The sequence below is a fragment of the Strongylocentrotus purpuratus genome, unplaced genomic scaffold, assembly GCF_000002235.5.
Source record: "Strongylocentrotus purpuratus isolate Spur 01 unplaced genomic scaffold, Spur_5.0 spur5_scaffold_17, whole genome shotgun sequence".
NCBI classification, from domain to species: domain Eukaryota; kingdom Metazoa; phylum Echinodermata; class Echinoidea; order Camarodonta; family Strongylocentrotidae; genus Strongylocentrotus; species Strongylocentrotus purpuratus.
This window is the reverse complement of record NW_022145602.1, coordinates 7999347-8060294: the sequence shown is the minus strand read 5'-3', so window position 1 is coordinate 8060294 and position 60948 is coordinate 7999347. Positions and strand designations below refer to the sequence as shown.

General features: G+C 36.7%; 4 protein-coding genes across 7 annotated transcripts in view; 1 reads left to right on the top strand and 3 right to left on the bottom strand.

Moving 5' to 3' along the window:
* Positions 1–215: 215 nt before the first annotated feature.
* On the bottom strand, positions 216–14293 carry LOC105438006. Of its 3 annotated transcripts, XM_030988608.1 has the most exons (6): positions 13571–14293; positions 7869–7983; positions 7052–7306; positions 5413–5616; positions 2312–2523; positions 216–988 (listed from the first exon to the last, which is right to left on the bottom strand). In XM_030988608.1, the coding sequence occupies exons 3-6, from the start codon at positions 7149–7151 to the stop codon at positions 836–838; spliced, it is 669 nt and encodes a 222-aa protein (XP_030844468.1). In that variant the 5' UTR covers positions 7152–7306; positions 7869–7983; positions 13571–14293; the 3' UTR covers positions 216–835. The 3 variants fall into 3 exon arrangements, with proteins under 3 accessions (XP_030844468.1, XP_030844470.1, XP_030844469.1); XM_030988610.1 differs by lacking the exon at positions 7869–7983; XM_030988609.1 differs by lacking the exon at positions 13571–14293 and having other exon boundaries at positions 7869–8357.
* A 4673-nt stretch (positions 14294–18966) lies between these two features.
* LOC115925179 lies at positions 18967–26630 on the bottom strand. Of its 2 annotated transcripts, XM_030988611.1 has the most exons (5): positions 26321–26630; positions 24206–24278; positions 23535–23651; positions 22927–23112; positions 18967–19929 (listed from the first exon to the last, which is right to left on the bottom strand). In XM_030988611.1, the coding sequence occupies exons 3-5, from the start codon at positions 23649–23651 to the stop codon at positions 19732–19734; spliced, it is 501 nt and encodes a 166-aa protein (XP_030844471.1). In that variant the 5' UTR covers positions 24206–24278; positions 26321–26630; the 3' UTR covers positions 18967–19731. The 2 variants fall into 2 exon arrangements, with proteins under 2 accessions (XP_030844471.1, XP_030844472.1); XM_030988612.1 differs by lacking the exon at positions 24206–24278.
* Positions 26631–31012: 4382 nt separating this feature from the next.
* On the top strand, positions 31013–31821 carry LOC100891669 (centrocin 1-like). Its single transcript, XM_030988148.1, has 2 exons — positions 31013–31142; positions 31646–31821. Exons 1-2 carry the CDS (start codon positions 31049–31051, stop codon positions 31819–31821), a joined length of 270 nt encoding a protein of 89 aa, XP_030844008.1. The 5' UTR covers positions 31013–31048.
* An 18885-nt stretch (positions 31822–50706) lies between these two features.
* LOC105444713 (2-oxoglutarate-dependent dioxygenase htyE-like) overlaps positions 50707–60948 on the bottom strand; it is an 11323-nt gene continuing 1081 nt past the window's right edge. Inside the window, exons 2-8 of the mRNA XM_030988607.1 lie at positions 60489–60656; positions 59561–59673; positions 56661–56733; positions 54715–54831; positions 53840–54025; positions 52408–52518; positions 50707–51934 (exon numbers count right to left, since the gene is read on the bottom strand). Coding sequence (XP_030844467.1) covers positions 51737–51934; positions 52408–52518; positions 53840–54025; positions 54715–54831; positions 56661–56733; positions 59561–59673; positions 60489–60656 — 966 coding nt within the window. The 3' untranslated portion in view covers positions 50707–51736. The remainder of the gene's footprint in view (positions 51935–52407; positions 52519–53839; positions 54026–54714; positions 54832–56660; positions 56734–59560; positions 59674–60488; positions 60657–60948) is intronic.

Genomic DNA, 60948 nt, shown 5'->3' with positions numbered 1-60948 from the left:
TGGGTAATATAAGCAAAATAAAAATGTAAACAAAAAAGCCAACATCGGCATTGGCTGAAATACGATGTAATAGGCGTTATTTCGTTTTTTCAACGGTTTTTTCAAATTTTTCAAAATATCTAATATTTGTGGTGGTACACAAGTATTAGAAATCGTTATATTTCAGCCGTCTCTGAACCGATTTTTATCAAACAAAAATGATTTTGTCATTTAAATATTATGTTCGTTCTAATTTGACACTCAGTCTTTCATTATCTCACAAAAAAAATATTTTGTGTAGCGCCCTCTGCAACAGAACTCAACTATCCCTTTAAGGCTATCAACTAAGCAATCTTACACAAAGCATTGAAATTATTAGTCCGTATGTATTGATTTACTATTGATGTGTAACAGAGAGGATTAATAGCAAAATCTTTAAAATTGAATATAAAAAAAGAAGAAAAAGCTTCTACCTCATTCATTTCTAATCGGCCATGTTGGAAAGGCCAAATAGAAATAATTTCCCTAGTTTCTCAACCCAGCTTCTTTCCTATTTTTCCGGGCCGCCTCATTTCTTTTATTGATTGATATATTATTTCTAAAATGAATATGAAAAGCTCTTGATATATGTGGACATTGAGGTAACCAAACTCATTAATTCAACGTTATTTCGTTGTAAGCCTCTGGATTGCATGTACAATCAAATTAAATCAGATAAAAGAAAATATGAGTTGAAATTAACCAAATTTGAATTGGAGAGCCCTCTTTCTCATTATTTTCAAAATGGGGACGAGAAGCTAGGAATCAAATTTACTTGGCGTAAAGGTTCGCACGTTCCAAGAAGACTGCAGGATGGTTACTGTGGTACGTAGAAGCAGAGGGTAAGTCTGACATTCTCACCACCACTCTGTATACCTTCATAGGGGTGCTCCTCAGATTGAAGGTCGACATTGTCGTAATTCTCGTTGTCCCAGCGGAACCATTCAGGTGTCACTGCCATGCCGTCAACCTGGTGTGGTAAACGTGAACAGAGTGAGGAAGTATCTTTCAGGATGTAAGCCATGTCATTGGTCATAATACGTCACGTGACAGACTTGGCTTTAAAAATGAAAACATAATTAAACACGAATCATACTTTAAAAAATCCTTCAAATCCTTTCAATGTGAAAACCTAAGTCCTATGCCACGTACAAATTTAAAGTAATTATTTATTGTCAGGTTTAAAAAAAAATAATAATAACAATATCAGTTAACGATACCATGTCCATTTTGTAGCCAATATAAAATTCTGTAAACATTTGCAGGGATTACGAATATGTCATGTACGTCCCATATGTGGAGATTGTGCACACATTGTGTGCGGGTAAGCACTGAATCCAATGACCGGGGTAATAATTAATTTGTAAAGCGCTTAGAGACATTTGTATTAAGCGCTATATAAAAATTCAATATTATTATTATTATTATCTGTGAAATATTCGCAGTGTCCTTGTATCCAAATATTGCAAAGAAACCCGTTTACTGTCTAGAGTTCATTGGCAGACACTATTCAGTGATGACTGACATATTTTTTTCATTGGGAATAACATATATAAAATGAGCTGTAACAGGTTCATATTGCATGTGTCTGCATAAGTAACACACTACATGGCCAAAATTAAACTGATTGTCTCTTTGTGCAGCACAAAACATACGAACATTCTGTAAAAGGGTCTAAAAATCAGACTATTACTTAGGTAATTGCAATCAGTTAAGTCGATTCGACAAGTAATGGCCGTTATTTTCCCACTAAAAGCCATTTTCAAGCCCTTTCTTTTTAAGGGAATTCTAAATTAGTATTGTTTTTAAAATGCCGTTGGAATGTAACCTTTTCATTGTTTTGGCCTGCAAATAGGACATATTACCTTTAACAGGTTTAGGAAGTTGTTATATTCTATAGTTAATAAGTCACTCCTTGAAAGACTTGGGCGCCTTAGCGAAGCTGGGATAAAGCCACCGTATTAAATTACTTTGTAGGCATTTCGAGCTTCCCCGGGATGGTTAGTTCCATCATAACTTTTATCATTGTTATTATTATCATTACTGTTATTATCATCATCATCATCATCATCATCATCATCAACATCATCATCAACACCATCACCACCACCATCATCATCATCATCATCACCACCACCATCATCATCATCATCACCACCACCATCATCATCATCATCATCACCACCACCACCATCATCATCATAATCACCACCATCATCATCATCATCACCACCACCACCATCATCATCATCATCATCACCATCATCATCATCATCATCGTAATAGCACCAACCTCTTGGCATGTACTAGAAAGGGCGAACAGGTAGAAAGTATTAAAGGTAGGAAGAGAAATTCCAAACGAAGTGACGCCATCCCCACGGCAGCAGAACTGAATCCTGGTGTCCACGTGATATCTGCCATCTGGTAAGACACCCCCACACGTGTTTTCATTGTCATCATCCTCATCATCCCAGTGGATAAACGTATCCTGGCCGGTTGCAAAGCCTGAGGGATGAAACAAATCAAAAGAAAATCAAGAAATAATAATAATAATGATAATAATATTTAATTTTTATATGATAATAACAATAACGATAATATAAGACAAGAACAAGAACGACAACAACAACAACAAAAACAAAATAATAATAATGATAATAATAATCATAATAATAATTACAACAATAATATTATTAGTAATAATAATACTATTAATGATTATGATAATAATAATGATAAATGGTTTCTGTATAGCGCTGATCACATTATGGTAAAAAGTCTCTATTTGCTTCCAAAGAACAGTATCCTTAGATTATTACATGTGCAGAAAATCATCGAATTACCGGATGGGCATGATCCGTCCTTTCTGTAGATACAGTAGTTTCCTTGTGGCCAGTCTGCGCCGGATGGGCCAGCGAAGTCAGCAACGGACTTCATGCAGAATTCGTTTCTCATGCTACTGATTTCCCTTGTACCAGCAAGATGGATTGGATCACTCCATTCGTTTCTTGCGTCGCTATCCTCGGTGTCGTGGTATCTGTATCCTTCTTCCCAGCCGCTAGGACAGCCAGCCAATGGTTTGGGAAGTCTGTAGGTACCATCAGGCCAGGATTGACTTATGTCAGGTGCGTAGAAGCAGAAATTGAGTTTGACATTCTCACCAAAAGTGTATAGGCCTTGATAAGGGTACACTCTAGTTTGACTGCATCCATTATCGCTATCCTCGTTGTCCCATAGGAACTATTCCTTCGTTACAGTCATTCCTCGCACCTGGAATATGTAATTCAGTCAATTTGTCTTCATTGCTTGCTTCCTCAAAAAGCACATACTCCTTATTGAATACAATCAGGTCAACATTTACAATCGGATCTTGAACCACATGGTAATGGAAACACCAGTGTAGTGGTCCACCCGCACCCCTGAACTGTTTTACCGGGAGTAGAGACCCGAGGGTTACTGTGATTTAGTTCACTTTGTGACGCGTAATATTAAATAATAATTAATGCTAATAATGCTAATATCCCCCAAACAATACACGAAGTAAAGCTAATCACATTCAAACATCATCCTTATGTGCATGACTCTATCACTTTAGACTTTAACCTACACTTGCTACTCTCCACGCAGGTGTTAAAATGTACCCAGTAGAATGCGACCGTCATTGTTGGTCAAACAGTGTTTGAGCGTCAAGTAACGGCTTGCTGGAATGTTACCCAGGGAGTGGAGGTTGAGCACACAGTGTGTGCGGGAGAGCACTGAATCCAATGACCGGGGTAAGAGACGTCCGAGATGTATTAACCCTAATAAGGCCGGGGGGGCCATTATGCCCCCCCCCCTCCACGATTTTTCTGATTGTTCGAGAACGCATATGGTTGGCGCCTCGCCGCTCGCTGACTTTTTTCTTAAGAGTCTTGCGCATCTTTAAAAAAAAAAAAAAAAATCGGACCTATAGTTACAAGGTCACGTGACCTTTTTTTGTCTTTGCATGTCAGCCCGAAAATCGCTCATTTTTGTGATTTGTGTACAAAACATATGGGAATGTCATTTTTCCTAAAAATAGATCAAACATTGGTTATTGGGTCTTGTTTAAAGTTTAGGTGGTTGTTTTGGGAGTCAAAATAGTTGAATTGTAGGAAGAAATTTAAAAAAAAAAAAAAAACAATAACATAAATAAGTTAAAAAAAACAATGAAATACAAAAGAAATTATCAAAACAAGAGATAACATAAGGAATAAGCTGGCTCTTCCAAATGTTTTTGTCGTATTATTGTTCCAAATGGTCTAATGAATATATGTAGTGAAAAAGAATGCTTAAATATGAATAATATATGATTTATGGGTAAAAATGTGATTTTATGACGTTATTTGCATAAATTACCATAAATATGCAAATGAGTGATTTTTTTCAAAAAATTGAAATTATCATATTGTTCTGTATACTTCACTTGACATGCGTGCAAATTTTCGCGGAGATCGCCCCTTTCACGGCCGAGATCTTAGGGGGGGCCATAATGCCCCCCCCCCCCCCGGCCGTAGTAAGACTTGAAATAGCCCGGCCTTATTAGGGTTAACCCTAATAAGGCCGGGGGGGCCATTATGGCCCCCCCCCCCTCCACAATTTTTCTGATTGCTCGGGAACGCATATGGATGGCGCCCCGCTGCTCGCTGACTTTTTTCTTTCAAGCCTTGCGCAACTTTTAAAATAATTTTTTTGAAAATCGGACCTACGGTTACAAGGTCACGTGACCTTTTGTCCTTGCATGTCAGCCTGAAAATCGCTCATTTTCGTGATTTGTGTACAAAACGTATGGCAAAGTCATTTTTCCTAAAAACAGATCAAACATGGGTTATTGGGTCTTGATTAAAGTTTAGGTGGTGGTTTTGGGAGTCAAAATAGTTGAATTGTAGTAAAAGATGAAATAAAACAACAAAAACAATGAAATACATAAGTTAAAAAAACAATGAAATACATAAGAAATTATCAAAACAAGGGATAACATAAGAAATAAGCTGGCTCTTCCAAATTTTTTGTCGTATTATTATTCAGAACGGTCTAATGAATATATCTAGTGAAAAAGAATGCTTAAATATGAATAATATATGATTTATGGGTAAAAATGTGATTTTTATGACTTTATTTGCATAAATTACCATAAATATGCAAATGAGTGAATTTTCAAAAAATTGAAATTATCATATTATTCTTTACACTTCACTTGACATGCGTGCAAATTTTCGCGGCAATCGGCCGCTTCGCGGCCGAGATCTTAAGGGGGGGCCATAATGGCCCCCCCCCCGGCCCTACTAAGACTTCAAATAGCCCGGCCCTATTAGGGTTAAGCGCTATATAAAAGCTGAATATTATTATTATTATTATCAGAATATTATAACCAACCTGCTGACAACTGTCGAAGCGTGAGAGCAACATAAAAAAAATCGCCTCTTGGGAGGGAGATAGCTTGGCTGGTCACGCCGTCACTTCTGCAGCAGAAGAAGATTACTGTATTATGGTCGTAGGTCCCGTCTGGGAGAGTACCGCCTGCTCTGTTACCATTGCGGCTATTTTCATCATCCCACCTTATAGAGCCAGACACGAATCCTGTGGCATATGAAATAAAAGATTCCAAAAACATTATTGAGAGGGGAAATAAATGTACACTGTTGGTCATAATGGTGAAATAATTATGTTTTACCCCAATTATTTTATTGAATGATTTTGACAATGATATTCCTAATAGATCTAGATAATAGTATACATTCTCAGATTTTCTTGAATGACAATTGGGGAGAGTTTTTTTTTTTTTGCGTGACTGCTAAAGCATGTGTGTGCTACAATCCCAATCAACTAGGGGACCTACGTCCTTCAAAGTCATAACTGACAGTAATGGGGATTAATACCTCATAAAAGGGCACTAATATAGCACATCGACACGGTTTGATCCTGGGGGCTCACAGTAACGGGGTCATTGCTTAGCCAATGAATCATGACTTTACACAGCGGGAGCTAGGGTACGTCGACGCCCCCACAAAAAACAAAAAACAAAGAAAATACAATAAATTTTCAATAATTCATTGCATTTTGCCCCGACCCCAACATCTATGTGGGCATGCCTTGAACCATAATGCATGGCCCTACAGAGGAAAATTTCCTGTTGGGGACTGGGGGAAAATGCAATGAATTACTGAAAAATTATTGCATTTTCTTTTTTTTTTCTTCTTTTTTTGTTATCTGTTATCTAGATCTATTAGGAATAAGTCATTGTCAAAATCATTCAATAAATTGGGGCAAAAATAATTATTCCACCATTATGACCAACCGTGTACATTAAATTCAAGAAAACGGCAAGACGTTAAGCTACTTAATTTCCTGATTCACTAGGAACATTATATGTTTTTAAAATTACTTTGACTTTTATTGGTTTGGTAAAGATGTAGCATTCACGGTTAGCTTACAGTCAGGTAATAATATTTGAGTCGACATCTTTCAACGTTTACTCTTGGGAAAAAAGCATGAAGTACATCTATAGCTGCATTCACACTGCAAGTTAAACCGTCGGTTTTTCTCACATTCCGGAGTTTTGTCAGAAGTTGCTGGGCAACTACTCATACAAACTACGAAATATCCGAATCGAAACACCCGCATGTAGAAAGTTTTTTTGTTAACGCCGGCAGAAACTCCATAAAGTACCGGTGAACGATTCCAGTTTTGGGTTTTCCTTTTCATATTGTGTTTTGTGATGTGTTATGTTCTGTCATAACATTTTTGAGGTTAGAGTATATATCGTTATAAAATGAATTACACTGTCTCTTTTGAAATTAAAAATTATAAATGCGTACAACAGTATTATTGTTTATTTTCTAAAAACATATGCAAAACATAGTTTGTATACTTTTATGTTGATGTTTTGACAAATTTAACATTTCAAGATTGAAAAGGAACCAAAAATATCTGATGACCTCTTTGTTAGAAAGTTTGAAGAACATTGGGTCCACTCTTTATCAACTTTCTAGGATCGGTTCTTGGCAATATTTACCTGATGGACAATCGCCCTTTTTATAGATGCAATAGCTTCCCGCTGGCCAGGTGTCTTCGGCTGAGCTACTTTGGGTTTTCATACAGAATTTATACTCCATGCTGGCCTGGTCCCAAGTGCCATCGAGATCTAGAGGGTCGCTCCAAGCGTTGCCTGGGTAGCCTTCTTCGGTATCATGGTATCTGTATCCTTCGCTCCAGCCAGTAGGACATCCAGAGTTTGGCTTAGGAAGTCCGTACGTACCAACAGGCTAATCTGAGGAAGGGGTATAATAGAAACTTAGAAGTGTTCATGGATTATACGGGTTTGGTGAAATCATCATTGGGATTAAAAATGGTACCGAGGAAAAGATCAAAAGCATTTCCCCCAAAATGGCAATGCAATCTTGTGGTCACTGCATCCATGGAATCTATTTGAACCCCTTCAGGAAACAATACAGCACCTGACTGGAATGTCGCCTAATATCATTCCAATCTTGTCGATAGTAATGTAAAGGTAAATCCCCAAACTCACCTGGTATGCTCTCTCCTTCAACCTTTATAACTTGATTTCGAATGTATTTTACATGTTATTTATTTTATCTACGTCGTGATACATCCCATTCGTTTTACTATGTATACACAAGAGAGGATGTCAAAGACCGAAAATAATACTACGATCCCATCTGCCCATAAAGGCCAACTTTTATAATTGGAAACGAAATCGGTAGCCTAGCTATACTGTAAAGTAATATTGGAGCGCCTTGAATTCCTTGCTTGGCGGATGTAAGTGCTATGCAAATATTAATTATTACTATCGTTATTAATAAAGGTGTTACCATTCTGGGCAGAGCATCGAAGCACAGTGTGTGTCACCAACACGACCGTGAGGAGGGTGGGAACACTCTTTCCAACAAACATGTTGCTATTCTGGTAGACGACTAGATGTTCTACCTAACAAAGACAAAGGAAGGAGCTGGTGTACTTTGTGCAAAATTGAAAACAACACATCAAAAACACCAACAACAACATGTTCTCAAAGTGCCTAACGTAGAGTAGAGAAATATCGAAATGAAATGAAAACGAAGTACGAGCAAGCGCAGTCACCTAAAATTTTAATTTGTTTGAAATTTATTAACCAAAACTCTTGCCGTTGAAATGTATTCTGACTGAAATTAATAAACTTTCAAACTCAGAGATGAGCTATGAACAAACAATTCCTACATATTGGACAAATCGCGTTAAAATCATTTTACTGAGACAAAAACGTTATTAAATTTACAGCAAAGTGACGGGCAGAGCTGTTCTATATTGATCGGTGGCAGGCGCGGATCCAGGATTTTCCAATAGGGGGGGGGGGGGGGGGGGGGGGGGGGGGGGGGGAAATCGAAATTCGCGCAGACCATTATTTAAACTTACCAATACTGACAAGGTCATATTAGAAGCACTGGACTTTAATAGTGTACTGGTACCTACAAACGGGCACAATTATTTTGGAAAGGGGACATGCTCACGTCACATCTCTTGTCCGATATCAACATTCCCCGTTTTCAAGTTATGCTCGCGCGCAATTTTTTTGACATTTCCATCAGTGGGGGCTGAAGCCTCTTGCCCCAATATCTATTCCTGGTTTAATAATTGGCGAGTGAGCTGAAATTTGAGCTTATGTATGTTGTGAAAAGTGTTAATTGTCACCAAAATATACGAGATAAGATATAACAAATGCATATTGGTAATTTTTTAATTTTCGGGGAAAGAGAGGCTGCAACACCATCCCGCATTAACTGCAGGTGTTTTGAAATCAAATCAGACTCCCCAAAAAGTATTAACCAAAACGCACGAATCCAGTTTCAAAAATCCAAAAAATGTCAGCTTCAGAGGGGGGCACATCACCCCTCAGACTCCCTCTAAAAGTATTAACCGAATCGCACGAATCTAGGTAAAAAAAAAAAAAATCAGCTTCAGAGCTAGAGAGGAACCCCCCACACACACACACACACACACACCCTGTGCGTGCAAGCGTGAAATTAACGCTGGCGCTAATGCGTAAGCAGGGACGGCGGAGCTATTTCCAAAGTGGAAAGCACCAACAAAAAAGGGCACCTACAAAGCGAAATCTCAAGGCGAAATTATACATTTTTTAGACATTGGTATATACCTTTCATTGTGATCCCATTATCAGGGACGATTTCAATATTTGTTTTCTTTATATATCATACAAGTTATTGCTAAGCATCACACTTTCGGCTGAGTGTGATTGTCTGAATATTCATTGCGAGCGAGCAAAGCGAGCGAGAAAAAAATGTAAGATCTGTGAGGTCGCAGAGTGAAAAATTACATCTTAGAAAGAGGAAAAAACCAAATCATGATGGGGTTATAAGCATCACGGAAGACTGAAAAAACATTTGTTTTAAAGTGACATATAATTGTATCATCTATAAATGCGAGCGAGCAAGCAAGCTTTAGGGGAAATTACTCTTAGTCGCTTTAAATTAGTGCAAGACTAATGATGAGCAGGTAGGGGGCACGTGCCCCCCCCCTCTCCCGTGCCCCCCCCCCCCGTGCCTACGTGCCTGATGATGAGAGGTTAAGGGGACACATATCGAAAGGGATAAAGACACTTATTAGAAAAGAAAAGGAGCATGTGTCAAGGTACAAAGAGTAATTATCAAGGTTTAAACTGGGCACTTCTTACACCTGAAAGGAGGCACTCACCAGAAATGAGATTGGGCACTTATGAGTATGGGAAATGGGCATTGTCGACGGAAAAGGGGCATCCATCAGAAATTGATTTATCAGAGGTGAAAAGGGGCATTTATGAAAAGGGGATAGGTCCCTTAATAGAAAGGGAAAGGGGCACGATTCAAAATAAAAGGGCAGTTAGCAAAGGTGAAAATGGGCACCCATCATAGATGAAAAGAGTACCTATCAGGAGGGGAAGGGGTACTTTTCAAAGTAAAACGAGCATCTCTCAGATTTGAATAGGGGCAATTATCGGAGGTGAAGAGCGCACTGAAGTGAAAAGAATTAACTTCTCATATATGAAAATGGTCATTTACCAGAGATGAAAAGGGACACTTTTTATTTATGAAGGGCCTCATTTTTCTAAATAGCCCTTATCAGATAGGAAAGGGGGCACATGTGTTGATGAAATGTGCGCTTATCCGAGTTAAAAAGGGGAAGGGGCACTTCCGTACAAAGTAAAAGTGGCCCTTTGGGGAGGGGGGTACTTGAAGAGTGGGGCGAACTTTGCCCCCTACCCCTGTCACCCGCCCCATCATCATCGCTTGTAGTTCACGTATGCGCCCCTTCCTCCTAATTCGTTGTTACCGTCACTGCCATTTACGTATGGCCGGCCGGCGTATTTTTATTTACACGCTAGCGAGGGGAATTTCTCGATTAATTCCAATGAAACCGCTTAAAATTCCAATTTACATCCAGGAGAAAGTTTTCTTAACTTTTTCTTGAAACACTTGAACGGTTATGGAAACTGTTTGTGTTTCTAATCTCCAAATATTAATATTATTCTGCATCAAATATAAAACATTGATTTCTACTGTGATATGTAAAGGCACGAACTTACGTTAATACATACACATAATTTGTTTGTAACCAAGAAGGTGCACCATGGTAATACATTTTAACAAACACATCAACATGTTACCTAGACAACTCATCACCATAGCCATTGTAAAACCATATATTAATGATACATGTAAAATATAGATTGAAGCAATTCTCGTCGATTGGCTGTATCCTGAGTGTGATTTATATAATGGATTTTGAGTAACATTTGCATCTACCTGTAGTTGAAGAATAGATACAGTGTATAACATCAATTAAGTTGGAGTTCAATTGGAAGGAAGTAACGAGGAATATTTAAGCAAGGGAGACTGGAAGATGAGGAAAGCAGGAAGTTAGAAATTGAGAGATTACTCGCGTGATAGCCTTGCATTAATGAATCCTTTATATAATGTTGTCTTGAGAGAAAGTAGACGATTTTTTAATTGGAGATTAGTGCAAGTATTAGATATATTGGAAATAGAATTAATGAGAAAATTTATTTTTTATCGAGATCAATACATGGGGGGGGGGGGCACCATCAAAATAGGGCACTTTCTGGATATAAGGTGCACCTACAAAGGGAAACATCAAAATGTAAATCTACCATATTAAGACATTGATAGACTTACGCGCAACGCATGTCACACACAGAAAAATGAGAAGAAAAGAAAGAATTTTTTTTTTTAAAAGAAGATAGAGGAAAAGGAGAGAGACAGAGAGAGGGAGAGAAAGAAAGAAAGAAAGAAAAAAGGAAGAACATGAACTTAACTTTACACTTAGGCCTACATATTACATTTCCGACTGAGTTGGCTCGACATGTGCTTAAGTAGTCTGCGGACGAAAGTACAACAATACGAAAACAGAAGTTATATGAAATTGTCTTTAAGAGAGAAAGAGAGGTTAAATTCTAAAATGAAATGAAAGGGGGTATGTGACTCTCAAGGAGGAAATTACAATTTCTATCGCTCATGACGACTATTTGGAATTTCCTAATTTTTTTAAAGTTCAAGAACTTCCTGGTGCTCCGCCCCATGCAAGACTCCCGGCAACAGCGAATTATTTACACAATTTCTTGCTGTCTGCTGCCTCGAGATTACTGGAGCGAAGAAAGGTAACATTATAGCAAGAATCCCTATTCAGTGAAGGATTTATCCCTTTTATTATTAAAGACTCCCGACAAAGGCTCTCCCCCTGCAAAATTGGAGAGAGTTTTATGTAGTTTAAGCTTCTAACAACCACGCCCGTGGACTTTTTATTATTTACACAAAGGTAAAAGTGTATAGCAAGAATCCCTATTCAGTGAAGGATTCATCCTTTTTTATGCAGATGCTTCTTCTACCATTCTTGACCAGAAGTGCGTTTCAAACTCAATGATATGGGCATCATCCCATGAATGTTGTGTTCCAGTGTTACGGGTTTGTTTTGCTACTTGCTGCCTAATCTGAGGGCTCTGTTTGCTCTTTAAAAAGAGGACACAATAGGGGCGGCGCAATTTAAATATCAAGGAATGTATTAGAGTTTATTTCTAAAATGAAATGAAAGGGCTATTTGACTTTCAAGAGCGATAAAAACTCTAATCCATCCCTTGAAATTTAAATGCACTGCCCCCATTCAGTGTGCCATTTTCAAAGAGCACAAAAAGGCTTCAGATTGAAGATTCCATCTCATAAAATTGTCTATCAGAGAGAAAGAGAGTTTATTTCGAGAGAAAAAATGAAATGAAAGGGCTATTTGACAAGAGCCCTTTCATTTCATTTTAGAAATAACCTCTCCTCCTCTCTTATAGACAATTTTCTCTCTTGAAAGTCAATAACCCTTTTATTTCATTTTAGAAATAACCTCATTTTTTCTCCTAAAGACAATTCTTTCTGAAAAGGCTCTACCAGACCCCTCAAGCTCTGCCACGTTGTATGGATCCATTAGAAAGCAAAATAAGCCCACTCAATAATTGATACATATTAAAACGTCATAGCGATTCATCCAAATAAGAAATCCACGTAAGAGGCATTTTGAATGTTTTAAGAAAATTCTTTCAAATTCAGGATATTGGGTGTTCTTTTTCAGGAAACTCTATTTAAACGAGTGGAAGCACTGGCGGTTCTGTTTTTTTTAAAACTGTAACAATTCTCCTTGGATCAGATATAGACCAAAAACAAGCCTCATTATCTCAGTATACAAGTGTCATTTCGGACCTTACAGCTTTCATAGAAATCGCTTCTGGACGTCAAAGAAAAAGTTTGAGAACCCCTGGTCTACGCATTATACACATCAGGACCAACTTGACAACTTGACAAAAATTTGAGGGGGGTTCGACCCCCCCCCCCCCCCCCCCCCCCTCTGCCTTATCCATCGTTACCGTCACTACCATTTGAGTAGGGCCGGGCCCCCTCTTTTAATAACGACTCCCAAGCCATCAAGAATGACCCCATAATTTATAGATTACCATTCTGCCGTTTTTTGGAGGGGCCGGGCGCGGCCTTTTCAGAAGTGTTTCTACACTAACCTTTTCATGCACTCCGGCTTAACATAAAAAAGCATGCTAAGATTGTTTTGAAAAGAAGCATAATTCGACTCAGTTTCGCATAACCTAAAAATAAGAATACGGCCAGTCACCCCCCCCCCCTCCCTTAATGCATCCGCCTTCACGCACCCCTTCCCCTTGTCTTTCCTTATTCGTCGTTACTGTCACTAATTTTTAGTGCCATTTCGTTGTCTTGCTTTCTCACCGGCTCCTCTCTTCTTTTTCTTTCCTCTTTTTTGAACTCTCTCTCTTTTCTTTACTTTTTGTTCTCTTTTCTTTTATCTTCTCCTTTTTCCCCCCTTTTTTTCCCTTCTTTTTTCTTCCTCTTTTTTCCTTCTCAATTTTTTTGCTTCGCCAATAGGGGGGCCGCGGCCGTTTCGGCCCACCCCTGGATCCGCCACTGGGTGGATCTTTCGAAAAAACGAAGAAGGCGATATCAGTTTAGAGCAATCTTACCTTGCAATCAGCAAACTTGGGTGAGTACACCAATGAATGATAAGCAAAGGATGAGCACTAATTAAATAAATCTTAATTTTCGCACACGATTTGGGAAACATTATGGTTACGCCCATATCGCTTCCTTACGGACCAATCCAATCAGTGCGGGAAAATGTCACACTTAGAAGAAACTGTAGTAGGCGGGGCTAATATCAATATCACGCCCATGTCTCATTAGCACGGACCAATAAAAATGTTTGGACCAAAAGCTTAGGCCACGTTTCATGGAAAAAAATTGTTATCAATAAGAAGATACGATAATTGTTAACAGCTACTAAGAACTCCTTACGTCAGATTGGCTACGAGCAGATTCGATGGACATCCATGGCCGGGGTGTTAACCTCGGAGGTAATATAATCAACTCTAGTATACTTCACTTGCCACAAGTAGTTTTTCTTTTTAATTATCATTATAATTTCAAGTGTGTGTGTGTCGTAATCCGGTTACCAAGGTTGATAGTTGTAGCAGGTACCTCTTATGACGAAACCTTGACAGTTTTACGGAAAGGTTTATTTTCTTGGTCGATAGTATTAGTACAGTCACCTGGCTGACCTGGGAACAACATTTTCTTTGTATCGGAGGTTCAGAGCTGTGCCTCGTTACTCCAAAATTTCATGAGAACAAGCAAGCATACTTCCTTTGTCGTTGCACGTTTTGGTTTTGTTCTTGTTTCAATGCCTGGAAATGAAAATATAAGAATGAAATGAAAGAAAGTGAACAAGCAAAAAGAAAAGAAGAGAAGGGAAAATTCAAGAAAGAAAAGAAAGAAAGGAAGATGAAGAAGAGGAAGAAGAAGAAAAGAAGAAGAAGAAGAAGAAGAACACCAATCATATGTATGGGTGTTGCTATACTTCAGACTTGGGATAGAGCTCCTCTACAGCACCTTGAGCACCACAACACGGCGCCTCCGGCCCGGCCCTCAGGGGCATGTATCAGCACATTTTGTAGGCACTTTAGAAAATAACACGGTAAAATCTCGGTGTTTTTTTTTTCTTCTTCATGATGACGTTAGGTGTAATACGCTTTTCTTTCATATCAGAGCGTAGTGACAATGACAATGACAATTTATTATCATTTCACGCAATTGGAGAAGTTTACAATCCCTTTGAATTTGTCAATTTAACACTGCAGAAAATACAATTCAAATCGAATTAAAGTTAATCAATACAAATTATACAATCGACAATAGTGAGAACTTATAGTACCGACTTGAACGATAGGCACAAAACAGTAGGGTTTTATTCAGGATTTCACTGCACATACACCAGAGCTTTGCAAAATTATTCATTTTTGGTTTTGATTAGCTGATTTTGGTTGATTTAAAACATCAATATTTAAGTTTTAAACAGGAAGCGTTCAAATAATCTCCAAACTGTTGGTATATATATATATATATATATATATATATATATATATTGGATAAGGCAGACTAATGGACTAATAGACCAAATCTAAGTATATATATATATATATATATATATATATATATATATATTTACAAGGCGTGTGACTGAACGGGTTTGTTATACAAACAGTTTACTTAAAACAGTTAATTGAAGAATTTGACATGCAGTATTTTATTTTTGTAAAGACTTGATACAGTATGTTCGACAATGTTATAAATGAAAATACATATATTTTTTGTTTGTTAAATAAGTCAAATGTTACAGCTTAAAATTTTTGTTATGCGTCCAAGCAAATATTCCCCAAATGAAATACATTTGCGACATGATAAGGGAGGGGGGGGGGGGTAATTGCTTTGCACATATAGACTTAAAGAGAAGGTTAAGTCCTGGGAAGAGGTGAACCCCCCCCCCCCCCCCCCCCTCGTTTTTTTTTGTGTGAGTATTTTGGATCAACCCCCCCCCCCTTTGATTTTTTGTTTGTTTAATTTATAAAAAAAATAAATATATATGCTAATGGATGACTTTTCAAAATTTTAGGACCAAAACAAATTTTAAAAAATATGTCCTCTACCCCTAACCCCCCCCCCCCCCCCTGCTTATTCAGCGGCTGACTGAGTCGTTGAGAAATTTTCGAGACCAAAAAATAAAATGACGGAGTCGTTGCGAAATTTTCGAAATTTTCGGCCCTCCCCCCCCCCCCCCCCCCCCCCCCCCCCCCCCCCCCCCCCCCCCCCCCCCCCCCCCCCCCCCCCCCCCCCCCCCCCCCCCCCCCCCCTTGAAAAAATCCTGCGTACGCTACTGACTACAACTGTAAGAACAGGGACTGGTAGGAGGCTACTTAATATTTTGTCTATCTGCAATCTACATAAGGCCAAATAACAAAAATGAAGTGTTTCTCGTCCCCGCCTCCCTCCTTTTTGGCCGCCGCTTCCTTTACAAAAAATAATATTCAGGTGAAAGGGCAAACAAACAAAAAAGGCCTGTGATATACATTTTGTTTAAATAGCTTCTAAAGTGATACAAATCATTTGTTTTGTCATTCATTGCATCATTATACTCACATAGCACAATATCTGTGAATTAATAGGCTCGGTCAGCTTTAATTTCTATGGCAGCCATCTTGAAAAAAATGGCAAAGAAATTGCAGAATAGTAAATAGTGATGCCCTGCCTCCTCCTTTTTTTTAAAGCCGGACGAGAAACACGATATTTGTGTTATTTGGCATTACTCTGTATCATTGTAACACAATCATGACTATGTATAGTGTGTATATTTAGCGTACATTTGTACACAAATTTAATTTCTTGCTTAGTCGTACGTGATAATAAATAGAACATGAATATAAAATATACCTTATGGCTACAAGTGCCTCATTCCATCTCCCCAAACTTGCTTTATTCATCAAATGCTGTCGTTAAACTGAATTCACCTTTCTTGATATCTGACATTCACCAGTTAAGACAGGTGGTTAGGAACATCAGCCATCACTAAATATAATCATTAGAAAATGTACTCACTCCAAACAATTGAAATACATTGGACAAAATATAAATTCCATTTCATGCAAACATGGGTAGAACACAGAGATATTTAGATCTTGACTTTAAACAAAAACACAAATGTATTTAATACTCAACCCTAATCAGGGCCTTTAACGCAAAGGATATTTGATTTGATTTGATTTGATTTATTTACCAACAGCAATACATTCCATACATTTTATGTAATAGTTACATATACAGAAAGAGAAACTATTGGTTGGTAAAAGAGGCCAGATAATAGCACATTTGCTAGTCGAGCCTAACCCCTTCAACAGCTAAACAAAGTATTTTGTTACAAATCAGTTTAGAGAACGTAACAAAACAAAAAATAATGAATTTACTGTTACAATCGATACTTAGACAAAACAAGAATTAGTACTCAACAATGTCTTACAATATACAAACTAATAATGTAAAATATGAATTATGAATTGTGTACACTTGATATTTCATTCATGACTTATTCATCAAATGACTTGTAACATAATTCCGAAACCTACTTCTAGACCTTGTCAGTCTGACATCAACAGGTAATCTATTCCAAAATTCACTGCCCACAAAAGACAATGAAAATTGACCTTGTGTCATTCTTAATTTTGGAAGACGTAATTGTCCATCTTCTTTTTGTCTTGTGGAATAGCTATGTTCTATAATGTCACAATACTCTATCAAAATATGAGGCAAATTGCCATTGACTAGATCAAACATGAAAGTAGAAATTGATAACTCATGTAAATTATACACATTTAGGATTCGCAATCTTTTAAATAATGGATCTGAAGGAGTTCTCCATTCACTAAATGTTATGGCACGAACTGCCATTTTCTGTGAATATAATATACTTCTTAGGCTAGACTAGTCTTATAAGTGCTTCCCCACACCTCTATTCCGTAAGAAATATGTGGTTGTATAAATGCTTTATATAATAATATCAAAGTACGGCTAGGAACAAAATGTCGCAATCTAAATAGCACTCCAACTTTCTTTCTAATACACTGATTTACAAAACGAATATGACTCTTCCAAGACAAATGTCTATCAATGTGAACCCCAACAAAAGTGGCAACATCAACCTCTTTAATTTTCTCGCCAGCGATTTTTAGTTTACCATTTATACCTATTTTTTTCCTCCTACTACATATTAACATGAAATTAGTTTTCATTGAATTGATTGTAAGTTTGTTAGCAGTGCACCACATATGTATCTTCTGTATGTTGTTATTCACTTCATTTACATCAATTTCACCCTGGTCAGCAGAAAAAGTATGAAATAGATTGGAGTCATCGGCAAATAGCCGAAAATTGAAATAATCAGTAACAGTTGGCAAATCATTAATATAGATTAAAAACAGAGTTGGCCCTAATACTGTTTCTTGTGGAACACCACGTCTTATCGTTTTCCTTTCTGATAACATTTGACTATACTGGACAAACTGAAATCGGTTACTGAGATAATCCTTAACCCATTCTAGAGGTAATCCTCGAATGCCATAACTAGATAGTTTACCTAGTAATATATTATGATTAATTGTGTCAAATGCTTTTTTAAAGTCGATGAACATACCCAGAGTTACTTTTCCCTGATCTATAGATTTCAAAGTTGAATTTATCAAGTTGATCAAAGACAATTTAGTGCTATATTTCTTTCGGAATCCATATTGATGGTAATAGAATATATTTTTTTTCTAGAAACTGTTTTAATCTGATATTTATCAATTTTTCTAAAACTTTACCGATGACAGGTAAAACCGATATTGGTCTATAATTACCTGGATCTTCTCTTGGCCCTTTTTTGTGTAGGGGAGTAACCTTTGCAATCTTTACTTCATCTGGAACCTTGCCAGTTTCTAATGACAAGTTAAATATATATGCCAGTGGATGTGAAATATATGGAGCACTATCTCTAATTAATTGCACTGGAATGTTATCGTGATCACAAGCCTTTTTGGTATCAAGTAGCAGAACTTGACTCTTAACTTCAACTGCAGTTATTGGTTTCCAAAATAAAGATTGCTCTATATTCTGCCCCAAGAAATCACCATATGCTACATCTGTATTCGGCAATTCATCTGCTAAATTCGGTCCAATATTTACAAAAAAGTCATTAAATTCATTCACAATATCAGATTGAGATGTAAGTTGCATATTTTCTCCATGAACCTTCTTAATTAGTCTGTCCACTTCAGCGCTTCTCGGTGATCTGTTTTTTCCAGCTAACAATTCATTGATAATGGCCCATGTTTTATTTGTATCCTTCACATTATTTTGTAACAAATCGCAATAGTACTTTCTTTTTGCATTTTTTAGCAGAGTGGTCATTTTTTGTACTTATCAACAAGATCCTGTCGATGATTTGATTTTATAACTTTTGAATACATTGTATATTTTACACGAATAAATTTCATGATCCCTCGAGATATCCATGGTTTTTTTTTGCAGCTTTCTTCTTTCCTAACAGCTTAGTAACCAATGGTGCATGTTTATATGAATTGATTGTGCGATTGATGAGCGATTTCTAACTTATTCTTGTGTTAGGGGGGCCTGAAAGTTTTGCCAAAGAATGATCGGAATACGTAATATAATGAGATACGATATTTAACGACCCCATCATCTGAATAACTCCATTTCTCCTCTCCTGGGACAAATAACAAATAATTTACATTTGACAAAGTATGCTATCGTAGCCAGAGTTTGATGGTTTTTTGGGAGGGGCACATACATGTAATCGATCGAAGTCCTGGGGAGGGGTCTAAAAAAGTTCAATCGATTTTGGAAATTTGTTGGGGGGTAAGTTGTTAGTTTCCCCCCCCCCCCCCCGTGCCCCTCCCCGTGTCTACGTGCCTGTATCTCACCACGATCTACACTTCATGTCCATAGAAATATTATCTGAATAAAAAGAAATACCAAAAGATCGAACCCCAATAGAAGTGTTACATTTAGACTCAACATACACAAAAGGCTCAAACACGTCTAACAATGGGTGGCGCTATAACAGACACACATTTTGTTGTCAATGAGTCTCTTATACAATACATTTAGGACAATCTATGATTGGAAACTCACTTCGTTTTCACTAAATCAACGGCAATGAGCACCCCTGGTTTCTATTAAAATATAATTATTTGAGAATCATTGAAACGAAAACCAAACCAACATGGAAGCTATTTGTCCTTCAGTAGGTCCTGGAATTCGGTTTCTTCGTTGTTGTCTGCTCGTACTTCATATTGAGCAGGTCAATGATCGTGGTCGGAGGGTACTTGTTGGACTGGTCGATGCACTCGAGGACAGCGTCGTTGTCGGGGTTTCCGAAGAAAGCGATGGACTGTCGGTCAAGGTCGATATGATCCGCAGGAATCATCACGCGGTGTTTCTGGTTAAGAACGAAGACAGAAGACGGTGGAAATGTCAGGTGTCTCAAGGGTATTTTCATTACTCTTTTAATTTTGAATCCTAAAGAACCATGTTTGAATTACATATTACATCGCTTTAATATGTGTGCATATTAGCCTATAGTAGCCTATAGTAGCAAAGTGTCCTGACTTTTGTTGACGTTTTTTGTGTGTATAATTATTTGATCCAGAATGCTATGAATTAAACATTAAACATGAAAAGAAAGAGCAACAATAACACACACAAACCAGGGATAGTGAAAATGACCGAGAGAGAGAGAGAGAGAGAGAGAGATAGATGATTAGAGAGAGTGAAGGAGGGTGAGAGATAGGAAAGGGAGAGGTTGGAGGAAAAGGCTTTAGAAGTAGCCTATTTTATTTTTAAATAATTCTATCATCAAACGTGATGTCATCATGCAAAGGGCTCTGAATCAAGTGTTATTAAACCAAACCAAAAAAAGTGAAATGATTGGCTCGAGAGGCTTTGATGATTTGGCATTAGTACCTCAAGGTTAAAGGGATAGTTGAGTTCTGTTGCAGAGGGCGCTACACAAAATATTTTTTGTGAGATAATGAAAAACTGAGTGTCAAATTTGAAAGAAAACACAATTTTAATGACAAAATCATCTTTGTTTGATCAAAATCTGTTCAGAGACGGCTGAAATATCCATAAATATAACGATTTCTAATATTTGTGTACCACCACAAATATTAGATAATTTGAAAAAGCCGTCGGAAAAACGAAATAGCGCCTTTTACGTTGTAGTTCTGCCAATGCCGATGTTGGCTTTATATTACGCACAACCAGCCGGCCCATGTATTGTTATAATTAATTAATTAATTATTGAATTCAAGGTCAACGTAGACTTGAATTGGTAGGATCGTATTGGCTAAATTTGCAAATTTTTGGGGTCTAAAATAACCTTCATAGCAATTTTAGGTCCTAAAAGGGCACTGGAAATGTCATAGATAAGATTAAGAGCAATAATCATGCACTTTTAAGGCATTTATAAAAAATACAAATACAACCACCTCCATAGCAGCTGGGATATACGAGAGATTAGCCGGAAAAATAACGATGTTTTAACGACGTCACTATATGAACCAATACTGCCTAGCAGACGACATCTAATAAAGAATGAACATAATTGCAAAGCTATTATTTGTCAAATTATAATGAGTTTAGTGTATATAAATGTAATGGCATGTCAGAACATTCAAAAGGGGATATGACCGATTCTGATAACTAAAATCTTTTGCTTGTAAATACACAGAATAGGGGTTAATTAACAATCAAAGAAACCAGACTTTCAAATTGAAAACCCCCCGGAATGATATTAAGGACGGCATTTGTTCCCTCTTGAAACGCCGAACATACAGCGGTGTGTGCAGCTGAATATACAATGGCGTCTTATTTTGTTTACAAGCGACAGATTCCTTTTTTTTTGTATCGCTGCATTTGTCATCAAAATAAAACCATGCGCGGGGTTTAGAGTGAGGCAATAGATTATACATTTAGCCTGACGGTAGTGAAGTAAGAGAAAGAACTCAAGAAAAGATGAAACACAGGCACTGAAAATGTGTGAGATGTCATGGGACATCGTCTGCTTGTGCAAATCATGTCCATACTGTGATGTTACATATCTCAGCAGCGTTCGGAGAGCTCTTCAGGTGCTATGCCGGGGCTGTTTTTAAGCGTTTTGTAATTTATAATAATCATTACTTCGAATGTTTCCAAGCATTGAATTTTGTTAACCTTGTCGAATCAAAGTTTCAACTTTGCAATAATGAAAATAAAGTTAGTTTTTAAAGCAACACTAAACTGATGAATTTTCTGCCATCGTGTACCGCTTGTTCCACAGCGCCATCTCATGGTCAACCTGCCAACAGTGCGTAGCCATATATATAATTCAGCTTCGCATACAATGGACACATCGTCACCATCATTACCAATATCATTACAATCATCACTATCATCATCATCACGATCACTATCACAATCATCATCACCTTCATCATCAATATACGGTCATCATAATCATCACCAGCACATCACCATCACTATCATCTTCATCATCATCACCATCAACACCATCACCTTCATCATCATCATCATCACTATCACTATCACAATCATCATCACCTACATCATCAATGTACGGTCATCATAATCATCACCATCACATCATCATCACTATCATCTTCATCATCATCACCATCTTATCAATCATCACCTTCATCATCAATATCAGCATCTCATCATCACCTTCATCATCATTACTATCATAATCATCATCATCACCGTCTCATCATCACCTTCATCATCAATATCATCATCACCTTCATCATCACCTTTATCATCAATATACGGTCATCATAATCATCACCACCACATCATAATCATCATCATCATCATCATCACACCATCGTCATCATCATCATCATCATCATCTCCATCATCGTCATCATCATCATCATCATCATCATCATCCTCATCATCTCCATCATCATCATCACCATAATTACTATCATAAGCATCATCACCTTCATCATCATCATAATCACCATTAAATCACCATCATCATCATCACCATCATCTTCATCACTATCATAATCATCGTCACCATCATCACATCATCATCACCTTCATCATCAATATCGTCTTCACTACATCATCGTCATCATCACCATCATCAGAGCTTCATCATCCCCACATCACCATCACATCACAACTTCATCATCATCACATCATCATCACCACCACATCACAATCATCATTATCATCATCATCATCATCATCACATCATCGTCATCATCACATCATTGCATCATCATCATCACAATCATCATCATCATCACATCATTATCATCATCACCACCATCATCTCCATCATCATTAACATCGTCACTATCATCATCATTATCATCACCAACTACAAAATTCTTAATCCACCCCTATTTCATTCATCCTTATATACCTCCAGACCCGATTGTTTGTCCTGGAACAGAATAGTAATCCCTCCATAGTCCCAATGCTCCCCGCATCGGACCTGGTTTTCTTTGATCTTGACGTCGGCCAGGGAGGGGTAATAGAAGCTACGCAGTGCGGTCTGGCTCCGTTTTGTTCCCACCCAACTGTGTCTCTCCACAAAATAAAATTGGTCCTAGGGAGAGAATATTATCATCATTATTATTATTTTAGTTTTTTTTACTTTTTTTAAAATTATTATTATTATTATCATTATTATCATTATTGTTATTGTTATCATCATCATCATTATTATTATTATCAATATCAGTATTATTTTTACTATTATTATATTTTTTATTATCACTATTATTATTATCAATTCCATTATCATTTTTAGTATTAATATTATTAGTATTGTCATCATCAACAATATCATCATTTTATTTATTGTTATTATCAATATCATTATTATTATTATAATCAGTACTGGCATTGTTCGGACAATAGCAACAAAACGCTATTTTAGACAGTAGCAGTACGTCACTGTTGAAAGCCCGTCTGCTACAGAGAGGGCGCAAGTAGCTATAAGTAGTACAGTGGGATTTTAAAACCCACCTCCAGGTTGAGTCCCCTTGCCATGATCTCTAGCACTCTGTTATTAAGAGGAATGGCGGCATTGAAGAGGTCTGACATGGATTTTTGAAATTCTGGCAACGATTTTTCTGGATACATCTGAGAACACAAACATCAAGTAAATTTGTCCGTGATCTATTATTTATTATCTATTGTGCATTATGTTATATACATGTATTATATGATAAATGTTATATAATTATTATGTATACATATCATATATTATTTATTATATATTATTTATCATGTACTATATATTATGTACTATATATTCAGTTTAAATGTATGTATTGTTTTTCATATACTACGTACTATATTTTGTAATATAAGAACATGGTTCTTTCAGTTCTGTTGGCCATTTTTTTAATTGAAGTTCTCCACCACAAGAAAATTAGTTTTTTCTGTTTCAAGCACTGAAACACGTTTCAGAGGCTGACCCGTCAATCTCTAGTAAAAGGAAGAGGGACGCAAGTCCGGAAAATCTATCAAATCTGAAAATAGGCCTATTATCATAATTTCTGAGTGCCCTTCTAATCCTCTTAAACACACACAAACAGACAAACAAACAAACAAAACATCTCATATTTTTTCTTGTTGGGTCTAAATTTGAGTTTTAGACCGTCTGACCGTCCGTCGGACTTTGTTTTTCTCACCTCAGGACTATCGGAAATTGGACAATGGTTGAAGAATTCCTTGAGATCCTTGTTTGATCTGTCTGGGTTCAACCTGCCCATTTGAAAACACAAACATGTTATGATATTATAATATGATATATTCATTTGTAAAGCGCAATAACTATGTGGACATATTCTACTGCGCTGCAAGAGCTCGTAAATGCTGTGATATACAAACTATTATATAATATGAACAAGTGAGTTTTCAGTCTAGATTTAAAATTATCAAGTGGTGGAGCCTTTCTTATTTCTTGTGGTAATCTATTCCATAATCTAGAGGCAACATAAAGAAATGACCGGTCTCCGAAGGTTACTTCGGTTCATATATTGATGAATAGATAGATAAATAGACAGTTATGTTGCCAGATAGATGTAAAGGTAGCCTATGTAGTCCAGATCCTGGCTGTTTTAATTTTAAAGTAGTCATCCGGAGAATCAAAAAGGTTTGCACGCTGACGCCCAATATCTGCTGAAGCTGGAGACGATCACGCAAAGACTGAAATATGCAGAAGTTTTTCGTTGCGAAAAGTGTGAATCCTCTGATATCTGGTGATTCTAAAAGACCAGCAAATTATGTACCTCGACCAGTAAATCAATATAGAGAAGAACAAGACCAAAGATGTTGCAGGGGCGGATCTAGGCGGTTTAAGGGTTTAACCCTCCTACCCCCCCCCCTCCCCTTTAATTGGGCTGCCAAGTGAAAATGTGATAGAAAAATGCCATCATGTGTCCAGACCTACACAGTATAGATGTCAGTGGATGCCAGGAAAGCATCACTTATGGGGGTTCAAAATAGCACCCCCAAAATGCTCCGCATGTTAGTAGATGTCAGGAAAACATCACTGTCTTACGGGGGTTCAAAATAGCAACAACAAAAATCGGGGGCTCTTTTGGGGGAAGAAGAGCCCCAGTGGACACAAAATTAATTTGAGCCCTGGGTGGCAATTTGGCCAAATTTAACTACATAAAATAAGCCAGATGAATTTTGTTCAAATAATACCTTGTGACATTGGGACATCAGCATAGTATAAACCCCTCATAAAAGTTTGGAAACTCAATGATCATCACTTTGTTTGGTATCAATAGAAAGTGTGTTAATTCATTTTTTAAATTATGTCATATTGTAGCCATGGAATGCAGTACATTAGAATAAGGGAGCAGTATCAAAAGGAATAGTTGCACAATGCACTGGTTAATAGTGGAATTGTATGCAAAGAACTTTCCTTTCTTTGAAATAAGATAATTTTAGCGGTATGTAGCCGTATACTGGTCAACCACATTTGTATTATGTAGTATCAAGCAAACCTGAATTAAAAATACTTTCTTCATATTACAGCGAGTTTAAAATGCATCTGTTAGTTTTTGTAATTACTGCTCATAGAACTTTTTATAGGATGTAACCCTTTTTTTATAACTAAAAATACATATAAATTAGATAAATAAAGTAGCACCAAAGCATTTGTAATATAAGCACACAGCTGATTTCTTTTTCTAAATAAACAAGGTGTAAAAACTATTTGCTGCTGCACACTTACATTTTACAAGCACACATTTCTATATCGACAAGTTTGTTTATTTTGTTTGTTTGTTTGACTTCAAGTATGATTTCTATTTAAATACAAAAACAAACAAGGAATTTTTGAAAATAACAAAAATATTGAAGCGCCACCAAAGATTGGTGCGGGCGGGGACAAAAAATACGTAATTTGTTATATTTGGCCTAATTACAATCAGAGGTCTTGATGCCGCAATTCAAATTATAAGATTACTGTCTAAAATGTTCAGGAAAATTTACCCAACATTCACCAACCAACTTTCTTGTGTGTAATTCTCAACAATGGCCTCAACCTGAAGTTGGAAGAATATTACAATATCAATTCATTAAAATAAAAAACAGGACCTAGTTCTGTTTAAAATAGGTTTATATTTCTTCACATAAATTATCTTTCAATGTATTGAAGTAAAAACGGGTGGTGAGTGGAATATAGCTGTGATGAATAATGGCGGAGTTACCACCGTACTTTTACTTACGGTGCGGTGAAATGGATGTAATGAAGAAGACAAGACAAGACACCGACTAAACAATAAACTAACCTTATATTATCTCTATTTGTCCTTCAGCTAGGCTCAGCATAGCTGAAGATGCTCAGCTAACATGCTAACTCCCGGGTCTTGAGGTGAACCGAGAGTCCATGATTCGGGAAACTAGTGATCCTGGAGTAAGTGTGTGTGTACAACAGCTCAGCAGAATCCAGAATGAAGAGACGGCCCGTGTCCCGGGACTCTTATAGGCACGTCTTTGAGAGGTTGCCGACGGACGGACGCGTAAGCGCATCCAAGACACGTATGAACTTACGCGTCCGCGAAATAGGGTACAATAATTTGGCTTACTAAATGCAATTTTACAACAGTATTTTAATTTTTATTATGTATTCAGAACTGCATAAATAAATGAAATGATATATACAAACTATTAAAAACATAATACATTCCATGACCTACAAATTAAAGCTGTCTTTTTCTTATGAAGCTTACAATGAACAATATAAAGCTAGGGTATAACCAACATAGTATTGTAGTATTTTATTAACTAATGGATTGCTTTGATGAAATCCGAGTGCGGAAAAGTTTGAAACCTCACCCAAGTCTACCCGTTTGTGAAGCCGGATATATTCTCAAGGTCGCACGCATAGGCATTGATCGTTTTGTCTGGCCAAGTCGGAGGAAATATCGTATGCGGGTTGTTTGTTGATGGATGGGCGGCGCCGCTGTAAAGGGAGGCTTGGACGGGAGGACTTTCGCACGCATAGGCATTGATTATTTTGTCTGGCCAAGTCGGAGGAAAGATCGTATGCGGGTTGTTTGTTGATGGATGGGTGGCGCCGCTGTAAAGGGAGGCCCGGACGGGATGACTTTCGCACGCATAGACATTCATCATTTTGTCTGGCCAAGTCGGAGGAAAGATCGTATGCGGGTTGTTTGTTGGTGGATGGGTGGCGCCGCTGTAAAGGGAGGCCCGGACGGGATGACTTTCGCACGCATAGACATTCATCATTTTGTCTGGCCAAGTCAGAGGAAAGATCGTATGCGTGTTCAGTGTTTGTTGATGGATGACTGGCGCCGCTGTAAAGGGAGAACTCAAACACATATTATAACCATTATTTTGTCGAGGTCATAAGTGTATACATTATTATTTGATATTCTAATCTAATAGATTACCCCTTTTACTTTGACAAGTGCCCCTTTTTCAATTTAATAAATGACCCTTTCCCCTCTTTATAAGTGCCCCTCTTCAGGTGTAAGATGTGCCCCCTTTTTAACTCTGAAAGGTGTCTATTTTACTTTAACACACGCCATCTTCTCCTCTAATAAGTGTCCCTTTCACTTTCTTAAAAATGTCGTCTTTTCAACTCCGATAAGTGCCCGATCCAGATCTGATAAATTCTCTCTTTTACTTTGACAAGTGCCCTTTTCCTTTTGTATTAAGTGCATTTTACCATCAAAGAAGTGCCCCTTTCCACCTCTGATGAGTGCTTCTTTTAGGTATGAGAAATTTCCAATTTCCTTCTGATAGTGTCAATTTTTCCCTTTCTAATAACTGCCCTTTCCCCTTCTAATAAATGCGACTTTGCACATCTGATTAGTTTCCTTCTTACTTTTGATGTGATTGGCCTTTGATGAGTGCCCCTCATTTTTTACCTACATTTCCCACTGCTGCTTACAAATTGTGCCCTTTTGCGATCATCTAAAGTGACCTTTAGAAAAGCATGTTTATGCTTTGGATAATGCTTTGGGCGATGGCTTATCATCTCCGAGGGACTTGGTAATAAGGACCAATGCCTTATCAAAGGGCACTAGCGCATCGACCTGGTTTCGAACCCTACTGAGCCAATTATTGCACCTTCTATTTTTCAAAGAATCGGAGCAGCTTTGTGTAATAACTGGAAATGTTTTTCTTCAACTACAATGAAAGGAGGGAGGGGGCAGGGGGCACAATGTCCTTCATTTCATAAGAACGAAGTGTGCCCCTTTTAGAAATACATCCGTGCTCCTTTTTTTAAAGGTATTGCCTAGGCCAATATAATTAATTGACCATATAATTTTAGACCACTTTTGATTGTCAAACTCAACTCAAATGTATTTCCATTACCAAATGTCATTCATGTTTAAAAGACCGAGACATAATAACGATACGTGTTATATGACAAGAAGTTGTTATCATCCCTCATCTTCGCAGAAACAATAGACTTTACATTGCCTCCCTAACATTTGCCCCTAATTCAAAGCGACTGAGAGCAGTTTTTCCTTCAAAACTCGCTCGCCTTGCTCCCACACAATTATAGTTTATCTCATTAAGAAGCACATTGAAGGTCTTATTTATTATTTTATTATGAGATTGTGTTTAAAACCCCATCTAGAGAAGTTCGTCTAATAATGAAAAGTAATCGTTCGTAATGTGACCTCAAAAACCTTACAGTGTTTCGTCGCTTGCCTCGCTCGCTCGCAAATGAATATTTAGACCATCACACACAACAGCACAGTATGGTGCTAAAGCAATATCTTTGACCAAGTAAAGAGTAAATCTTGAAAATCATCCCTGGTAATGTATTAATTACGCTTTAGGATATATACATATATCGCTTTGATGTTTCTCGTTGTAGGTCTTCCAAAGAGTGCCCTTTTAAAATTGTTTAATGGTGCCCCCCCCCCCCCAATTTGAAAAATACGCTCTGCCGCCCCATTAATTTTCCTATGTTATTGTCTTGACTATATAGGCTTGTAAGAAATCTATTATTGCATTCTTTGTCTTTTGCATGTCTTGTCATGAAAGTGGTGTATACAAATTCAGTCTAAACTAAATTCGTACTTCAACCAATCCGTTATCCTCATTGATTTTCTTCTTTCTAAAGAAATAAGCAGGAAAATTAATATAATGATAGGATGCAATTTCAAATATTCTAATCTCAAGAAGAACTCTATTTTGTCACTCCCCTGTCTCTCTTCTTTCTCTTCTTTCTCCTCTCTATTATCTCGCTTTTTCCCTCTTCCCCTCTTCCCCTCTCTCCCTCGCACCTCTGCCTCTCACTCTAACTCTCTTTGTAATTATTTTAACATACTCCCCCGGTTGCTACGCTCCCTCGCATATGATACAGAATTTAACGCTAAACACTATTATAGATAGCTCACATTTCCGAAGGTTCGCTAAATCCTTCAGAATCATGAACCCTTTTAATTTTTGGAACTACAAACCTTTTATAATAATATAATAAAAACGTTTCATTTACCCAGGGTAGCCACTTAAGTTATGAAACTGCTCTTCCAGCGGGCCCTGCATAACATAATATCACTACCCTTCTCCAATCTAATATGATGAGCGCCTAGCTAGAAGGCAGAAGGCCCCATTGTTATAAGTCTTTGGTATGACTCGGCTGGGTTCGAACCTACGACCTCCTGTTCATGAGGCGGGCGCTCTAACCACTGAGCCACCATGCCAAAAATTCATTTTGAATAAGAAACCTTCAGATTGATAAACTTTTGGACTAAATGATCTTGGCAAATATTCACCTTCGGAAATCTTTGGGGAAAAAAAGATATGTAACCGATCTTGATGACTTCTAAGTTCGTGTGTATCTATAGCCTAATAAAGAAGTATAGTTGAACAAGAGATAGAATGATTAATTCTACTTTCCAATGATCCGCCCAGCATATATCTTTATTTCTTTTTCTCATTGAATACAAAGTCTTTCAAATCGAAATAAACTTAAGTTATCAGTTATCAAAACATCTGGCCAACCCCATCGGTCCTATCAATCATTATACGCGAACAATAATGATCAAAGAGGGCAGAAGAGGAAAGTGGCGAGGAATAATTCCATAAAAGGGAAGCCATAATCGGTTCGAGTCATCAATTCAGGAGCTGAACTCGCCCGCAACAAGCTGCCTTCAGAACTCTCTCATCAGATTGGTAAGCATCAGTTTTCTACTTGGTAGACTATTATTTCAGAACTTTTAAACCGATTTTTTTTTTTCGATAACATGTTTTTTGGCCCACTTCCAAACCTTGCTTCGTTTAAATGGCATATTACTTGTTTCTTTATTATTCACCAATACAATGCATATATTTTACAATCTGCCTTATAGGTTTAATAACTTTTAATTCATATCTTTGATGTTTAATCTTTACGCCTGATTTGTTATGTTTCCCATTGTATATTATAATCATTATATTATTAGTCTTCGGACTACAATCGTGTATCAGTGTAGGAAGATATCAATCATGTAGAGGTGTTGTGGTCCTGTGGATGAGTCAAATCAGGTCCGGATTACGTAACGCATCGTTGTTATGTTCGCACATTTCAATAGTTGTGGGACAAGTCTATTGATATACTTTATTAAGTTTGATGCTCACGTCAGTTGGAAAAATCTATAGATTGGCGCATTCTTTTAAAGTATTTCCAATACAGCGAGACTACTTACGAGACAGGCTCTGTTTTATTATGAATTAAATTTATGCAAAATTTGCATTTCACCATTCAGAACGAGATTTCTAATAAACGTTTTACATTTGTCATTTTGGGGGGAAAAATTCAAACCAACGGTGTTTCAGAGTTTGAAAGTAGCAAAATTCTACTCTATTCAATTCTTTCTATATTCTAGCAGTATATAAATAAGGACGAACATTTTCGAGGAATTCAGCACAGAAATCACGGACCCGGCAAGATTGGAATAACTCCCATTTCTCGTTTCCTTTGTTTTTCTTTTTAACCAAACAGAATAGTCTTTCACATATTGCAAGCTGCTTCCCAAGCTAAACAAGTGAAAATGATGATCAAAGTAGCTGTTGTTCTCTGTGCTATTGTGGCAACCAGTATGGTGTGCGCCAACGATTTTGAAGAGCAAGATGCAATGGACACTTGTAAGTATATAAGTCAGCCATGGACCTCAATGATTGAAAAATTTTGACCGCCCCCTTAAGAAGTCTGTCAGAAATTCCCTAAGCTATTGTCAGAAAACCTGTGAATTTAAGATATTTCGTTAACACATGATCTTGTCTTTCGACCCTTTAAACAACTTACTACTAGAACAAGACGAATACATCGTCTTCAAAAAAGAGCATTTCGAATTTGTGCCAATGCTCATTATCTAGCCCCTTCTTTACCTTTATTCCGCCGTTTTTCAACATTGAATGTGTATTATTCTAACTATCGACTGCTTCTTTGATGTACAAGTGTTTTTTTACCAAACTTCTCACTCTTTATATCATTCAAATATTTTGTTTAAATGAAAATGTCTATGCTTTCTCTACTCGTCAGCCAAATTTCATCTCAGCGATATATATTTCACTGTCACCCCCCCCCCCGGGGGGGGGGGGCTTTTGCTTTATCTTAATTACATCTCGTTTCTATGGCAACCATGCAGTGCTGAATCTGATGCTATCGGAGGAGGCTGCATCTCCTGATGACGAAGCCGTAGCCTTGCAGAGCTGGTTCACTGACGCGTTTAAAAAAGTCAGTAAAACTCTCCTTCCAGTCATCCACGCTGGACAGAGTGTATGCAAGAGGCTTGGCTATTCTCCAGAAGAAGCTCGTAAGTAGCCACAGAAATAGTATAATGAAAAGAAAAGAGAGAATAATAATGGTAGTAATAACAATGGTGATGATAATGATAATTAATAATAATATGTAGTAAATAATAATCAGTATTATAGCATTATCATCATCATCATCACCACCAATAGTGACCTCTTTGAAATCATGGCTGGTGTGCTTCAAGGTGACACGCTTGCACCTTACCTATTTGTAATAGTCCTCGATTATGCCTTGCGAACAGCTATAGACGGCCATGAAGAGGAACTTGGATTCCAACTGGAAAGAAGGAGAAGTAGGAGAGTTGGTCCGGAAATCATAACAGACCTAGATTATGCCGATGATATAGCCCTGCTATCTAATGAACTAGAGCAAGCCCAGAAACTCCTGAGCAGTGTGGAGACATCGGTAGGCAAGGTCGGGCTCCGGATGAATTCAGGCAAAACCAAGTTCATGTCATTCAATCACAGAGAGATCATCACTATAAAAACTAATGATGAAATTCAGTTGGAGAATGTCCCTGATTTCAAGTACCTGGGAGCACTGGTGGTGAGCACAGAAAAAGATGTGAAAGCTCGTAAGGCAGCAGCATGGAGAGCGTGTAGTAAGCTTGGAAGAATCTGGAAATCTTCTCTTCCCAGGCAGTTCAAACAACGTTTGTTTGTTGCTACAGTTGAATCTGTGCTGCTATACGGCTGTGAAGCATGGACAGTTACAACAAAGTTGGCAAAAGAATTAGATGGTTGCTACACCAGACTTCTTAGGACAGCATTCAACGTGCACTGGAGTCAGCATATGACAAATAAGGAGCTGTACGGGAATCTACCAAAAGTATCAGAAAAGATCAGGGAAAGAAGACTACGATTTGCAGGCCACAGCTGTAGGAACACCAATGGACCAATATCTCAGCTTCTACTCTGGAAACCTAAACACGGGAAGAAGAAACCTGGAAGACCTCATTTTACCTATACAGACCTACTAAAGAAGGATACGGGACTTAAAACTGTCAGAGGTTAAAGTAGCCATGCTGGACAGGAATGTGTGGAAGGCCATCACAGCTCGGGCAGTTGACCCGACTTAAGCAAGTAAGCAAGTGACGATACTATTAATTTGTCATCATCATTACTATAACTTGAAATAATTGAAACGTTTGGATCAAGTTTGATGTGTATAATATCCAACATATCGAATATTTGGAGCACTGGACTCATTAAACGGAAACAAGGAAATTATTGGTTAAAGATAATTTTCACATACATGTATGTAGAATGCTTAAAATCATTACATTGTGATTATCACAGTTATTTGTATTATCCCGTTCGCAGGAATTAATTGCTACTCCGCACGTAATAGATTCAAGATTCAAGATCGTTTATTTCCACTCATCATTAAAAATACAAGGACATATACAATTAAATACGGAATAATCACACATAAAATATCATACATCCAACAACAACAAAAAACATAACATAATGGGAGTGAAGGGATGAGCTAAAAAGGAGTATGGTCCTTATGCTAGAGCCCATCCCTCATAATATAATATAAAAAAAAGGCAAATTAAATGTTGTACGATTGGAAGCATGAAAAAATGGGGGAAAACAGGGGGGGGGTAAAGAGCCTGGTGAGTTATAGCACGTAAGATTCAATTGAATACATTCTATATTTTCGTTTAAAAGTTTGAAGACTTTGGCAATTTCTTAAATTTATTGGAATGGATTCCAAATATTTGGACCATCGAAAGATATTGACTTTTTCATTAAAGTTGTTTTAATTTGTGGTAAGTGGAAATTAGATGCATTTCTAGTTTCATAATCATGAAAAGTCGAATTCAAATTAAAATAATTTAGAAGTGCACATGGTATAGATTCATTTCGACACAAGTACATAAAGACTGCAATATGATATTTACAGATATCAATTATATCGAGAAGCTTTAATTTATAAAATATAGGTTTCGTATGAGCTCTGTAGTGTGAATTTGAAATTACCCGGATGGCTTTCTTTTGCATTTTGAGTATCCTATTCAGATTGGTTTGGCTTGTCATGGCCCATACTTCAGAACAGTAATATAAATGAGGAAGAATTAAAGTATTATATAAAGTTTTTAAAACACATTTTGGTAGAAATCTAAGTTTGTGTAGAATGCCAGTATTTTTTGAGATCTTGTTGGAGACAGCACCAGTATGTTCATTCCATGTAAGTTTAGAATCGATTTGTATTCCGAGGAATTTGTTTACAGATACACGTTGGAATTCATGATTATTCACCTGAAGATCAACCTCATTAAAATCTATTTTTTGTTGTTTTGTAAATACCATGTAGTTAGTTTTATTAACATTCAAAATTAATTCATTCAAAGAAAGCCAATGTAAAAGCTTGTTTATTTCATTACCAAAGTCCTGTTGTAAACTTTGAATATTTTTATGAGACATAAACACACTGGTGTCGTCTGCAAATAAGATATATTTAAATTTGTCCGATATATTGCACATGTCATTAATAGAAAGAATAAATAAAAGCGGGTCTAAAATAGAGCCTTGTGGCACTCCACATACAACTGTTTGTATAGACGAAATATTACCTTTAATTTTGACAAATTGTTTTCTGTTTGTTAAATAACTCTTAAACCAATTTAATAACACACCACGTAGTCCGTAATTGAATAATTTTGCAAGTATAATATTATGATCTAGATTATCAAAGGCTTTACTGAGGTCTAAAAACAATCCCATCATGACTTCCGATTTATCAAAAACTTGAGAAACTTGGCATGTAAAATCAGCTAAAGCAAAAGATGTGGAGTGGCCTGTTCGAAAACCAAATTGTGAATTATTCAAAATATTATGCAGATTCAAAAAGGAATATAAGCGATTATGGACAGCTCTTTCTAATATCTTAGAGAATACTGGAAGTAGTGATATAGGTCTATAATTGGACATTTCAGTTTTAGTTCCACTTTTAAATATAGGAATAATTTGAGCAATTTTCAACTGATCTGGTACGATCCCAGTTTGCAATGAATAATTAAATATTGCACATAATGGATAACAGATCAAATGTATAACTCTTTTATTAACCATCTTAACATCAACACTGTCAAAACCACTACATTTATTACTCTTTAATTTATCTACAATGTTTATTATTTCTCTTGGAGTGACTGGAGTAAAAAAAAAAAATTAAAAAAAAGCAGTAGATTCATTTTTCTTCAGATACTGTTTAAAAGCGCCAGTAGGAATATCAAGAGTTAATGTCAATTTTGGACCTATATTGATAAAGTATTCGTTAAAAGATCCACATATATCTGTATCATTATCAATAGTTTCATTATTATATTTTAAAGTACTCGGAATTTCATTTTTCTTAGACTTTGTGCCTAAAAGACCATTTATAATTTTCCATGTTTAGTATCACCTTTAGCATCTACAAAACAAAAAGATTATGTTTGAAATACTTATATTTTACATATTTAATTATATTTGTTAACTTATTTCTACACTTTTTGTATGCAGCAAGTCTATACGCAGTACGATTGTTCAAATATTTCTTGTAATATAAGCTTTTCTTTTTGTTCAGCTGTCTTAATAGTGTACATGTTCCACTCCCTGGGGAGTACATAAACATATACTGGCTGACAGGCACAATTTCAAAAGCGCACATGTGCTCCAATCCAAAATATATTTGATAAAGCGCCTTTTCCTTGCGGTTACAAAGCGCGGCACAATGTTTGGGCAACTTATAAACAAAAGTTAGTCAGGGGTTCAGACTTATATATTATGGACAAAGTGCACCCATGTGTTCCGGCGTCTGTTAGTGTCGAGCCTTGCCTAATCCAGCCAAATCAACGCTCGCATCGTTAGAAGTAATTGATCTTTATTTCATTCATCATAAACATATATAAAATACAAAACATAGTGTACAAGTTAAGGAAAACATTTGTAATAAAATACAAGAACAAAAATGTCATATGAATGTGGAGACAGCTAGGGAAGCCAAAGGGGTTTATTGGTGCTGCAACTGAAACATCGTACCGCGTACCCATTTCAATCCTGGATGGGGAGAAACTATGAAAATAAAATGAAAATAAAATGAAGTGTCATTTCGGGTATTGAACTCACAACCTTCGCATCTCCAGCGAGTGTTTTAAGCCCCCCCCCAAAAAAAAAAAAAATAAATAAAATAAAAAATAAAAAAATTTAAAAAATTTAAAAAATACCATTAAGGCCTTTCCCAAAATAGCCGCCCGGCACATTTTCCTAGACGTCCGGCCGGGCTTTTTTTCATGATGGCCGCCAGCTTTTATGTTTAATTTTTTTCCTAGAAAAAATATCCTTTTAGCAGTATGTTTTTCGTTGTTTTAAATGAACAGAAAAAAACAGGAGGCGTCAAGAAGGAAGTTGGCGGCGCGGGGACGCTATACATGATTCTTTTGAATATTTCGCCTGACCAGTCCCCTCTCCTCGTTTCATCATACTTTCACATTTCATGTTCATCTTAGGTGCTAAAATTCTGGCTGCGATCCCGGAGATGAAAGAAGAGGATCTCAGCGAAGAGTATCTTCAATCGATCTGCGCTGGTGCACATGCCCTTGGCCGTTAGACTCAGTACGTATTTTGAACAAAATATAACATGAAACAATATAATTATAGTGCAGATGTTCAACCAATGATTGTCCACTCACAGCTGGAGCTGCTTGATATTCATCAAATTTTGAAATTAGACTCAATCACCATTTTAAAACTTTTTTTAATGTAGGGGAGGGAGAGGGTGGTTGCGAGGGAGCGAATCAAAACAATGAATGAAGGCGAGTAAACGATCGAACACTTATAAACCTTTTACATGTATTTTGCTTTAACAATTTAAATACCTGTCAAGTTTGAGAATATAATATTGTAGACCTATACTTTATACGTTCTTACCCTGACAATAACATAAGATAGTTCTCTCAATTTAGATGTTCCAGCAGTATCAATTGATCAATAGTGATAAATAAGAAATACAATAAACATGTATAGGTCTATATGCTTCTTTCTTCTCACTGTGCCCCTCTCCCTTTCCCATTCTTTCTCTGTATCCCTTTCTCTGCTCCCCTCTCTCTATATCTTTCTATCCCTTTCTCTCTCTCCCTTTCTTCGTCTCCATTTCTCCAACTCTCTCTTCCCTTGTTTATGTCTCCCTTTCTTCCCTTCTCTCCCCTCTTTTCTCTGTCTCCCTTTCTCCTCCGTTCTCCCGTCTTTCTCTGATTCCCTTTTCTCCACAATTTCCTTATTATGTTTCAAACAAAAGATATTGTCTTCTTTTATTTCTCACAAAGGAAGGGACCGTGACAAAACTTCCAGGACACAAGATGTCGATTCTTTCTCAAGACGCAATGAAATAAAAGCAAGAAATTGTCATCTTCCATCGTGTTTTTGCAACTTCCTATAATTAAAATCTTCTTTATCACTCCTGTATTGTTTAAATCGTTAAACCTTGTTAATCCTCTAAAATTAAATAATTGTGATTGGTTTTCATTAATAACACATTTTTTCTGTTTCTTCCATGTTTGTATTCAGTATACATCTTTCAAATATATGTAGGGATAACTGTACATCAACCTTAACATCTAGCATTTTACTTCATCTTTTCATCATAGGATTCAAATTAAAAAATGTTCTCTCTTTTCTGCTTCTTTTTCCAAAAGAAAAGTACTAACAACAAAACATTGTAAGCATGGTATAAGGGGAATACTTAAATAGTATTAGTAATGATGCTGATAATAAAATTACATGAACTTGCAAAACAAACCTAGCGTGTTAATTTGGTGTATTTTGTTATATGCTATAAAATCAGTAGTGTATGATTATGTTGGCATACAGGGAAAATAGGAAAAACAACACTTCGATAAGAAAAAATGAGAGAGGCAAATATAAAACAAAGTGAAAAGGTTGAATAGAAGAATGAAGATAGAGGGAGAAGAGAGGGGGCACGGGAGAGCAGGGAGAGGAGCGTGAAAGAGAGAGAAAGAGGGAAAGAGGGAAAGAGCAAGGGAGGCAATGAAAGCGGGAAAAAAGAGGAGTGATAACAGAAGAGACAACTAAAGGCAGAAAGGGAAAGAATGAAAGAGAGAGGGAGAGAGCGAGAGATGCAGTGACAGGGGAGAATCAATAAATATGTAATTGAGGAGAATTTAAGATGGAGAGAAGAGAGAGGGGAGCAGAGAGGAAAAGGATAATAAGAAGGGGAGTAATGGACTGTGTGCGCGTGTGTGTGTGTGTGTGTGTGCGAGTGTGTTTTTTAAATGTCTTTTTATGTTCATGCCTTCTTCATGCATGCATGTTTCATGCTTTATTTGATGTAAATAGTAAAAATTCATTTGTATTATTTAGATGTGAATGTAAAATCATATTCTATATAATAATATTAACATGCAGATTATTTTATGTATTGGTGTTGTTATTGTTTGGTATTGTTATTTTTGTTATTGTTTGTGAAAAGCAATGGAGAAAATAAAATATCATTGAAAACTAAACAAAATCCACAATTTTAATTATCATTATTACTGCGTCACATTCTATCTAATATTTTAAAGCAATTTGGACCTACATTGTAAAGGTAAGTGCAGTCTTGTTTTATCATATTGTTTATTAAAACAAATCAAGAATCAGAACAAATAAAACGTATTTTTGAACACATAATTATCTACGGATAGGCAATCTTGGCAAAATGAAAAAAAGAACCTTAAACCGAAAAAATTTGTAAAGGATATTACTGAACTGGCATTATGGCGCAGATCCTAACGGCGCTTCGACTGGAACTTTCCGTTGAATGCAGATTTGCACTGCTGGTCACCGCGTGTTTTTCAAGAAATTTCTATAACGTTATACTAATAATCTAAATACAAAACAAAGTTCAGTCTATTCAGATGATATTTTTTGTTGACCACCTGTTTGCTTATGAATTTGATATCATAATGAATTATTAATTATATTAACTTAAATAACCTTACATAAGAAAAACATAACTGCATGTCGATTTATTTGTTCTGAATTCAAGATATTTGATGATATGTTCGTTTTTTATTTTGAAAAAGAGCCTCGTCATCAAGTCCTGTTTTTTTATTGAAGCAATGGTAATACTCATGGAGAGCTAGAAGTGGCAATGTGCCAGACTTTCTATTTTTTTCTTTTTAAGCTAATTTGAACTTCAGTGTAAAGGTAAGTGCAGTCTTTTTATATCATGTTATTCATAAAAACTTATCAATCAGAAAAATTATTATATAATTTTGTACACATTTCTTTTCACGGTTAAAAGAAATATAACTCATTCATCAGATTTTCCCGTCATTTCCAGGCAAGCGGTTAGCCCCCATTTAAACGATAAGTCCATTTTTTTTAACCATTAGGTTTTAATTTTTTTTCCTTCAGTAGATCCTGGAATTCAGTTTCTTCGTTGTTGTCTGCTCGTACTTCAAATTGAGCAGGTCAATGATCGTGGTCGGAGGGTACTTGTTGGACTGGTCGATGCACTCGAAGACGGCGTCGTTGTCGGGGTTTCCGAAGAAAGCGATGGACTGTCGGTCATGGTCGATATGATCCGCAGGAACCATTACGCTGTGTTTCTGGTAAAGAACGAAGACAGAAGACGATGGAAAGGACATGCGCGGAATTAACTCAAGGGTATTTTTTTTATTACTCCATTAATTATGTATCCTAAAGAAACCATGTTTGGATTACGTATTACGTTGTTGTAATATGTTTGCATTTAAGCCTATAGCAGCATAATTATAGTGACGTTTTTTGTGACATTTTTGTTTGTGTATAATTTCTTGATCCAGAATGCTATGAATTAAACATTAAACATGAGAAGGATACTGAAAATGGCCAAGGGATAGAGAGAGAGAGATAGGAAAGGGAGAGGATGAAGGAAAGAGCTTGAGAAAGAGCCTATTTTAATTTTTTAATAATTCTATCATCAAACGAAATGTCGTCATGCAAAGGGTTTTGAATCAAACGCTATCGAGACAAACCACAAAATGTGGAATGATTTTCGCGAAAGGGTTTGATGATTTTGCAACATTACCTCAAGGTTGTACCACACATTCCCCCGTTTTGACCGAGACCTATATTGCTATGCTAATAATACTTACGCAAGCAATGAGATTGTCCGAAGTGCACATCTGCCTAATTTCACCGATGTTTACAACCACATTGCCCTCTATCGGGGGTGCAGGAATCCACTTGCTATGAATGTTCTTCACCGGATTTTGGTATTTATATGAAAATGCGAATTATAATGTAAAACATTACACTAGTTTAAAACTTGGAAAACATTTCAATAAAAAATGTGTTTATAGCTGCTGCTTGAACTATAAGCCCTATTCTTGGAATGGTAAGACGGCAATCGTGCTCCAGGTCGTTTAAAGCTTTAGCGCAGAGGGCACGAAATGAGCTATGGTCTGTCTAGATGTCCTGGTTTGTCCATTCTGATAAATTACCTTGCTCTCATTGGTACAAGAAGCATTAAAAAATGAGCCTAAATTGGTGGGATGTGAATTGCAAGTACATTTAGGGTAACGATTTTTCCCAACCATTGGGTAAGTCATTATAATTATCAAAGTTCTCGTTCCGTTATTTGATACATTAGACCGATGTCTGTCTTTGCAGTATCAACAGTCAGGGACGGATCCACAATGAGGGCCCGATGGGCCAGGTCCCACCTAGCCCCCAAAACAAGTAACAAATTGAAATGGTTACGTAAATGTTACCTTTTTAAACAAAAAACTAAAGCTGCCCCCTCCGCCCGGCCAAAAAAAGATTACAAATAATTGTTTTTCTTCGCCCACCGTTTTATTTGTTAGTCCTCTTACCCCCCCCCCCCCCCCCCCACCCCGCTTATTTAACGGCTGGCCGATTCGCCGCTAAATATTTTCTCACGAATCGCCCCCCCCCCCTCCCCTCTCTTGTAGCCGGCTGGATCCGCCCCTGTCACCAGTTATCATTAACGCTAAAGGAAAAGGGCGAAAGGGAGATTGAGGGAAGAAAAAAAAGAAAATAGAGAGAAAATAAAGTAAAGGAGAGGAAGATAGATGGGGGAGAGAGAGGGGAGAAAGAGAAAACTGTGGAACCAACTACCTACTGCTGTGCAGACTGCCTCATCTGTTGACCAGTTCAAGAAACTACTCAAGTCACATCTTTTCTGCTAGAAATTACTTTATTACCAGCCTACATATACTTTGCTGAACTCTAAGAAGTGTCTAACTTTTGTTTTTAAGTGGCCCAAACATTGTCGAGCATGTGTGCAGCGCTTTGTAACTGCAAGGAAAAGGCGCTATATCAAATATCTTTTGGATGGATGGATGGAGAGAGGAAAGAAGAACATGACACTGAAATGTACACAAACAGATTACATTGTGCCTATGAGTTGGCACAGGAAGTGCCTACGGAGACTTCGGACAGTCAGAACAGCAAAGTTGTATGAAATTGTCTTTGAGGAAGAATGAGAGATGATTCCTAACGAACTGAAATTATATGAGATGTGTCTATTTCAAGTAGACATTTTGTACAGTTCATATCGCCTGTGACGGCCATCTTGAAGGTTGTTAATTCTTTTAATACTCAAGAGCGTCCGGGAGCTCCGCGCCCTAGGGGCACTACTCCTGTAACCCGATAAGGGACCTAAGGTGCACTACTCCTGTAAACCGATGGGGGACCTAAGGTAGCCCCCTGGTACAGATTCGTAAAGATAGCTGTGGTTCCCCTGGACCTTATTCAATTCAACCCTTTTTTATACTTTCATTCTTCATTATTTTTCAGTCCTCTTTTTCGCGGCCTATTAATGACCCTTGCCCTCATAATATTTTCGTAATTTCATCGATTAATGATAATACAAAACAAATTTTATGAAAAACAAAATCATGATACAGCTTTAGCTTGCTATTTAGACAGCTTTTGACTATCGACCTAACTACCCTTCATCAATCAATGTTGGCTAATTTCAGATAATTTTGTTGATTTATGATTGAACAAAACAAATATTTAAAAAAATCAGAACAAATCGTGATACGTAGTTAGCTTGGTATTTCTGTGTTATTTAGACAGCTTTTGACTATCGATCTAACTACCCTTTATCAATCTATGTTGACTGGATGATGAACATGTCACCGCGTGTTTTTATCGAACTTCTTTGACGTTATACTAATAATCTAAATACAGAAAAAGTCCTTTATAATTTGTTTATAAAGGACTTTTTAGATGATATTTATTTTAAGCACCTGTTTGCACATGAAGCTCATGTTATAGTTTTTCACAAACCATACTAACTTAAATAACCTTACATTAACAAAAACGTAACTGCATGTCGATTTTGTTTATTCTGCATTCAAGATAATGATAATATGTTTGCTTTTTATAACGGAAAGAGGGAGGAAAGATAAGGTACATGGAACGTCTATACATCGTTAGTAGCACGGAAATAGAAAGGATAAGCGTATGTATCTCGTATATAAAGTATTCAAAGCTGCCATCCACTTCCATCCGCTTTCATCCGCTAGGCTTCCGATGAACATCCGTTTAACATCCCCGCTACATACTACCCACGTCCGTTATTTTCCGTTCTGTTTTCGCAAATTTTCGCAAATTTTGTCCATTTCTGGAGCGGATGAAAATGGATGGAGCCATAAGTTGTGTGTCCATCGGCCAGTGGGACCGGGCCACATTTGCGACCGACCGTTAAAATATTTGTGAATGGTTGGCAGTAGTTCGGCTCATGATGGTTAATTATAAACAACTGGTCAGAGATCAATCATTATTCATGTATGCACCGGCGCTACATCCTATGATACACAGGTGGAAGTATTTTGTGAAAGAGAACAAACAAAAGGTATTCGTTAAGCACTTTTACAGTGATTATTTTAAAATGCACAAAGTGGGACGTCTCCATCGTGTAAAAGATCTATCGATATTTGGGATCATTTTGTACAGGTGCTATCTCCAAAGTGGTTTATTATGAAATGAACTTTTTTCCGGATCCATACAAAAAACATTAGCATACGTATCAGACTTTGATAAATAGTGAGGAAATGACGTCACAAACTGATAACTACATTTTCAATTTGTGTTGTGATCTCCATTGTTCATAGTTTTACATATTTTTTTCAAAATTTCATAACTTTCTTATTAGTTACATGATTTTGCTCGAACTTTTTTTGCTTGGTTTGTCTGATTTTTGTGCTTCTATTGAAAGTAAGCTACTTTTGGAGTGGACTTGTCCTTTAACCTCTCTGTAATGACAAATGAGTGATGACAATACAACCACAGAGACATTGGCCCGAATTCAGAAAGGAGGTTTGTCGCCAAACCTAGGTTTATGTGCGTCATATGATGCGTTTCGACTCGTTTCAAACCTAGGTTACAAATCTTGGCTTGAAACGCGTCGAAACGCGTCATTTGATACACATAAACCTAGGTTTGTCGACAAACTTCCTTTGTGAATTCGGGCCATTAAGTTTTTGTGCGTTTACTTAGTTAATACCCTGGTTTTGGTCATTAAACATTAAATGAATTTTAGTAAAGGTAAATATATAGCAAATGGTGAACAAAGTATAAATCAATCATTTAAACAAAATCTTCTTTAGGCTACGACAACAATCATTGCTGCAAGTAGTATAGGCGCTGGAGTTGGAGCTGTAATATTTGGACCTGTTGGGGCGGCCGTAGGCAGCGCGATTGGCTGGTGCACCGGCAAACTTGTGGTTTTGGTCGTAAGTGTATACAAGTCATGACTTTTTCTTAATACAATATATTTTCGCTATCCTCGTTAATGTCAAATATATTATACTAAAAATTACATACTTTCAAAATGATTTTTTATCAAAAATCACATGTATTTTATATATTGCAATTCATTATGTATGATTGATACACTGACCGTATACTTTTTAGTAAATCATCTTTACTTTATTATTACTCGTAAGTTGAAGTAAAACAACATTGCAAAGGTTAAATTATATAAGTCACGACGTGCAGGCGTGTACCAATTACTTGCAAGGGACAATTTTTCCTCCTATCGATTAACATTAAAACAGGCGCTTTATAGAAACTTTGATATTTGACTACAATCTAGTTCGACCATCAAAGTCGCTATTAAACGCTAATGCAGTACGTCAAATCTGTTTGATTCAAAATAGCTCTTTGTAATACAATAGAACACATTTTCCATCAATTAACCCTAATAAGGCCGGGGGGCATTATGGCCCCCCCCCCCCTCCATAATGTTTCTGATTGTTCGAGAACGCATATGGATGGCGCCTCGCCGCTCGCTGAATTTTTTCTTTAGAGTCTTGCGCATCTTTAAAAAAAAAAAAAAAAAATCGGACCTATAGTTACAAGGTCACGTGACCTTTTGTCTTTGCATGTCAGCCCGAAAATCGCTCATTTTTGTGATTTGTGTACAAAACATATGGAAATGTCATTTTTCCTAAAAATAGATCAAACATTGGTTATTGGGTCTTGTTTAAAGTTTAGGTGGTTGTTTTGGGTGACAAAATAGTTGAATTGTAGGAAAACATGAAAAAAACAAAAAAACAATAACATACATAAGTTAAAAAAACAATGAAATACATAAGAAATTATCCAAACAAGAGATAACATAAGGAATAAGCTGGCTCTTCCAATTTTTTTTGTCGTATTATTGTTCAAAATGGTCTAATGAATATATGTAGTGAAAAAGAATGCTTAAATATGAATAATATATGATTTATGGGTAAAAATGTGATTTTATGACGTTATTTGCATAAATTACCATAAATATGCAAATGAGTGATTTTTTTTCAAAAAATTGAAATTATCACATTGTTCTATACACTTCACTTGACATGCGTGCAAATTTTCGCGGAGATCGGCCGTTTCACGGCCGAGATCTTAGGGGGGCCATAATGCCCCCCCCCCCCGGCCGTAATAAGACTTCAAATAGCCCGGCCTTATTAGGGTTAACATCGTTAATATAATACTCCGCACGGCATGCACCATATGCATAACAGTATAAAACTTTGACATTTTACCATGATTTATGATACCTTTAAATGTATGAAACACTTGAATGATTTAAAACAATTTAATATAGTAAACATCAGAAGTAATACACAGTACGATCATATGATCATGATTGAAATGGCAATTGTTAATGTTATCATTACTGGTACAAATTATTACAGTGTTTGTAGGAAAGTTCATACAATTATTATACCAACTATTTTTACATTTTATCTACCTTTTTCCAAAAAATCAACAGGGCAAGGAAATTGACGACTCAATCCCTCCTGAACCTCGTGACAAGAATAAATGACTTCTGACAGTAGACGAACATTAATCTATAGTATTAGTTGGTTAGTTGATATCAAATTTCAAGTTGGTTATATCTGCACTTCTAGTCTAACCAACAATATGACATGAAAGAGGACAAAAACAAGTTATTGTTAAAGGTACTTTGAGATATTTCGCAGACCCTATTCCCACTTCACCCCCGAGAGGGAAAAGCTGTCTGAATTTTGACCTTTCGAAATCCCTAATTTGAACATGTTGAAAGTAACACTTCTTAAACATATATATCCGCCAACAAGCTATACCTGCAACACTCGCACGCTCGCAGCACTTCCAAATACCTGCTTCCTCTGATCGTATAGAGAAAAATGTGTGAAGAAATAGTATTAAATGTTAGTTTGGTAGATTATTTTCGATAATGACATCCATAGTTTTGTTGATTAGATGAAACTTCCGCTCTAACTACTTAAGAACTATTCCCCCACTCTCAAATGAAGGACTCGTGGATGCCATTAATAATTCCTTTGCATGTGTCATGTCTGCTCTGTTTGGATAATTTCGAGGCGGGGAGGGGTGGCTGGGGGAGCATAGGGATGGGTTTCCAATGAGGAAGCTCTACAAATAACAATTATGAAAAGAACCAAGAATGGACATGCAAATGAAACCCCCAATATAACTCACTTCCTTGGTTTCCTTTTTTCATTTTGTACTAGTACCGACTTGAACGATGGGCACAAAACACACAATACGGTTTCTTTTAGGATTGCACGACACATACACAACAATTTTGCAAAATTATTCATTTTCGGTCTTGATTAGCTATATGACAACGTTTTTAAAACATCAATATCTAAGTTTTACACAAGCAGTGTTTTAATAAACTCCAAACTTTTGGTTTATATACATATATTAACAAGTCGTGTAGCTGGACGGGTTGGTTATACAAACAGTTGGCTTAAAACAGTTAATTGAAGAAGTTTACGTGCTATAATTCCCTTTTCTAAAGACTTGATATGTTCGGCAATGTTATACAGTGCGTCCCAGAACAAACGAAACCGAGAGTTATCGATGTTTTATCATAACTTAATCACATTTATAATTAATATGTGTCATTTATTAATTATTAATCACATTTATAATTAATAAATGACACATATTTGGAAAGCTTAGAGCCTCCTCTTTCATTTGATGCAACTCAAATGATGCATATTTCACGCATGAGTGATTAAAATTAATTTGAAGAGAGGAAACTGAAAAATCATTTGGCGGACGGTATCTGAATTTCAAAGAGAAAATCACATTGCATCAAATAAAAGAGGAGGATCTAAGCTTTACAAATATGTGTATTGCCATAGAAATTTTGCATTTGTTATTGATAACAAGTTTTATTAAACAGGGCCCAGATCTAAGTTGTTTATTGAAACGATTTCTATTAACCTTTCTGCATAGGCTTTTCACATTTTTGCTAAGCGTAAAATTGTACAGTATGTGTATTTCATTTCTATATAGCTTTCCTTCGTTTTCCGTTTCTATTCCTGGATTGTATAGTTGGTATCAATGATGTTGTGTGTATATTAAGCATTATGTCTTACCATTGTTAGTACAATTATTATTATCATAATTATTTTCATTTTTGTTTACAATAAGGAAAGGGAAATGCTTTGAATGGCTTTAGAATAATCTTAGAATTAAGAGAAAGTTTTCTATGGTTTTTATCTGTGTTAAATCATATATTTTATGGATGGAAATGATTTGAATTGAATTGTTAAAAGAAGAACAATACCGCTATCGCAACTACTTTTGAGATATTAAAGCTAAACTTTAGTACTGGTAATGCGATTGCATTGTGAAAGAAAAGGTGTGGAAAGGATCAGAAAAAGTAGATCATGTAGAATGTAAGTATTGGTGTGCACTGCAAGGTTCTAGAGTCATCAAAATCATAATAAATTTGACCGAGTTTTGGTAAAGTAACACGCACCGTACACAAAAAGCTATACATGGGACAACACGCATGTTGTCGGGGCTGGTACTACCTTGATTTCCTTGTCTTTCTATGCTCATTACTCAGCCAGTATACATTTTCTTCCAAAATTGTTTGGCACATGACATTTATTTGTAATCTTGAACATTCGGTGTAAGTTTCGTTTGATTCTGTGAGAATTCATTTTCTTTTTTTTACCAGTACTGGAGTTTCTCTTTAACCTAAGGCAATTCCAATAACCTTGGGCGTCGCCTATTGGAATGAGTGAACATGACAATGACCTATTACGGAATCCGAACATGATTTCTATGTGACATATATAAAATAGGATACTGAAATTGCCCTTGTGGCGATCTTTCGAAGATAGTTGCGTTCCGTTGAATGCAAATATTGCAATCCTTGTAACATGAATAGACTCGTTGTAATACGTCCAGATTATGTAAACAGTTCACTTTCACAATATGTTTTGAGGCACATGTATTTGATATTTTTATCTGCAAATATTGTGTGTACAACTACAACCAGGCGCGTACGCAGGGGATGGGGGTTGATTTTTTGTTTGTTTAATACAACAAATACAAATTAAAACAATTATGCTAATGGATGACTTTTCAAAATGTTGGGACAAAAAAAAATATTAAAAAATATGTCCTCTACCCCTACCACCCCCCCCCCCCCGATTATTCAGCGGCTGGCCGAGTCGTTGAGAAATGTTCGAGACCGAAAAAAAAAAAAAGGCTGAGTCGTTGCGAAATTTTCGGCCCGATTTAAAAATGTTAACCCCCCCCCCCCCTTGAAAAAAATCCTGCGTACGCTACTGACTACAATTGTACGAACAGGGACTGGTAGGAGGCTACTTAATATTTTGTCTATCAGCAATCTACATAAGGCCAAATAACAAAAATGAAGTGTTTCTCGTCCCCGCCCCCCCCCCTTTTTTTTTGGCCGCCGCCTCCTTTACAGAAGAAAAGGAAAAAAAAAGGGCCTGTGATATACATTTTGTTTAAATAGCTTCTAAAGTGATACAAATCATTTGTTTTGTCATACATTGCATCATTATACTCACATAGCACAATATCTGTGAATTAATAGGCTCGGCCAGCTATAATTACTATGGCAGCCATCTTGAAAAAAATGGCAAGGAAATTTCAGAATAGTAATGCCCTGCCTCCTCCTTTTTTTTTAAAGTCCGGACGAGAAACACGATATTTTTGTTATTTGGTATTATTCTGTATCATTGTAACACAATCATGACTATGTATAGTGTGTATATTTAGCGTACATTTGTACACAAATTTAATTTCTTGCTTAGTCGTACGTGATAACAAATTGAACATGAATATAAAATATACCTTATGGCTACAAGTGCCTCATTCCATCTCCCCAAACTTGCTTTATTCATCAAATGCTGTCGTTAAACTGAATTCACCTTTCTTGATATCTGACATTCACCAGTTAAGACAGGTGGTTAGGCACATCAGCCATCACTAAATATAATCATTAGAAAATGTACTCACTCCAAACAATTGAAATACATTGGACAAAATATAAATTCCATTTCATGCAAACAAGGGTAGAACACAAAGATATTTAGATCTTGACTTTAAACAAAAACACAAATGTATTTAATACTCAACCCCAATCAGGGCCCTTTAACGCAAAGGATATTTGATTTGATTTGATTTGATTTATTTACCAACAGCAATACATTCCATACATTTTATATAATAATTACATATACAGAAAGAGAAACTATTGGTTGGTAAAAGGGGCCAGATAATAGCACATGTGCTAGTCGAGCCTAACCCCTTAAACAGCTAAACAAAGTATTTTGTTACAAATCAGTTTAGAGAACGTAACAAAACAAAAAATAATGAATTTACTGTTACAATCGATACTTAGACAAAACAAGAATCAGTACTCAACAATGTCTTACAATATACAAACTAATAATGTAAAATATGAATTATGAATTGTGTACACTTGATATTTCATTCATGACTTATTCAACAAATGACTTGTAACAGAATTCCGAAACCTACTTCTAGACCTTGTCAGTCTGACATCAACAGGTAATCTATTCCAAAATTCACTGCCCACAAAAGACAATGAAAATTGACCTTGTGTCGTCCTTAATTTTGGAAGACGTATTGTCCATCTTCTTTTTGTCTTGTGGAATAGCTATGTTCTATAATGTCACAATACTCTATCAAAATATGAGGCAAATTGCCATTGACTAGATCAAACATGAAAGTAGAAATTGATAACTCATGTAAATTATACACATTTAGGATTCGCAATCTTTTAAATAATGGATCTGAAGGAGTTCTCCATTCACTAAATGTTATGGCACGAACTGCCATTTTCTGTGAATATAATATACTTCTTAGGCTAGTCTTATAAGTGCTTCCCCACATCTCTATTCCGTAAGAAATATGTGGTTGTATAAATGCTTTATATAATAATATCAAAGTACGGCTAGGAACAAAGTGTCGCAATCTAAATAGCACTCCAACTTTCTTTCTAATACACTGATTTACAAAACGAATATGACTCTTCCAAGACAAATGTCTATCAATGTGAACCCCAACAAAAGTGGCAACATCAACCTCTTTAATTTTCTCGCCAGCGATTTTTAGTTTACCATTTATACCTATTTTTTTCCTCCTACTACATATTAACATGAAATTATTTTTCATTGAATTGATTGTAAGTTTGTTAGCAGTGCACCACATATGTATCTTCTGTATGTTGTTATTCACTTCATTTACATCAATTTCACCCTGGTCAGCAGAAAAAGTATGAAATTGATTGGAGTCATCGGCAAATAGCCGAAAATTTAAATAATCAGTAACAGTTGGCAAATCATTTATATAGATTAAAAACAGAGTTGGCCCTAATACTGTTTCTTGTGGAACACCACATCTTATCTTTTTCCTTTCTGATATCGTTTGACCACACTGAACAAACTGAAATCGGTTACTGAGATAATCCTTAACCCATTCTAGAGGTAACCCTCAAATGCCATACCTAGATAGTTTACCTAGTAATATATTATGATTAATTGTGTCAAATGCTTTTTTTAAAGTCGATGAACATACCCAGAGTTACTTTTACCTGATCTATAGATTTCAAAGTTGAATTTATCAAGTTGATCAAAGACAATTTAGTGCTATATTTCTTTCGGAATCCATATTGATGGTAATAGAATATATCATTTTTTCTAGAAATTGTATTAATCTGATATTTATCAATTTTTCTAAAACTTTACCGATGACAGGTAAAACCGATATTGGTCTATAATTACCTGGATCTTCTCTTGGCCCTTTTTTGTGTAGGGGAGTAACCTTTGCAATCTTTATTTCATCTGGAACCTTGCCAGTTTCTAATGACAAGTTAAATATATATGCCAGTGGATGTGAAATATATGGAGCACTATCTCTACTTAATTGCACTGGAATGTTATCGTGACCACAAGCCTTTTTGGTATCAAGTAGCAGAACTTGACTCTTAACTTCAACTGCAGTTATTGCTAAATTCGGTCCAATATTTACAAAAAAAGTCATTAAATTCATTCACAATATCAGATTGAGATGTAAGTTGCATATTTTCTCCATGAACCTTCTTAATTAGTCTGTCCACTTCAGCGCTTCTCGGTGATCTGTTTTTTCCAGCTAACAATTCATTGATAATGGCCCATGTTTTATTTGTATCCTTCACATTATTTTGTAACAAATCGCAATAGTACTTTCTTTTTGCATTTCTTAGCAGAGTGGTCAGTACATTTCTGTATTTTTTGTACTTATCAACAAGATCCTGTCGATGATTTGATTTTATAACTTTTGAATACATTGTATATTTTACACGAATAGATTTCATGATCCCTCGAGATATCCATGGTTTTTTTGCAGCTTTCTTCTTTCCTAACAGCTAAGTAACCAATGGTGCATGTTTATATGAATTGATTGTGCGATTGATGAGCGATATCTAACTTATTCTTGTGTTAGGGGGGCCTGAAAGTTTTGCCAAAGAATGATCAGAATACGTAATATAATGAGATACGATATTTAACGACCCCATCATCTGAATAACTCCATTTCTCCTCTCCTGGGACAAATAACAAATAATTTACATTTGACAAAGTATGCTATCGTAGCCAGAGTTTGATGGGTTTTTTTGGGGGGCACATACATGTAATCGATCGAAGTCCTGGGGAGGGGTCTAAAAAAGTTCAATCGATTTTGGAAATTTGTTGGGGGGTAAGTTGTTAGTTCCCCCCCCCCCCCCGTGCCCCTCCCCGTGTCTACGTGCCTGTGTCTCACCACGATCTACACTTCATGTCCATAGAAATATTATCTGAATAAAAAGAAATACCAAAAGATCGAACCCCAATAGAAGTCTTACATTTAGACTCAACATATACAAAAGGCTCAAACACGTCTAACAATGGGTGGCGCTATAACAGACACACATTTTGTTGTCAACGAGTCTCTTATACAATACATTTAGGACAATCTATGATTGGAAACTCACTTCGTTTTCACTAAATCAACGGCAATGAGCACCCCTGGTTTCTATTAAAATATAATTATTTGAGAATCATTGAAACGAAAACCAAACCAACATGGAAGCCATTTGTCCTTCAGTAGGTCCTGGAATTCAGTTTCTTTGTTGTTGTCTGCTCGTACTTCATATTGAGCAGGTCAATGATCGTGGTCGGAGGGTACTTGTTGGACTGGTCGATGCACTCGAGGACAGCGTCGTTGTCGGGGTTTCCGAAGAAAGCGATGGACTGTCGGTCAAGGTCGATATGATCCGCAGGAACCATCACGCGGTGTTTCTGGTAAAGAACGAAGACAGAAGACGATGGAAAGGTCATGTACGGAATCAACCTCAAGGGTATTTTCATTACTTCGTTAATTATTGTGTATCCTACAGAAACCATGTTTGCATTACGTATTACGTTGTTGTAATGTGTTTCCTCTAACAGCGCTGTCCCCATTTTTGACGTGTTTTTTGTTTGTTTGTTTTTTGGTATAATTTATTGATCCAGAATGCTATGAAATAAACTTTAAACATGAGAGGAAAGAGCAAAAATGACACACACAAACCAGGGATAGTGAGGATGGCCGAGAGAGAGAGAAAGAGAGGGGGGGTGAGAGATATGAAGGGGGAGGATCGATGGAGGACAGAGCTTGTGGAATGATTGGCGCGAAAGGGTTTGGTGATTTGCCAACCCCAAGGTTTATACCATGGCATATTCACATCCCCCCGTATTGATCTGGACCTATTGCCAATGCTAATAATACTTACACAAGCGATGAGTTTGTCCGAAGTCCACATCTGCATGATTTCGCCGATGTTTACAACCACCGTGCCCTCTATCGGGGGTGCAGGAATCCACTTGCCATGAACGTTCTCCACCTGAGAAAAAACAAGTTTTAAAGGGACACTGAACAGATGAATTTTCTGCCATAATGTACCGTCTGTTGCACAGCGCCATCTCATGGTCAACCTGCCAACAGTGCGTAGCCATATATCTAATTTCAGCTTCGCAGACAGTGGACATATCATCACCATTGTCACCACCATCGTCAATGTCATCCTCATCACTACCATAATCATCATCACCTTTACCTAATTCATCATCAATGTCGTCATCATCATCATCATCATCACCATCATCACTATCATAATCATCATCACCTACATCATCAATATCGTCAATCATCACCACCACAGCACAATCGTCATCATCACCACTACCACCACATCACAATCATCATCATCATCATCATCATCACATCACAACTTCATTATCATCATCATCATCATCACATCGTCATTATCACATCACAACTTCATTATCATCATCATCATCATCATCATCACATCGTCATCATCACATCGTCATCAGTATCATCCTCATCATCAATATCGTCATCATCATCATCACCATCTCATCATCACCTTCATCATCAATATCGTCATTATCATCATTATCACCATCGATCTCATCATCACCTTCATCATCGATATCGTCATCATAATCATCACCACCACATCAACGCTGTCTTCTATACAAACATTTCAAGGCTCCGACTCGCAGGCCCAGGTTTAAAACCAGCTGGCTGATCTTACTTTCACATTCTTACTGTCCGAACCTCGCGAGTATTCTCATTCTATTGTATCCCAAGTTGGCCACTCAGTATTCAAATTTGCATTTTCTTTTCTTTTCTTTTTTAAAATCTTTATATATCAATTTGAAATCCAACTACCACATAAGTCTGTGAATATTGATGTGCATCTCCTCGTTCTTTTCTCTTCTTTTTTCTGTCTTTTCCCCCTTTTACCAATATTTTGTTCCTCCATATTTGTATTATTATGTATCCTTTGAGGGTAGTCATACTATCAAGCTTTGCTTATTTTGTCAACCCTCCTGTTTGATGTTCTAGATTAGTCATACCCAGCCTTACTTTATTCTACATATATTCTTTTGTCATGTGTAAATTTGCAATATTTGTTTGTTATATATTTGTAAAAATGCAAAAGAAAAAGAAAATCAAACAGAAATAAATAAATCAAATCAAATCAAATCAATCAATAACAATCATCGTCATCACTATATCATCATCATCACATCATCGTCAGTATCACCATTCACCATTATCATCAATATCATCATCATTATCATCACCAACTACAGGATTCTTAACCCACCCCTATTTCATTCATTCATCCTTACCTCCAGACCCGGTTGTTTGTCCTGAAACAGAAGAGTAATCCCTCCATAGTCGCAGTGCTCCCCGCATCGGACCTGGTCCTCTTTGATCTTGACGTCTGCCAGGGAGGGGTAATAGAGGGTGCGGAGTGTGGTTTGGCTCTGTTTGGTTCCTACCCACCTGTGTCTCTCCACAAAATAAAATGGGTTCTAGGGAGAGATCATTATCATCATTATTATTGTCATTTCTAATTATTATTATTATTATTACTCTTATTATAATTAGTATCATTATTATTGTTATTATTATTATTATCATTATTATTAGTAGTAGTACTAGTGTAATCAATATTGTTATCAATTCCATTATCATTGTTAGTATTAACATTACTTTTACTATTGTCGTCATCTACAATATCACTATCATTTAAATTTTTGTTTTTATCAATATCATCAATATCAATATCATTTTTATTATAATAATCATTATTATATTGATTACTATCATTATTATAATTGTTATTACTACTACTACTACTACTTATACTATTACTACTTCTAGTACTACTTCTTCTCCTTATACTACTACTACTACTACTACTACTACTACTGCTACTATATTCATTATTAGTATGATTATTACTAAACAATTCAGGCTCATATACCTAGAGATGGGACAGTTAACTTACACAGGATCCTCGAATTATACAGGCAGCAAGTACATCATGTGTATTGCCTTTTTTTTAATTTTTTTTTTTTTTTTTATAAAAGACAAATATTAGAATATTAAATCTGGAGGCATCCTCATTGGTTGTATGCGCCCTCTACCGGCATTGTTTGGACAATAGCGGCAAAAAGCTATGTTTGGCAATAGCAGTTAGTCACTGTTGAAAACCTACCTCTAGGTTGAGCCCCCTTGCCATGATTTCTAGCACTCTGTTATGAAGAGGAATGGCGGCATTGAAGAGGCCTGACATGCATTTTTGAAATTCTGGCAACGATTTTTCTGGATACATCTGAGAACACAAACATCAAGTAGACTTGTCCGTGATCTATTATTTATTATCTATTGTGCATTTTGTTAATATACAGTGCGTCCCAGAAAAAACGAAACCGAGAAGTATCGATGTTCTATCATAACTTAATCACAACTATAATTAATAAATGATACATATTTGGAAAGCTTAGAGTCTCCTCTTTCATGTGATGCTACTCAGATGATGTATATTTCACGCATGAGTGATTAACAGCAATTTGAAGGAAGTAAACCAAAAAGACATTTGGCGGGTGGTATCTGAATTTCGAAGAAAAATTCACATTTCTAGAAAGTTGAGTTTCTGCCCTTTCATATGACACCTCAATCAGGAAAAATGAGCGAGGAATAACAAAGTTCTGTTTGTTTAAAGTAGCCCTTACATTTCCATAATTTTATTAAACGAATTCGTTTTCACTGGCTGCCCGCCGTATCAATAAACGAAATTAACAAAGACTTAACTCCGTTTCGTTGACAATCAGCCGTAGACGAGAGTCTTCATGCATGGCTGATTGTCAACGAAACGGAGTTAAGTCTTTTGTCAAATCTGCTTTTTGCTACGGCAGGCACCCAGTGAAAACGAATTCGTTTGTTAAAATTATGAAAATGTAAGGGCTACTTTAAACAAACAGAACTTTGTTATTCTTCGCTCATTTTTCTGATTGAGGTGTCATATGAAAGGGCAGAAACTCAACTTTTTAGAAATGTGAACTTTTCTTCGAAATTCAGATACCGCCCGCCAAATGTCTTTTTGGTTTCCTTCCTTCAAATTGCTTATAATCACTCATGCGTGAAATATGCATCATCTGAGTAGCATCAACTGAAAGAGGAGACTCTAAGCTTTCCAAATATGTATCATTCATTAATTATGGTTGTGATTAAGTTATGATAAAACATCGATACTTCTCGGTTTCGTTTTTTCTGGGACGCACTGTATACATGTATCATAACATTATATATTATATATCGTTTATTATGTAATGTATAATATGTACTATACATTCTGTTTTAAACAATGTTTTTCTTATAATAAGTAATATATTTTGTAATATTAGAACATAGTTCTGTCAGTTCTGTGACCATTTAAAAAAAATTGAAGTTCTGTAGCACCACAAGAAAATACAAAATAGTACTTGATAATCTGAAATCTATATTTTTTTGCGGAGTTTTTTTCTGTTTCAAGCACTGAAGCACGTTTCAGAGGCAGGTACATCAATCTCTAGTAGGAAGGGAAAGGGCACAAGTCTGGGAAATGTATCAAAATCGGAAAAATTTTTTATCATAATTTATGAGTGCCTTTCTAATCCTTTAAAAGATTCGAGTTCTGGTCATGCAATTGTAAGAAACGGTGTGGAATCGATCAGAAAAGGATAAACATCCAGCATATAAGTATTGCTTTGTACTGCAGGGTTCTTGAATCATCAAAATTATAAAAAATTTGGCCCAGTCTTGGTAAAGTTACAAGCACTGTACACCGAAAGAATGTATATGGGGCTACACGAACATGTGGCATAAAAAATCCGTCCCGATTTTTATGTTGTTACATGCCATATTTAGAATATGAAAGCATTTGAAGAGCCATGCTTTTCAGGGAACATTTTTTTATCTGATGTTCTGATGTTAGTTCACACTTGCATAATAACAATGATAACGTTCACAAATATTTGTTCATCTCTTCCCAGAACTGAACCTTCTCTTTAAACACACACACACAAACAAACAAACCAACAAAACACCTCATATTTTTTCTTTTTGGGTCTGCATTTGAGTTTTAAACCGTCCGGCAAATTGAAACGGACTTTGTTTTCTCACCTGAGGACTATCGGAAAATGGACAATAGTTGAAGCATTCCTTGAGATCCTTATAGGGCCTGTCTGGGTTCAACCTGCCCATTTGAATACACACACATTATGAGATTGATGGATGGATAGATAGATAGATGGGTAGACAGATAGACAGCCGGATAGATATATAGGTATGTATAGTCCAGATCCTGGCCGTTTTAATTTTGAAGTAGTCACCCGAAGAATAAAAAGTGTTTTGAATTGATGCAAAATTCATATCATTGCGAAGTCGAAACCTTACTGATCAAATATAACAAATGCCCTCTTCAAAATATGTTTGGGGCCCGCAGTAATCATCTCTTAAAAGTGTTTAATTTTGAGATCCAGACTTTTCTGCCTTCAGCGGTACTCAGTAAAGCGCCAAGATTTGTGAGGTAGCTTAACATAATGAATATTGTGTTATGATGAACATAATGATGAACATTATGATGAACCCTCACTGTTAGAGACTGCATGGGTAGACACAATCGGGTTCGTCTTCGTGCTTGCAAAACCGTGCGCATACATTCTACCTCTTTATTTTTATGTTACCTTGATTATATGCCTTTTACTCTGCTTGCATAAAACTCGTTACGTTACGTGTAATATCACTCCATGATGTATTCAAATTCAAATTTAATGACTTGTGCTTAAACAACTGTACACATTTATATTATTCATCTTTTTATAATTTGTATTCCGCTTGAACTCAGTTACTGGCGTTCATGTACTTACTTATACGAACTATGATAACATAATTTGTGTGGGTGGGTGCATGAATGATTGTTATTGTCTACACGGTTCACTGATTTTGTTTGTGTGTTATACCTACACTGTACACATTTTGTATGCATGCATGCATGCAAGGCACACGTTGGGTTGCACACATGATATAACCGTTCAAGTCCATTATATTTCAAGATACATATAAAGCAGCAACCAAAAACTTAGGGTTATCTGAGATAGGTGAAAGTAAGAGTTAAAAAGAAAAAAAAAAGAGCTAAAACGGCGCTTCACTTCCCCCCGCCCCCTGAAAAAAATAAAATAGATTAGTAGTCCTCCTCTCCAGCACCCCCTCCCCCGCTTTAATATCACATTTTCACTTGGCAGCACAGGGGGGCCGGGGGGTGGGGTGGGAGGAGGGGTTAAACCCCCTGCCCCCCCCCCCCCCCGTAGATCTGCCCATGTTACCATATCCTTCCACGACATCTTGTTCTCTTCATCTTCCTCTTTTTCTCAATAGGGACTTTTAGATTTGTGTGGACGTGTTACTTCATTTTAAGGCACTGGCAGTCATATACAGGCGCGTACACAGGGGGGGGGTTTAGGGGGTTAACCCCCCCCCTTTGGTATTTTTTTGTGTGTAAACCCCCCCTAAATTTCCCTAAACCCCCCCCTCCCATGGCTGACCTTAAAAAGCTGACCTCACCCCCTCCCCCCCCCCCCCCAACGGAGCAAAATGTCAAATTTTCAAATTTCGATACCAAAAAAAAAAAAAAAAGTGTCCTCTTACCCCCCCCCCCCCCCCCGCTTATTCAGCGGTCGGCTAAATCGTTGCGTTTTTTGGGGGGGACCAAAAAAAAAAAAAAAAAGTGACCTCTTACCCCCCCCCCCCCCCCCCCCCCCCCCCCCCCCCCCCCCCCCCCCCCTTGCACGCTAATCTTAGTTCCATTTCATTGGTTTAAGGTTTGAAAATTGAAACTCAATCTTGTGTTAAAGTTATAACAGAAAAGATAATCTCTATTTTATAATTCCACCGGGGCGATTTTTAATTTTGCAATCGCCCCCGTGAGCAACCTGAAGGGGGCGATTATGTAGCTCACGGGGGCGAATCGCCCACCGCCCCCGTGTATTTTGAGCGCTGCACTCTATGGATTTTCAATTAACTGACCCTAAAATTGTTTTGGCACAAAAATCAATAAGACACAATGGACCCGATGTGTGGAACTCCTTGCTTATAACATTAAAATTATGTACAACACTTGTTTCCTTTAAAGTGAAGATGAAAATTAGATTCTGGTCATAATATACTACATGTACTTTGTTTTAATATAAATATTCATTGTTTATTTGTATATAAAAAGGAAATTATTTGATAGATTGAGGAGCTCGCGCAGTGCACTCATCACTTTGCACAACTCTCTTCACCCGCTCTTTCTTCCTGTCTCCTCTCCTCCTTTTGTAAGGCCGGTATCATTTCAAGCTCTGCTTACGATATCGGTCTTCTGCATTCTCCCCCTTTTCTTTCTTTTCAAATACGATTAATTGTACTATTGATTATTTATATTTATTTAATTGTGAATTACTACTTGTATTACTTATCATTATATTGCTAAAATGTATTCATTGTTATTTTTGTTATTGTTTATGGAAAATGCAGAAATAAAACTTGAAACTTGAAATAAATGGATAGATGAGGACATAGAGATATTAAGACAGTTAGATATCATTAATAAATATAGACATTAAAAAATATGATAAATAAACAAAAAACTAAATCAAGAAAACTATCACTCACACAATCAGTCAATAATTAATCAATGAATAACTAAGTATATAAAAAAAAAGTACTAAATAGATAGATATATTTAAAAAATATATGTATAATGAATAAATTGATACAAGAGTTAATTAACAGAACAAGGCTAAATATATTGCGGGAAAGAGACAATCGCCCCTCCCCAAACTAATCGCAACTCATTATGTTACAGGTCCCAGGAGGAACTAAAAATCACGAATTACCATTAATAACTGGCTCTACCAGCTGCTACACAATCTGTCGCATCATGTTAACTGAGTTAGAAACTTTATACAATAACTTTACTTTAGAAAAAAGAAGACCCTTACAAAATAAAGGAGAGTGTATAAAATGACAATTCTTTATCATACCCTTCTTTTTCCATCTGATAGTAACCATGGAAACAATGTTCCCCGACACACGTCATTTTCTCATCGAGAGGCAAGGAGAAGAACATCTTGGAATAGGCGAAGGCATCATTTATCTGGAGGATAATGTATAACATTTTAATTGATACGACATGTCACGAAATTGTCGCTCGCTGCGCTCGATCACATATAAGAAAATGTTCATCTGCGTTACGTTTTAACGTTTTCACTTACACGTTAGCCAAAAAACCACTGTGTCTTTTTTCGGCGCCATAATTATCTAGACAAAGCCTCAGTCGTTTCCTTGCTGAACTATGTGGATTACGGTATTGCGGTGAAATATTGTGTCCCTCCTGAACAAAGGAACGGATACGCCGTTGCACAATAACTGAAGAATATATTTGCACTTACTAGTAAAACAAATAATAATGGAGGAACAGACTAAATCTTTAACAAATTATACATAACCATAAGCTATTACACTCATTTTTCATTCTAAAGGTGTTCAACGTATTTCGTTTACTCCCTACAAAAGCGTAACCACAGGACACACCTACCCCCCCCCCTACCTAACGTTAGGTGAAAAACAGAAGTGAAAAACAGAAGTGAAAAAACAGAAGGAGAAAGAAGGAGAGGGGGTGAACATAAAATGCAGATCCCCTTCCAAACCCCTCCTTAATCGATAACCTTGTTAATTCACATTCTAATCCAAATAGTTTTGCGCGCCCCACCCCCCCCCCCCTTATCACCAAGAAGCCATTGCCCCCAAAGTGGCTGGGCCCAGAGTAGGCCTACGCCCCCGATTTGTCTACATCACCCTATGCATAAGTATAGTGATCTGTATTGTAACATGCCCAGTCATGATAAAATATCGACAGCAATAAAAAATATAAAAAAAAGGAAAAGAAATACTTGTTTCGCATTTATTTACCTTTTGGGCTGGAATTCCGAAGTTCTTGAGGTACATGAAACCGATGGTAGTGAGAGCTTGATGTACATCATCAATGAGCTTCTGGAATCCTTCAGGATCTGGACTCTCACGATCCAAACTGTAAGCTGAGAAATCGATGATAGGTACAGCATCCACCATGATGGCTGGCTGGAAAGAAAATCGAAATTATTCTTGTCAATTTTAATAATTTAACTAATATAGTCTATTTTGAACTACTGCATACAAATATAATATGTTACACATTGGACGTACCTGCCTGGTGCATTTTGACTTTGAAAACTTAAAATCCTTGATATAATCAATACGGTGCAAAATCCACTATCGACTGAATTAGCGATCCAGTCACAAGCAAAACCGGCGACGCGGCACGCAGGGGATAACATTGTTCAATCGATACGAGTCTTTTATGGTTGGAAAGATTAAATTACATAGAAAAATG

Bases quoted from the DNA above. Each gene is read 5' to 3' on its own strand.
- LOC105438006 (XM_030988608.1), bottom strand. From the start codon at position 7,151: ATGGAGTATAAATTCTGTATGAAAACCCAAAGTAGCTCAGCCGAAGAC. The intron at 2,524-5,412 runs GTTGGTTATAAT...TTCATCCCTCAG, and splicing joins GCTTCGACAGTTGTCAGCAG to GCTTTGCAACCGGCCAGGAT. The intron at 989-2,311 runs GTTGGTGCTATT...TTACCACACCAG, and splicing joins TTTCTAGTACATGCCAAGAG to GTTGACGGCATGGCAGTGAC.
- LOC115925179 (XM_030988611.1), bottom strand. From the start codon at position 23,651: ATGTATCCAGAAAAATCGTTGCCAGAATTTCAAAAATCCATGTCAGAC. The intron at 23,113-23,534 runs GTGGGTTTTAAA...TTCTCTCCCTAG, and splicing joins CAAGGGGACTCAACCTGGAG to GACCAATTTTATTTTGTGGA. The intron at 19,930-22,926 runs GTATATAAGGAT...GTTCTTAACCAG, and splicing joins ACAAACAATCGGGTCTGGAG to AAACACCGCGTGATGATTCC.
- LOC100891669 (XM_030988148.1), top strand. From the start codon at position 31,049: ATGATGATCAAAGTAGCTGTTGTTCTCTGTGCTATTGTGGCAACCAGT. The intron at 31,143-31,645 runs GTAAGTATATAA...GCAACCATGCAG, and splicing joins GCAAGATGCAATGGACACTT to TGCTGAATCTGATGCTATCG.